The sequence below is a fragment of the Mizuhopecten yessoensis genome, unplaced genomic scaffold (genome assembly GCF_002113885.1).
Source record: "Mizuhopecten yessoensis strain PY_sf001 unplaced genomic scaffold, ASM211388v2 scaffold2795, whole genome shotgun sequence".
Taxonomy (NCBI): domain Eukaryota; kingdom Metazoa; phylum Mollusca; class Bivalvia; order Pectinida; family Pectinidae; genus Mizuhopecten; species Mizuhopecten yessoensis.
This window is the reverse complement of record NW_018404723.1, coordinates 1-72,089: the sequence shown is the minus strand read 5'-3', so window position 1 is coordinate 72,089 and position 72,089 is coordinate 1. Positions and strand designations below refer to the sequence as shown.

Sequence of the window (72,089 nt, the reverse complement as noted above, 5' to 3'; positions counted from 1 at the left end):
GCAAGAAATGGTCTTGAGCACGGAATTTGAGTTTGGGCACGAGAACGGTTTCAAGGGTATGGGCCCTGGACTTCAGTCCTATTCTTAAATCGTAGATGTTTATATATTGTATGTACGTCTACCGTATAAACAAACACATTCACGATCAAGGGAATATCCCATGTGTAAAATATCTTTAAAAATTGACAGAAAAATAACTCATCTTGTTTTAAGGATGCTTCTCAGGGCACGTCTCGGGTCTTCACTTAGACAACGACTTCGGACAGAGTATCTCAGATCAGTTACATGTACCTGTACATCGTAAAGAGCGAGATTAAGCTGCGGTGCTTTCACTAAATCTAAAATAATGTAATTACAAATGATGTTAAGCTATACATTGACTTCTGATACAATTTGACAGCTGAAACATCTATTGCTGATCCAGAATTCCTAGTTCAAGTGATGATGAAGTTCCCAAAAGCTATTCCCCTGATTACCGTCAAGTTCGTAAGGCTATTTTGTATACTGGTTCATATAACACAAACAGTAAAACGTTTATGTCTTACTATGACTAATGACTATGTAGCATGCACTCTGTCATTGGTAAAACAATTATATATGATGTTCTTAAATCTTAGAATGGTCGGTTGGCGGCAATGTAAAACGATTCCCCGATCGGACGTGAAAAGTAATGGGTCACCTGCCCGTCCACTTACTCCTGTTTACGTCCATATATTATATTAAGACCTCTCTGGCGTATCCTGACCTACGACAGTGATTAAACATCATGTGATAAATCGAGTTTTATAATTTTTGTAAAATCAATAGTTTGGAATCAATATATATATAAAGGTATTAAATCTATAGCTCCTATTAGACTTCTGCGGTTCAATATTTTGTTCGGATGTTTATTTTCATGGTGTGGCATCATGTTTGTAATAAAATGAACTGTTGTACATGAGTTCACTCGATCTGGTTTCGTTTAGTATTATACAATTAGAGCTTTAAAAAACAAATATACCATTCTCATTTCATAAAAGTGTCGAGAGGTATAAACCATAATAAATGTTACACGAGTTGCTTTCCGGGACAATATCAAATAACACAACTCTCATTTCCCTGGTCATGCTCCGTGATAAAAATTCGATGGCATATAGTCACTGCCCTGTCCTTTCGATATGTTTGTTCGGGTCGATGGAATTTAAGGGATATACTTATGTAGAATTCCACTGTGGCTTACGACTAATGGGTCCGTACGCCTGAGGTCAAGGTCACATTGTGGTCTAAGGTCAAATACATAACCTCTGACTCTGAAGATATGTCGGATAACATGGCGGTGTCACAGGGACCTGAGAATATGTTACCACTATTTTTGGATCTAAACTAAGGTGTTCAGAGAAATTTTACACGTTTTAGGTGTTTAGATCGACTTTTGGTACAACTTACACCCCAATGATCATATATACTCTATATATACTCGACTTTCGGTACAAATTACACCCCAATGGTCATATATTCTCTATATATACTCGACTTTCGGTACAAATTACACCCCAATGATCATATATACTCTCTATATACTGGACTTTCGGTACAAATTACACCCCAATGATCATATATACTCTATATACTCGACTTGCGGTACAAATTACACCCCAATGATCATATATACTCTATATATACTCGACTTTCGATACAAATTACACCCCAATGATCATATAATATACTCTATATATACTCTATATATACTCGACGTTCGGTACAAATGACACCCCGATCGTATACATGATCTACAAATTCTGAGGTCCCTATGGGCGGTGTGTCGCGTAATACTATTTGTTACGTATACGCCCAATTGCAGGGTAAAGGTCACATTGATGTAAAAGGTCAAATTCGTTGTCTGAGTCATAACTGCCGACTCTGAAGATATCTCATCGAAGTTTTAGGGATAAATGTATGATACGGAGGTGTGTCGCGTACCACTTTGTTATCGGTCATAACAACTGACTCGCTGAAGATAGCTTAATGAAAGTTAGGGATACAGGTCGGATTGGTCTGTATGTTCAAGGTCAAAGTGACACATTATTCCAGTATTGATGACATTTTCGGGGAGCATAGTCAATCAGCGTTTTTCATTAAATATAATTCAGCAGTTCAGAAATATTTGACCTTCCGACTACTTGCTATGAACGTGGTCGTGAGAGTAAACATGAGCGCGTTATCTACGGTCCCGATACAAATTGTGCAGTACATGTACATTTACATAACGATAGCGCATCATCAGGTCACGATAAACTACCCACATGTACATGTACAATAACCTTGAATTGTTAAGACTGGGGCAAATAGACAAAATAAAAAAAAAGCATTCCTGGAACAAAACCATACTACTTTATTCGGAAAACTATACACATTGTAAAGCTACGGAAATTGCAGCCATTTGTCCAATTTATTTTAATTTGTTCACGTTCAATCACATTGGCATTTCCGATGACACGATATACTGAGTATATAAATCGATGGACAATGAGCTACGGTCAATATACATTATAGTTTGGCTGGGTAATTGCAAGTATTATGTAGTTTATCACACACGAAATTTTCAAATTCACGGAATGAATTCGTATACCTCGAACAGCGTATCCTCCAGGTCCGGTGTTACCACAAACATATTTTTCGATTGGTGGAGTATACCAGCATATGGATCGATTACAGCGCTGAGAGCCTCGATCAGGACCATTGCCCGCTGCCCATCGTTTGATACCTGGTACACACCGCCTGTTTTGTCTTCATTTTTATAAACCGCATATGAATTACCCTCCTGATCCACGACCACCCCATCTACAGGCCTGCCGGTGTCGTGTCTGAACACCTCTCCTCCTCCAATTTTCCTGAACACTAAGAGGAGTGTCTGTCGGCGTAGTAATACGTCCGATTTACGTCGTGCTTCGTCCATCACTCAATCTATTTTAGCTCCATCCATGGACATCTGACCAACGTAGTTATCTCCCCCTGTTATCAAAGCTGTGTCCAATGCAGTAACATTTCAAACCGATCTAAATGTAGTAAGCTCGCTTTTCTTAATCAGGTTTCCCCCTTTGCCCAGAGAATAGTTGATACTTTTTTGTTCGTTTAAGCAAACAAAGATATCAGAATCATCGACCCGAAAGGCAACATCAGTCGGTTGTCCCGATACGGGGAGAGTGGCGGCAACCCCAAACACGTACTCAAATAGGATCAGCCTGTGATTCATTGCAGAAAAGTTAGCAATTAGCAACCTGCCGTCGTGAATGAATTAATGTTCCACCGGCGAGATCAACCTTTTCAAGGCCAAAATCTTTCCGACTGACAACTTTAATACAGATCTGTACTATTGATCTGTTATGACGTTCGCCTGAAGAGTAAGGAAGTTTGTCGAGGTGTCTTGCCACCCGAGTCATGGCATCAAATGTTTTCCCAGAGGGCGCCTCCTGTATGTCTACCTTTCCCAGTGAGTTTAGGGCGACAAGAGACGCCAATGACGTATCCACGCGGACCTCCAGACTCACGTCAACGTCGTTCGTACATTCTGCATTCAGGTGATGATAGTGGCTGGCTAGTTGGGATTTCATTTTCTCCAACGTGACAAACGCTTGTCGTCGAGTTCCTGTAGTGACTGACGTCATGACCTTACAGCAGTTTCTGCTTCTCTATCTCGTGCGTGTTTGACATCACATATTTTATAAGGTATCACGAAAAGAGTCTAGCGTCGCCTTAGCCTTATCTACCGCATCCGTGATAGCCATGGTGATAACCTTCACCTCCTCGCCGACCCTGTCAATGTTACTTTCTTTGACAGAAGCAATTGTAACTAACGATATTTTCTTTAAATTTATTCTTAACATCTTGTAAGTGTTCTCCGTCAAAAATGTCGTTTGAAGTTATACAGCATGTCGTATTTAGACTTCCAGCACTGAAGTACTTGGACATGATCACGCACAATGTTACCGTTCGCGTCCTTAGTTTCCACAGGAATACGAGTTGAGGAGTAAATAAAGAATGTCTGTCTGTCTGTCTGTCTGCCATTCCAAGCTTACCGATGTCTTTCCACAAATCATTTGTATTTTTCTCCAAAAACATTTCGATTTAAGCGGTCAAAGAATTTACGTTCCTTACAGTAGGACTCCTTTAGTGCTCGTCTCCTAGTGACACTACCTATGCATTTGTGCCACTTACGTTCCTTACAGTAGGACTCCTTTAGTGCTCGTCTCCTAGTGACACTACCTATACATGTACATTTGAGCCACTTACGTTTCTTACAGTAGGACTCCTTTAGTGCTCGTCTCCTAGTGACACTTCCTATACAGTTGAGCCACTTACGTTCCTTACAGTAGGACTCATGTAGTGCTCGTCTCCTAGTGACACTACCTATGCATTTGTGCCACTTACGTTCCTTACAGTAGGACTCCTTTAGTGCTGGTCTCCTAGTGACACTACCTATACATTTGAGCCACTTACGTTCCTTACAGTAGGACTCCTTTAGTGCTCGTCTCCTAGTGACACTACCTATACATTTGAGCCACTTACGTTCCTTACAGTAGGACTCCTTTAGTGCTCGTCTCCTAGTGACACTACCTATACATTTGAGCCACTTACGTTCCTTACAGTAGGACTCCTTTAGTGCTCGTCTCCTAGTGACACTACCTATACATTTGAGCCACTTACGTTCCTTACAGTAGGACTCCTTTAGTGCTCGTCTCCTAGTGACACTACCTATACATTTGAGCCACTTACGTTCCTTACAGTAGGACTCCTTTAGTGCTCGTCTCCTAGTGACACTACCTATACATTTGAGCCACTTACGTTCCTTACAGTAGGACTCCTTTAGTGCTCGTCTCCTAGTGACACTACCTATACATTTGAGCCACTTACGTTCCTTACAGTAGGACTCCTTTAGTGCTCGTCTCCTAGTGACACTACCTATACATTTGAGCCACTTACGTTCCTTACAGTAGGACTCCTTTAGTGCTCGTCTCCTAGTGACACTACCTATACATTTGAGCCACTTACGTTCCTTACAGTAGGACTCCTTTAGTGCTCGTCTCCTAGTGACACTACCTATACATTTGAGCCACTTACGTTCCTTACAGTAGGACTCCTTTAGTGCTCGTCTCCTAGTGACACTACCTATACATTTGAGCCACTTACGTTCCTTACAGTAGGACTCCTTTAGTGCTCGTCTCCTAGTGACACTACCTATACATTTGAGCCACTTACGTTCCTTACAGTAGGACTCCTTTAGTGCTCGTCTCCTAGTGACACTACCTATACATTTGAGCCACTTACGTTCCTTACAGTAGGACTCCTTTAGTGCTCGTCTCCTAGTGACACTACCTATACATTTGAGCCACTTACGTTCCTTACAGTAGGACTCCTTTAGTGCTCGTCTCCTAGTGACACTACCTATACATTTGAGCCACTTACGTTCCTTACAGTAGGACTCCTTTAGTGCTCGTCTCCTAGTGACACTACCTATACATTTGAGCCACTTACGTTCCTTACAGTAGGACTCCTTTAGTGCTCGTCTCCTAGTGACACTACCTATACATTTGAGCCACTTACGTTCCTTACAGTAGGACTCCTTTAGTGCTCGTCTCCTAGTGACACTACCTATACATTTGAGCCACTTACGTTCCTTACAGTAGGACTCCTTTAGTGCTCGTCTCCTAGTGACACTACCTATACATTTGAGCCACTTACGTTCCTTACAGTAGGACTCCTTTAGTGCTCGTCTCCTAGTGACACTACCTATACATTTGAGCCACTTACGTTCCTTACAGTAGGACTCCTTTAGTGCTCGTCTCCTAGTGACACTACCTATACATTTGAGCCACTTACGTTCCTTACAGTAGGACTCCTTTAGTGCTCGTCTTCTAGTGACACTACCTATGCATTTTAGCCACTTACGTTCCTTACAGTGGGACTCCTTAAGTGCTCGTCTCCTAGTGACACTACTTATGCATTTGAGCCACTTATTACGTTCCTTACAGTAGGACTCCTTAAGTGCTCGTCTCCTAGTGACACCACCTATGCATTTTAGCCACTTACGTTACTTACAGTAGGACTCCTTTAGGGCTCGTCTCCTAGTGCCACTCCCTTTACATTTGAGCCACTTACGTTCATTACAGTAGGACTCCTTTAGTACTCGTCTCCTAGTGACACTCCCTATGCATTTGAGCCACTTATTACGTTCCTTTCAGTAGGACTCCTTTAGTGCTTGTCTCCTAGTGACACTACCTATGCATTTGAGCCGCTTATTACGTTCCTTACAGTAGGACTCCATTAGTGCTTGTCTCCTAGTGACACTACCTATACGTTTGAGCCACTTACGTTCCTTGCAGTAGGACTCCTTTAGTGCTCGTCTTCTAGTGACACTACCTATACATGTGAGCCGCTTACGTTCCTTACAGTAGGACTCCATTAGTGCTTGTCTCCTAGTGACACTACCTATGCATTTTAGCCACTTACGTTACTTACAGTAGGACTCCTTTAGGGCTCGTCTCCTAGTGCCACTCCCTTTACATTTGAGCCACTTACGTTCATTACAGTAGGACTCCTTTAGTCCTCGTCTCCTAGTGACACTACATATACATTTGAGCCACTTACGTGCCTTACAGTAGGACTCCTTTAGAGCTGGTCTCCTAGTGACACTACCTATTTATTTGAGCCACTTACGTTCCTGACAGTAGGACTCCTTTAGTGCTGCTCTCCTAGTGACACTACCTATACATTTGAGCCACTTACGTTCCTTACAGTGGGACTCCTTTAGTACTCGTCTCCTAGTGACACTACCTATACATTTGAGCCACTTACGTTCCTTACAGTAGGACTCCTTTAGTGCTCGTCTCCTAGTGACACTACCTATACATTTGAGCCACTTACGTTCCTTACAGTAGGACTCCTTTAGTGCTCGTCTCCTAGTGACACTACCTATACATTTGAGCCACTTACGTTCCTTACAGTAGGACTCATTTAGTGCTTGTCTCCTAGTGACACTTCCTATACATTTGAGCCATTTACGTTCCTTACAGTAGGACTCATGTAGTGCTCGTCTCCTAGTGACACTACCTATGCATTTTAGCCACTTACGTTCCTTACAGTAGGACCCCTTTAGTGCTCGTCTCCTAGTGACACTTCCTATACATTTGAGCCCCTTACGTTCCTTACAGTAGGACTCCTTACGTGCTCGTCTCCTAGTGACACTTCCTATACATTTGAGCCATTTCCTTTCCTTACAGTAGGACTCATGTAGTTCTCGTCTCCTAGTGACACTACCTATACATTTGAGCAACTTACATTCCTTACAGTAGGACTCCTTTAGTGCGGGTCTCCTAGTGACACTACCTATACATTTAAGCCACTTACATTCCTTACAGTAGGACTCCTTTAGTGCACGTCTCCTAGTGACACTACCTATACATTTGAGTCACTTCCGTTCCTTACAGTAGGACTCCTTTAGTGCTCGTCTCCTAGTGACACTACCTATACATTTGAGTCACTTCCGTTCCTTACAGTAGGACTCCTTTAGTGCTGGTCTCCTAGTGACACTACCTATACATTTGAGCCACATAGGTTTGATCCTATATGTTATCCACAGGTTTGATCCCATATGGACTATCCATGAAGACATGCAGGTAACAGTTGTACAAGACTGCTTTCTGTTTTTCAGCAAATAGATGTCTTACCATATAGACAAGACATGAACATTGAAATTGTTTAGTATACCTAAAATTCCTGCTGCAGATCAATCTTCCTGGAACTATTTACAAATCAATGGGCTAGACATATAGTATTTATACTATTTACTTCTGGTAGGCGGTTGTGGATGGGGAAGAGGACAGTGAATTCATGCACCTGTCTATGATATAGACAGTTTTCTCAAATTGTGTGCTTATATAACAAATCCAACTCCGAGTAATGTTTCATTCTTCAACAGACAAATATTTTTACAGACATCTGTATGTAGTTTGTTTTTATTTTCACTTGTCATAACATGAATTGCATGTTAACAAATATGAATTGCAAAGAACATGATCCGTACATATAGTAAACCTGTTACCACACATATTGTACAGTATTATCACATAATATATTGCAAAAAATTTACAATGTAATAGAATTGCAGAATACCATTAAATGCAGGTGTATCAATAATTTACAACTTGTAAATAAAATGCATATTTGACATCTGTAACAACTTAGTACAATGTATTTTAAACAAAGTAGATAAAGTCTTAAATTTAAACCTTGTTTTTTTCTATGATGGAAAAGCATGAAAATTTGTTGAGATAAACTAAAGATAAAGAGATTCAGCAAAAATCCTTACGGCAGCTGAAAGGTACACTACTTTATCCGTTCTACCTACCATTTATAAACAAGTTTTTTTCTCAAAATAGCTCAGATTTTAGAACCCTTATATCAAGCCAGTTAAAACAAGCCTACTGAGTATTGCTAAAGCAATACATGTCCCCAGCTGATTTATAAAAATGGTGCCCTATGGTGTTAAAAAATTCCCTCAAGGAATGAAGCCGCTAGAGCGCTGACAAGGATTTTCTAAAAATAGTATCGGTGACCTTGACCCGACAACCCTGAAACTCAAACTTGTCCGAGATATCATTGCCCTTTGTAATTGTGTGAAGTTTGATCAAATCCCTCAATGAATGAAGCCACCAGAGCGCTGACAAGGATTTTCTAAAAATAGTAATGGTGACCTTGACTTTGACCCGACAACCCTGAAACTCGACTTGTCTGAGACATTATGGTCCTTTGTAATTGTATGAAGTTTGATCAAAATCCCTCAAGGAATGAAGCCACTAGAGCGCTGACAAGGATTTTCTAAAAATAGTAACGGTGACCTTGACTTTGACCCGACAACCCTGAAACTCAAACTTGTTCGAGATATTATGGCCCTTTGTAATTGTGTGCAGTTTGATCAAAATCCCTCAAGGAATGAAGCCGCCAGAACGCTGACAAGGATTTTTAAAAATAGTAACGGTGACCTTGACTTTGACCTGACAACCCTGAAACTTGAACTTGTCAAAATCCCTCAAGAAATGAAGCCGCTAGAGCGCTAACAAACATTGGTGTTGCCTACGTACACAGACGGACGGAGAGGAAAACTATAGTCCCCTCCACCCGGTTTCACCGGTAGGGGACTAATAACCCATAAAGAAGACATTTAATTACTTGTTTTGTACTGTGTACATTTTTTCGAAAATATGTTGCAGTAAGGTAGATTTGACATTCTTATGTCAAATATCTCAATTAGATCTAATACTCCAAGTATCTGAGGTTTGTAAATCACAATATAAAATACATGAACACAAAATGCAATTGTAGAACAATTTGTTAAAGTGATATAAGTATATCTATACATGAATCAGAATTAATATATCAAATTATAACCATTTAATAGCCAAGCACTTAAGTCTGAAATTGTTGTAATGCTTCATAAAATAACAAGAGGCCCAAGCGGCCTTCATAGCCCCTTTGTTATTGAATGGTGTTGTGAATCCCCTCTGTGACCTTCATAGTGAGTCAAGGTTTACTTCCATGCCCAACATTAACATATTATACCTTAATCATTGATCGTTCTTGGCCTTCAACCTGGGCAAAGGACATTTATTCCAACAGATTAGTAGCTCATTACACCATCAATCTACGGGTGAAGTACAAGAACTAACAGATATTTGAAAGAAATAATCTGAATTTCATAACATATCTGGCCAATGTGACCTTGAAAGTCGGTCAAGGTAATGTTTTTGTACAAAGTTGATAGCCATTCATCTCAACAAGGTAAATGCTATGTATAATACACATTAAACATTTTAAAAAGTTCTTTTCTTTTTATAAAAAAATCAACAACGGACTCAACATGCTATTGCATACATTATGTAAGCCCACAAGATATTCTATGGTAAGTGAGCTAAAAACGATCACTGACCAACATAAACAAATGCATACCAACCAGGTAATGTATAATTAAGCAACCTTATATATATATTATGAAAACAAATTATATACCTTAATAAATAATAAGTTATTTCCAAAAGCTGCAAAAGTACTAATTTTTGTGGACTCAAATTTTAGTGAATTATCAAATTTTAACAGAATACTGCATTGATGAATTGGCACATTCACAATATAAAATAGAAAACTCTATAAAGAAACTTCAATTAGCATAATTATAATGCAGTTCAAATTTTAAGCATGATAAACGCTAAAAAATTAGACTATAACAAAAATATGTATGTTTACAGTATCTTCTGTATTAATTTTGTTAAGAATCGTGTGGATTAGAATTCGAGACAACTAGCACAACTACAGAACCTTCTCAAATTATATAAAAAAAAAAACCAGCAACAGAGACTTTTTGAATTAAATCAGTAAATTATGGTAAAGGAATAAAAGGTGACCAGATGGGATGGGTATCAATAAGACAGAATATGGCACAGGCCTAGATCTACAGGTACATTTATTTGTGGTATAATCCAACCACAAATGAAGGAGCTAGAGCAATTACAAGAGTTTTATTATATAACAATAACCCTGACCTTGGTGCATAATGCCGAAATGCCAACTTGTTTAAAACCACCTTAGTCAAATTTACCTTCTGTAGAAGGTTCATGGAAAACTGACCATAAATAAGTCATGGCAAGGATTTACCTATTTGTAGTAATGGTGACATTGCTTCTGGTGCAAAATGCTTATTTGTTCAAACAACCTTGGTATGCAAACTCTTCTGCAATATTGTGTCACTCTTTGATCATATTTACCAAGGGTAGAAAGAAACTACAGGTACATGTAAGCCAATTGAACATCTGACCTTAATATCAATTCTTACTGAACAAGGTTTTTATAGTAATTAAGTATAAGTAATGCTAAATATATATCTAAAATATTATAGAACTTTGTATGTCTTCTGTAATGTAATAGAACAAAAAATGCACAGCAAGACCAGGATTTGAATCTAGGACCCTCCAAACTCTAGGTGGACACTCTACCAATTGAGCTACCTGGTTACTGGTGAATGACCTAGTCCGGTTCCACTACATTGAGAAGACTTGCTTGTAGTCAGCATTAAGTAAATAGTATGCTAAAATTTGACAATGTATTAAGGTGGTAACGTAATGCACCGGTATATATAAAGATATATATATAGTACAGAATTTGAGCCTTTAATATAACAACCTATTGTAAGTGTAGACAGCTGTCCACCCAACAAATATATACAGTAATATGTACAAAATTGTATATAGCCTGTTATAATAAGACACTGTCTATGTCTGCAAAATATTAAGTGTTCCACCGCACCTGGATTACATTACTGGTGTAGTTTTGTTAATCTGACCACTAGTTGCCCCACTATACACCCATTGATGGTGGCAGATTGGCCTGTATTAGAACTACCCCAGTAAACCAGCGGGCTCACAATGTCAAGTGATAAAATGCCACTCACCATCAATAGCCATTTTTAAGTATACATAATGTTTATAAATAGCTATATAACATCCAAAACACATCCATACAATAATAATAACAGTTAATATCTTCTCTCTAAAAATTCTTTATCAACAAATAAAAACAATAATGGACTTAAAAAGTAAAATCATGAATCAATGACAAAACATTTCAGTTATATAATTAGTAATTTTGCATGAAAGTCAGACATTTGATTTTTAGGTGTACAATTTTTGTGAAAAGAATATAAAAACAGATTGAAGAACTTGTTAAAAAGAAGTGCAAAAATAGGAAACTTTGGTTTTATATATGCATCCTGCATCAATTTACACATTTTCAAAGCAGATACAAAACAATATTAATACTTAACCACATCACAGCTTATTTGTAGCTGACTTTCAGGACTTGCAATACATTGTATATTTAACATAATTTAAAATACAAAAAAAAAGAATGTGTGGCATCCTCAATTGTGACAAACGATGTTTTTCTTTAGATTAAATACCGATATCAACATCAATTTTTTTTGAGACCTTGACCAAAAAGTTTGCCTATCTACCAAACACAATTTTTTGAGCGCAGGAAGCGGATAAAACACATTTTGACAAAAAAGGTTTGACTTTGGCTATAGGCTAGTATATATATGTTACTATTGGAGAGTGGTAAGTTCATTTAAGCAGCTGTGGCCGTATATGTCTACATACTGATATACAGTGTATTAATACAACATATATGTGTGTCCTATTTCTATACCAAAACACTGTTGCAACAAAACATGTGTTTTTTTAGATTAAAAGTGAATCTTTTCCCTCCCCTCTATAAGAAATAATGATGTCATACTGATCAAATTCAATTTTCAAATCATTACAAACCACTAGAGCTAGGTTTTAAAGTTATAACTAAGGGAGGTAGCTCAATCTTTTGCTCTTGTATAAGGTACAACTACAAGTTGAATGATTTAACTACCAGTAAGACAAATATAACTTGTACATCCACCCTGATAGACTGATTTTATAAGAATATGTTCAATCTTTTAATAATGACATCAATAAACCAACATTCTCTTTTTTATGGTGGGCAAATGAAGGAGTTACAATGTAACTGTGTCCATCACACAGAGTTGTGTGTAACAATGTCCATCACACAGAGTTGTGTGTAACAATGTCCATCACACAGAGTTGTGTGTGTAGTCTGTAAACAACCATGTACATTTTGTAGATTTATTAACTTTTGAGAGGTAGTTGGATACATGACTTGGTATCTAGGGATGTACAAATATTTCTGAATCTACTTGTTCAGGAAAATACTGTTATTTCATAGTATCAAGCAAGAAAAATATTTCATCACTTTGATACATGTGGTGTATTTTTTTTCCCCCTAAGCCTGAATCTCAAATCTGGTAGTTTGGTGTTGGACTAGTGAATTTTTACACGTTTGGTAATCTGTATAAAGGAATACCTAGAGAACAGCTCAGGAAACAACCTTCAATCTCAGAATGGAATGTTGTCAAAATATATGTAACAAAGATCTGTGCAGGGTCTCAATATTAATACAAAAAAAAAAATCAAAAAAAAAATCTGTTAACTTAAATTAAAATTCAAATAATGAAGTTTAACAGTATTGAAAAAAGTTGTTTTCATAAATGATTAACAAGTTCTGAAATATGAAAATGGCAGTAAGCTTCAATGCATGTATATCAATGCATGTCGATTTAATATAAACAGGCTTATAGTAATGGTCAACAGTGATAGTGCTTGCCCTTTCAAAAAAGGAACCCAAGCAATTCATTTGGTAACACAAAGGAAAGGGAGACAATTTAACTGTTAAATAGTTTGGATCACTTGCAGACATTTCTTTGATACAAAAACAGGGTTCACATAAAAACTGATCAATAACATAAATTGTATAAACCTACAAAAGTATTGTACAGTATATATTAGACTTTTGATAAAGTAACATCATAAGATTGTCACTAATAAATCTGTTGTCAAGTCCATCATTCTTTTGGAACAGGCATACGATTTATCGCAGATATGTATTTAATATAGTTTTAAACAACTTATAATCTATTTGCCACTTTATACCACCTAGGCTTCCAGTAGCAAGATCAATCTGTTATCATGGATTGTCCATGTGAAAATATTGAAAAAGCCCATGTTGGGAATGACTCGGAAACTAATTTTCTTTTTGGGATTTTTTTTCCAAATCAAGAGGTCTGTACATTGTATATATATGTATGTGTAACAGAGGTCATTATTTTTTCAATGCCTCCACCAGGAGTCGAAACCCATGATCGCTGGCTTTACTAGTCTTACGCCCCACCGCATGAGCTAAGGAGAAATTCTCCCTAGCCGAGTCGGTAGGAAGCGGTTAGTTTTTTGTACCAGATTGAATGACATATTCCCCCTCAAGGAAAGACCTGTCCCAAGTTTTCTAGGGGTCATAACGATTCCTTTTTATTTCACGGGCCCTACATTGGGTGCCAATGTAACAGAGGTCATTATTCTACGGGTCCACCTGTGGGCACCAACGTAATAGAGGTCATCATTTTTTCAATGCCTCCGCTAGGAGTCGAACATGAGACCTCTGGCTTACTAGTCTTACACTCTACTGAATGAGTTAGAGAAATTCTCCCTAGCCAAGTAGTATGAAGCGAATACTACGTTGTACCAGGGTGACATTTAGGACCTCAGTTGGCTAACAGAGATCCTTAATGTCCATTTGAAAATGCAGCACATAGCGAAATAGTCTGACTGTGTTTACAAAGCTGTTTTAAAATCTCAAACAACATTTGAAGTAAAACTCCACCATGGAGAGAATCATTTCCTTTTTTCTCCTTCAGTATTTTCACAGTTTAAATCTAGTTTACATATGATGGCGATGTGATCTCTAAACGCTTCATGAAGCAAAAATATGTTTCATTTATATTGAGACTGGCAACAAATTCAAAACAAAATATTTAAGTGCACTTTTAGCACCAGCAGATACCGTGTAACTTAACAAAACTTGAATGTATCAAGATTTCATATTTGAACTCAATTTACAGCATGTAAGGGCGTAAAAAATCTTGACAGAATACTTCATCAATTACTATAATACATTATCTAGGCATATGTACTACACTTCATTTAATGGAAAGCTGCTTGACGAAATTATGCCAAAAAGACCTCATGATAAATGCATAATTAACTAATTATTTTACTCCCCTATCGGTACATATTTCATGTTTTATGAAAATGTGCTGCTCCTTGGTTTACCACGTCCAAGATGAAATCCGAGAGTACCATCTGGACCTTTGGGTTGTCGCATCACTCCTTCCATGTCCAATAGGTGGTGTTTCCCATTCGGACTGCGTCCAGGGCTTGTTTGATTGGCCAGAGGACTGATTTCTTGAGCAGCCTTAAGTCTGCGTTGTACCCAAGGACTAGAAGGAGTACTATCTCCCCCTGAAGAGTAATCATAATTCTTTCTGCTCATCTCTGGACTGCTTCTAGGGCTGTTCCTTGGACTATTGCTAGGACTTCCATGTGTCAGAGGTGATTTAGTATGTTGATTTCTGCGACGGGATCTTGGGCTTGTCAGTGGACTAGATCTTGGACTAGAACGAGGTGAGGTTGATGGGCTTAATTTATTGGGGTCCAAATGATTTGGACTGAGCGACTTTTGATGGTGTGCAATAGTGTGCTTTACAGGAGTGGGAATATCACCTTCTGACCCACTACTAGCATAAGATGAATCATTTTCACGTGCAAGTTCGTCAACTCGGTTTTTCTTCCTCCTTTCTCTTCTTTTCTTTTTCTTTTCATGATTTTCCTCACCATCTTCGCCTTCGTTTTCTTCATTTCCTTCTTTATCCTTCTTTTTTTCTTTCCTTTTTTGAGGAGCAAGAAGCATGACTCGCATACCTTTCCTCCAATCCTCAGTATCTGTCATTGTATCACAGGCAAGTTTAGCAGACTCATGTTTTTCAAATTCTACAACACAACAGACAGTGGTACCTATTTCACCATGTTTTGCTGCATATTTTTTGACATCCTGTGGTATACTCTTGCCAGGGCGCAAGATACGAATCAATGAAACCTCACCACACTTTGAAAAAAGTTCAGCTACATTTTCAATTGATGGCACCTCCATGGGAAGATTAACCGCAACAACAGAGCGTGATGGTGTTGTTTCATCATATTCAGGCAGTGGGTCTGTCCGTCTCACCTTCTTGCCTTCATCATTCACTTCAAGATGATCAGATTGTCTCAAACTGTACGCCACAGCTCGATAATCTTTCGTTAAAGACTTCACTTTCTTGAAAGAAGTAATAAGTTTGATGCTTACATAGCCCTGTCTATTTCTCCGGACGTGTTTTAACAAAAATGCATCCTTCAATATGTTGGCATCAGAAAAGTAGAATTCAACCTGTTTAATTATTTTGTCACGTAATTCATCGGTGGGAGAATGAAACTCGGGCTCGGGGGACTTTTCCCTGTCCACGTCTCCCTCCTCCTCGCTCGTGTACACAGAGCTCGTGCCGTCTTCATCTCTGATTTGCTCAACGCGAAGAAACGGGGCCACGAGGGAGGGAGAGGCAGCCACGTTGTTTACTTCTTCTACCGTCTGTTGATGTGAATTGTCATCGTCAGCCGGTACTTCATGAATGACAGGGACGTTTTCGTTAACAAAAGACTCACTCATTGTCTCGAATTAGATGTATTTTACCTTTAAGCAGTCCAAAACAAACAGCTTCCAGTCTGTAAGGCAGTAAAATTGTAAGGAATTCCCCACAAAACTGCGTGCCTTCTTGACTTGCTGCCGTGTGTACGTCCTTGTGATGACGTCAAGTTCTGTTTCCATTTCCGTTTCCGAAGTTTTTGGGGATCATCTCAAAGATTTTTATTCTACATTTTATTTAATAATAATTGACCTTTGTAGAATGTAATACGGATGATTAACGACACATTCTTAAGATTTTTATTTTAAATATTTATTTTTAACACATTTGAAACTGGAATTATAATACTGGAAAATTTAATACACGTTTTTTATTTACATGTGGACATCGGAATGATATGGTAAAGTATACGTCTCGGTTTGGCGGATGAATATTTTTCATATTTTTGCATTTCATTCTCTTTCTAAAAGTAATTCCTTTGTTGTCTTGCATAGGTAATGCATTTTAAAGAGTTGTGTTAGGGTGTATCCATCAGCTTTCATTGAAAACTACCTAGCAAGCTAATTTTGACGCCAGTAGCAGACAAAATGAGAATTGAAGAATTAAGTTAATGCATAGAATAGACTGGTACACATGTTTAAAACTGAGTGACCTGTATAATACGAATAATAAAGGCAGTTGTGCAAATGTTCCTGTTGTGTAGGGGAATCTTAGTTCTTACTGGGCAAACGAAATAAAAATATTACTCATGCAGACAATCAACTTGACCTAGCGCAGCTTTTAAATAAATAAAAGGTATTGATCACATTCATTGACAATCAAGTCATTTTACTGAAGAAACATTTACGTGATGTCTTTTGAAAGCATGCAACATACGTGAAATCACAGACGTATATATGTTATATATGTTATGTTATATATGTTATATATGTTATATTTATGCATGCAATGGTACACAAATGTGCACTCATCCGAAACTTATTGCAGAATTACTGCTTTTTATTGCTATTGACTAGTACTAATATTATACCGGCCTCCTCTTTCTCGTCGCCATTTGAGAAAGCTACGCTATATCGCAGCTAGTGAATGACATGCTCTACAGCACAGGGGCCTGGTAATTTGTTACAGCTATATTAAGGATCTAAACTAAGGTGTTCAGAGTAATTTTGCCTGTTTTAGGGGTTAAGATCGACTTTGTCCAAATATATCTGTAACAAATTCCCAGGTCCCTGCGCTCTACAGGTATCTAACTCTCTATGACACGCCACAATCTAGATCTACTGTAGTTGTTGAAATGTAGGATTTTTATAACCATGTCAAACCGTTGACCCAGAAATTGGACCATTTGACACATATATATATATGTGTTTGTTAATTTCAAAGAATTCACGTATAGAACTTGAAAATTACTTTATTTCGGGATTAATTTTTGCAAAATCTCACGATGGTATTTCTATATATATATAATAGTTACTGACATTATATGTAGACAGTGCATTAAAATACCTATTTGAATTAGTAACTCAAATTTTTCAATGCAGTTTTTGTGTGGAATGCAAAGCTGTCTATCGGACGAGGAAACTATTTCTAAGAATGTCAGAGAGATGAACTTTGATTTTATTTACGAAGGTCGTTATACTGTTCAGTTGTGTCTACAGATGCCAATGTAAGTGTTCCCGATTATTCCTAACTGCAATTGGCACGTGACCGTACCCCCACCACCACTTAGCACTCGGCTTATTCTACAAATTCAAATGCATGTATTATTTTTGAAATATTAGATATTTGATATAATGTCACTGATACATGATTGATATTGCTTCTTGAAAAATGTGAGTTTTGTCAGAGACGTATAAATATAGGCGAGCTAAAATGAAAAATTCGTGACGAGTTTCATAAATTTCATATGAAATGAAAACGATTGTACGATGGTTTTTATCACATAACCAAGATTTGTGGCATGTATTCTTGTAAAACGGCAATTTTCATGCAACCTTGAAATGTACAAAGCCGCCATTTCGACTCCAGTGCGTAATCCTGTGACGTCATATGTACTTGTCCTAGGCGTGACGTCACAGTTGAAGCTGTCATATTACATGGGTTAATAATGACATCAATAAACAAACATTCTCTTTTTTATGGGTTAATATTCACTGGATAACAGTATACGTACATTATGTGATAAATATATATATATCACGTTATCAAGATACAAGAATTTTTATTTAGAGTTGCATTATTACAAACACGACTCTAAATAAAATTGCTTGTATACATGTACATGCTCAGAGATTTTCTTTAAGATAATTATACCAATATAGTCGAGTAAAAGATATGATATGATTTTTTTTTAATATAGGTTGTATAGGATTGACAATGTTTACTGAATTTAGTGTAAAGTTGGTTTCAGCAGAAACCTATATATATTATATATACGTCTCTGGCTATAGTACACTTCTCTGACCAAAATATTGAAAATGGTTTTGATATTATCCCTTTTAAACTTGTGAAATATGAGAGTTACCTCCCCATGTCAATATGATACGCTCGAGATTTATTACCTTGACAAATTCTGGTATATCCTTAATTTGTTCAATCAGTGTTATGATTAATATATAAACATTATGTAGACTAAATTACTTTAACACACATATTTTAGTGCTTCATTTTTGTTAAAGACAATAAATATTTGCTCTGTGGATCATCAACTAAGCAGACATGGCCGACGATCAACTGGACCAGCTTGAAAATCGCATAACTTTACTAGAATGTCTGGTATTTGGGACTTCAGATAAAGACGCACTCTATCCAAAGGTGTTTATAGATCAACATTTACCACTAGAAATATTCTTCACATGTTTCCTTTTCCTTTTTTGTACTGTATTATAAATTATGAGGATGACAGTGTGGTATTGATTGGTTTTGAAAAGGAGAACAGTTTCTAAATTCTAGACAATGTTGCAGCATACTCGTCAAAATCGACAAGGGCTTTTATCAATAATAATAAGAAATGATATGTTGCATGCTAGGCCTATATAATTCTAATTTCTCAAATTATGAGAATGTCTAACAGAAATCCTAACAGGTTGGGCACAACGGCACATATGGGTAATAATCTACTCCAACAATGTTAGAGGTTTTTTACACGGCGAAAAACTTTTGACAGGCGCCGCGTCGCAGTCGGCAAAATCATATCCGATAGAAAAAAGGCGACCAGTGGCCTCTCATGTTATAGGAGTAGGTAATAATCATGCATATTGGTAACAGTTATACCCATTTGAGTAACAATTTTATTACTGTGATGGGGAATAAAGTGAAATAAAAACACAAAGTTCTTTTAAACGCCTGAAGCAAAAAAAGGCAGCACAATCCAATAAAAAATACAATGAGGTACAATTGTGCACAAAAATATGCTAATTCAGTTGTCTAAATCTTTGGGAAAATGACAAAGTATATCACCTCCATTGCTTAAAGTGTGTTGTATAGCAGCTATAAATAGCACACTGAAAAAAATCATGCACACCTGTCACATTTGCACTGGAAGGATCCCATTGACTACACACTGAAGTCGATGGAGAGCAAAGTCAGTGATATGAGGTGTCATTTTTACAAAATGTTAGACATCAGAATTGATAACTTTTTGTGAATAAATGTACTTCACACACTTAACAGTGTGTTAAATATTGGATTTAGCTAAAAGAAAAACGCCCTTTTTATACTCCAACTGTTTAAAAGAACTGTATGTGTATTTATTTCACTTTATTCCCCATCTTAGTAATAAAATTGTTACTGCAAATGGGTAACTGTTACCCAAACGCAAGATTATTACATATGCACCGTTGTACTCAACCTGGTATAACAGCCCAAATAAAAAGTGGTCAGAACCTGTTGAATCATCGGTTCATATATATGATCAATAATTCAGTTTGAATGTTTTGATAACACATTTAGACCTGAAAGTAAGGTCCATATTCTGAAAATTAAAAAAGATAATCTTGTGACATTATATGCATATGCATTATAATACATGTTCTGTATGGCAATATTTTGTGATGCACTCTAGATCTAGGCTTGTCATCCAACCAATGTAAACAAGACCAAGTGCATGAATCTAAGCATTAGGCACACTCTGTTTTGATGATGGTTAAACAGACTACAATAGTTATAGTGTGTTTCCACCAGGGATGGAATCTGCAATCTCTAGGTATCTAGTCCGACGCTCTACTACTGAGCTAAGGCATATTCCTTGTACAATCAAAATCTGCCACGCATATTTTAGAAATTGCAAGTTGAAAAATAACTTAAAATGTCAGTATTGTTTTCAGATGGCTGTCATTTGCAAACTGAATACTTGAAACTGTTAGTGTTTATAAAAAAATTGAACATTAATTTTTAGAAATATAGTTGAAATGCATGGAGTTGGGATGCATTTATTTGATATGAATGGTGTTTCATACCTACCGGTAGATACAAATAGATGGATGAATTTCAAGACCTTGCAGCAGGAAAAGCAGACATTGGATGTTATACTTTTTCAATATTTCCTCTTAAGGTGGCTCCACACATCGTCATCAGCGTCCATTTTCGTGACGTACTTCCGGAAAAAGTACAGCTCGGACTCAATTATCTTGATCGAAATGTGCATGTACACCGTGTCGTCATTTCCGTATTGCGTATCGGGCATTCAATGTCGTTGTGCAAATTATAGTTACACCTTGGCCGTTTTCGTTTAAACGGTCAAACCGATCGGACCACTGTTGTTCGTTTATTAAATAAGGTCGGACCTAGTAATCTGATGCTGCTTTCAGGCGAGCCTTGAGAAAGCCTTGCAAGGCCTGCATACACATTTGCAGGTCCGCCAGGATTTATACCCGAAATTGTTACATTTATAAACGGTCAAACCGGTTGCTCCGCATAAACGAACAGGCCCCTGGTAAACAATAGTACACGTGCGTGCCGATGATATGTCAACACCCGATATCGAGATTTTACCGGGAAATGTATAATCACACGTATTTCAGGAATAAAGCTTTCAAATTCATAGACATAAACAGACTCACGGGAAGATAGTGACATGAGACCAAACGACCTCAAGAAGGTCATATAGGAAACGCATGGAATGCGGACGTACCGACCTCACATGTGCAACACGAGTTCATAAGCTCGAGGTCGTTACGATTTTCGCTGTTGAGGGAGTTTCGCTCTGTCGATTAAATCGTGTTTACAAATGTAGTCTACTTACTCTGTGAAAATAATGTTTTGTAAAATATCAAGATACCTATGAAATGCATGTGTGAGTGCACGTGAGAACGGCATACCATGCGATAGCCTCTGGTCACATATGTACCTGACATGTAATTATAAATATACCGTGAGTTAGCGGACTGTGGAATGATGTCCAAAGTGTACATGACTGAGGGTAATTTGGTTCCATTAAAGAACAATAAATTGATAATTTTGATATCATATTTTTGATTTATTTCCATCATTTTTGTTATATGTAAACAGGGACAACTGTCATTGTGTAAATGTCACCCCTCTGCAAAAAGTTCCGATTTTTTTCAAGGAAGATAACTCTTACCCGGATCGAAGTGATTGTAAAATGTAAAATAAATTAATTATAAAGCCATTGTGTATATTTTGTTCAATTTCCCATTCTATATGTATAGATCTTTGTGTCCTGTTGGCTTTTAGCTTGTAGATAATAACTTTTATCCGTTCAAATTCAATAAAAAACACTTTGTGTAACATGTGTTACATATTTTGCGATAAATAAAATATTTGTAGGGTTAATTAGAAATGCTTCTTTTCATTTTATTATTGTTGTTATTGTTCCGAACAATGTCACACCCAAAAAAAACCGGAAAATATTAAAATTGACGAAAATTCAATTTTTTGGTATTTTTTCCAAAAAAGTCCCCTAACTATCGGAGTGTTTAGATTTTCATAAAATCAACTCTACATAGTTGCATAACCATTATATGAAAGTTTCAACGAGTTTCGCTGGTTAATTACGAAAGTGTGGAGCCACCTTAAATGTTGAAATACTGTTCTGTAGAAGAAAGACTGGCATTAACATGCATGCAATTTACTGCCTTGAAGTTAATCAGTGTTGGCAGTATTTTCTGTAACTGCAAATGTATGCTAAATGCTGAGAAAACTTGCAGGCAATATAGATCTTGCAAACATGACATAAAATATTATTGCAAGGTATCAGTCTTCCTACATTTGGGAATCACTGCGTGATGACAAATGACCCCCACATTTTAGTTGCCATCTAAAAGCTGTGAAATGCTTAAATAATTGTACTTAATGCTTTTGGTATTGTATTGGTTTTGTAACCTGTCTTAATTCCTTTTGCCCTGCATCTAGCCTTACATGACACAGCATTAAATTTGTTACATGTGTGTTCCTACTGTGTACAATGAATGATGTATAAATTATATGTTCTATTTGTATTGATTGTGCAAGTTATTTATTTTGTTGTAAAAACTAATATTTGCTTTGTATTTTGACATTTCTAAATACAGGGTTGCAAGCAAAGAGAAGAGGTAACACAGCCGTTTTTGGCCACACACAAGTGTTCATATATGGTTGACATACATGCACTAACACTCTAGCTCAGCACATGTATTCAAATGTGATCAGTGTCCAATTTTACACATATTACAACTGTATAAAAACTAATTTTATGTAATCATGGTGAATTTAAAGACATGCAGTAAAATGCATCGATAACAAATCCCTGGAGGACCACAGAAATTAGTTCACTATATGTGAGCTGTGAATTATGTCCCAAATCCCTGTGTTACTTTTGGCTTTACATATTATGATTTTATGGTAATGGTTTGTATATATACTGCTGGTATAATTATCTTTTTGCATTTGAAGTGTGGTTCACTGCTTTCTAAGTATAGTTAAATTATAAACATAATCACTATTTGATTCCTATATTTTTAGAGGAGTTATTTCCCCTTTTACAATTTCAATCCTCCACCTGGTCCTGTTCTGTATCAACCTGTAGTACTGTTGATGTTTCTCCACCTGGTCCTGTTCTGTATCAACCTCTAGTACTGATGATGTTAATCCACCTGGTCCTGTTCTATATCAACTTCTAGTACTGATGATGTTACTCTTCCTGGTCCTGTTCTGTATCAACCTCTAGTACTGACGATGTTACTCCACCTGGTCCTGTTCTGTATCAACCTCTAGTACTGATGATGGTATTCCACCTGGTCCTGTTCTGTATCAACCTCTAGTACTGATGATGTTTCTCCACCTGGTCCTGATCTGTATCAACCTCTAGTACTGATGATGTTATTCCGCCTGGTCCTGTTCTGTATCAACCTCTAGTACTGACGATGTTACTCCACCTGGTCCTGTTGTGTATCAACCTCTAGTACTGATGATGTTACTCCTCCTGGTCCTGATCTGTATCAACCTCTAGTACTGATGATGTTATTCCTCCTGGTCCTGTTCTGTATCAACCTCTAGTACTGACGATGTTACTCCTCCTGGTCCTGTTCTGTATCAACCTCTAGTACTGACGATGTTACTCCTCCTGGTCCTGTTCTGTATCAACCTCTAGTACTGACGATGTTACTCCACCTGGTCCTGTTCTGTATCAACCTCTAGTACTGATGATGTTTGTTCGCTGTGACCATCTGATATTAAGAGCTTGGTTGATGTTTATTGTAATTGTGGTTGAACACTTCAAGGTTGTATGGACTGTTTTTATGTCTCAAATCCTTTAACGAATATTGTCGGATTGTTGGAGTTGGTAAGGGATAGCTTGTGTTTTGTGTGATATTCGGTGAGCATTGTTTTTGACTGATCTGTTCTCATCTCTAGCTGTTTCTGATATCGATACTCCAGCACTATACCAAGTAAATTTTTTACTCCAAGTCTCTTTTAAAATAATTTCTCGTTATTTTTCTATATGATTTTTTTTTTTATTAATCAATGGAAAGTTAAATATGACCAAGAAATGTGTCGTGGACACTGATTCTGAATACATACAATCTGTGCTCAGGGCTCAGACACAGTGACAACCTTTTTTAAAGTACAGTAATGAATTCATAATCCAGATAATACCATTCTCAGCTAATAATAAATGTGACTTAAAAGAAATAATTGAACAACTGAAAAAACTTTATTTTCTGGATCATGAATTTGAAATAGTGTTAGGTGTTTGGTTACTCATTCTTACTAACTCATTAATCAGACTAACCTGTATGTGTTGACAACAATATGCTGGTACATCAGTCTCTATTAGATCTTACCTGGAAATTATGATACTCTACATATGGTTGGCCTTAATTTGCACAGTGATTCATACTGAACAAGGATCTGATTTCAACAGTATTCACACATTGTAAAATCAGTAATTGGTGATATTAAATACTAGGTATGCAGAATTAAAAACTAGTACAACATTGTAATAAAAGTATCCATTCAAATGAATATTTTAATTAAAATCATGCAAATCCATATAAAATAACATATTATCATATATGGGAAACCGGGGGAAAATAAACCTTTTTTATAACAGTTAGAATTAGTACACTGAAACATTGTACAAGCAGCTAGCAGGTATCTAAATGTCACACTCCTCCTTCAACATCGATTTTGTAATCATGTCAACATATATTTGTATCTATTTTGTATTTTTTTTTTCATGGGAGAGATTTCGCACATTTTTACAATATTAGAGATTGGAGTGGTTAAATTTGATGGTGGTTGGTTTGTTTAAGTACCACACTCATTAATACTAACACTAGTTATCCTACATCACTGGCTGATCTTCATCTCTATTAGCTTATTCTCAAGAATTCATTTGTTACAAAATTCTGCATTATTGGTGTTACTGAAACATAATTAAGTTCCTCCGGATTCCCTGTTAAAGAGTTTCACCACCAAAATGAAAGAGTAATACTACTACATGGTAGATTATTAGACTGGATGTAAGATAGGGCTGCAGCTTTCCTGTTTTGTATTTGTACATGTTCTATCTTATATGTAAGATAGGGCTGTAAGTTTAATCTTCTATATAAGATAGGGCTGTAAGTTTAATCTTGTATGTAAGATAGGGCTGTATGTTCCATCTTATATGTAAGATAGTGCTGTAGGTTTAATCTTGTATGTTAGATAGGGCTGTAGGTTTAATCTTGTATGTAAGATAGGGCTGTATGTTCCATCTTATATGTAAGATATGGCTGTAATTTTAATCTTGTATATAAGATAGGGCTGTATGTTCTATCATATATGCAAGATAGGGCTGTATGTTCCATCTTATATGTAAGATAGGGCTGTAGGTTTAATCTTGTATGTAAGATCGGGCTATAGGTTTAATCTTGTATATAAGATAGGGCTGTAGGTTCCATCTGATATGTAACATAGGGCTGTATGTTCCATCGTATATGTAAGATAGGGCTGTAGGTTTAATCTTATATGTATGATTGGGCTTTAGGTTCCATCTTATATGTAAGATAGCACTAGGTTTAATATTGTATATAAGATAGGGCTGTATGTTCCATCTTATATGTAAGATAGGGCTGTAGGTTCGATCTTATATATTAGATAGGGCTGTAGGTTTAATATTGTATGCAAGATAGTTTCTACTTCTAAATGGTACTGAAGTTGAAGATAAAATGTCAGACGAGGAGTGAAACATGGAAAGAGATTGTTTTTAAAAGATACGAGATGGTCTAATTTGCGTTTGAAAGGTGACGGTAGAGGGCTGATTTGAGTAATTCTGTTGTGGGGCTCGAAATAATGTCAGGTGGGAGTTTATTCCACTCGGGTATAGTTCTAGGGAAGAATGATGCCTTTCTGGTCTGGGTTTTTGAGTTGGGAATTTGATATGAAAACTGGAGGTTTGTTCGGGATTTTCTAACTTTAGGAATTAATCTGTCTGATTTTACGATAGCGACTTTCTGGTTTACAATTTTATGAAGCATGGTCAGACGAGCATCTCTACGTCTATCTGCTAGAGGGCGCAGCTTTAGATGGTCCAACATTTCTGACACACTGGATGTACGATGGTTGTACCTGTGCTTATTGACCACATAGACAGGGCTGTAGGTTAAATCTTGTATATAAGATAGGGCTGTATGTTCCATCGTATATGTAAGATAGGGCTGTAGGTTTAATCTTATATGTAAGATAGGGCTTTAGGTTCCATCTTATATGTAAGATAGCACTGTAGGTTTAATCTTGTATATAAGATAGCTGGGCTGTATGTTCCATCTTATAATTAAGATAGGGCTGTAGGTTCCATCTTATATGTAAGATAGGGCTGTATGTTCCATCTGATATGTAAGATAGGGCTGTATATTCCATCTTACATGAAAGATAGGGCTGTAGGCTTAATCTTGTATGTAAGATAGGGCTGTATGTTCTATCTTATATGTAAGATAGGGCTGTATGTTCCATCTTATATGTAAGATAGGGCTGTAGGTTTAATCTTGTATGTAAGATAGGGCTGTAGGTTGCATCTTATATGTTAGATAGGGCTGTAGGTTCCATCTTATATATAAGATAGGGCTGTATGTTTAATCTTGTATGTAAGATAGGGCTGTATGTTCTAACTTATATGTAAGAAAGGGCTGTATGTTTAATCTTATTTGTAAGATAGGGCTGTAGATTTAATCTTGTATGTAAGATTGGGCTGTAGGTTCCAGCTTATATGTAAGATAGGGCTGTAGGTTTAATCTTGTATGTAAGATAGGGCTGTAGGTTCCATCTTATATGTAAGATAGAGCGGTATGTTTAATCTTGTATGTAAGATAGGGCTGTAGGTTCTATCTTATATGTAAGATAGGGCTGTAGGTTCCATCTTATATGTAAGATGGGGCTGTAGGTTTAATCTAGTATGTAAGATAGGGCGGTATGTTCTATCTTAAATGTAAGATAGGGCTAGATAGGGCTGTATGTTCCATCTTATAATTAAGATAGGGCTGTAGATTTAATCTTGTATGTATGATAGGGCTGTAGGTGTAAGATAGGGCTGTATGTTTAATCTTGTATGTAAGATAGGGCTGTATGTTCTTTCTTATATGTAAGATAGGGCTAGCGGTGTATGTTTAATCTTATATGTAAGATAGGGCTGTAGGTTTAATCTTATATGTAAGATAGGGCTGTAGATTTAATCTTGTATGTAAGATTGGGCTGTAGGTTCCATCTTATATGTAAGATAGGGCTGTAGGTTTAATCTTGTATGTAAGATAGGGCTGTAGGTTCCAATTTATATGTAAGATAGGGCTGTATGTTTAATCTTGTATGTAAGATAGGGCTGTAGGTTTAATCTTGTATGTAAGATAGGGCTGTAGGTTCCATCTTATATGTAAGATAGGGCTGTAGGTTCCATCTTATATGTAAGATAGAGCTGTATGTTTAATCTTGTATGTAAGATAGGGCGGTATGTTCTATCTTAAATGTAAGATAGGGCTGTAGGTTTAATCTTGTTTGTAAGATAGGGCTGTAGGTTTAATCTTATATGTTAGATAGGGCGGTATGTTCTATCTTATATGTAAGATAGGGCTAGCGCTGTATGTTTAATCTTATATGTAAGATAGGGCTGTAGGGTTAATCTTATATGTAAGATAGGGCTGTATGTTCTATCTTATATGTAAGATAGGGCTGTATGTTTAATCTTGTATGTTAGATAGGGCAGTATGTTCTATCTTATATGTAAGATAGGGCTAGCACTGTATGTTTAATCTTATATGTAAGATAGGGCAGTAGGTTTAATCTTGTATGTAAGATAGGGCTGTAGGTTTAATCTTGTATGTAAGATAGGGCTGTAGGTTCCATCTTATATGTAAGATAGGGCTGTATGTTTAATCTTGTATGTTAGATAGGGCGGTATGTTCTATCTTATATGTAAGATAGGGCTAGCGCTGAATGTTTAATCTTATATGTAAGATAGGGCTGTAGGGTTAATCTTATATGTAAGATAGGGCTGTATGTTCTATCTTATATGTAAGATAGGGCTAGCGCTGTATGTTTAATCTTGTATGTAAGATAGGGCTGTAGGTTCCATCTTATATGTAAGATAGGGCTGTATGTTTAATCTTGTATGTAAGATATATAGGGCTGTATGTTCTAACTTATATGTAAGATAGGGCTGTTTGTTTAATCTTATATGTAAGATAGGGCTGTACGTTCCATCTTATATGTAAGATAGGGCTGTAGGTATAATCTTGTATGTAAGATAGGGCTGTAGGTTCCATCTTATATGATAGATAGGGCTGTAGGTTTAATCTTATATGTAAGATAGGGCTGTAGGTTTAATCTTGTATGTAAGATAGAGCTGTAGGTTCCATCTGATATGTAAGATAGGGATGTAGGTTTAATCTTATATGTAAGATAGGGCTGTATGTTTAATCTTGTATGTAAGATAGTGCTGTATGTTCTATCTTATATGTAAGATAGGGATGTAGGTTTAATCTTGTATGTAAGATAGGGCTGTAGGTTCCATCTTATATGTAAGATAGGGCTGTGTGTTCTATCTTATATGTAAGATAGGGCTGTATGTTCCATCTTATATGTAAGATAGGGTTGTATGTTCTATCTTATATGTAAGATAGGGCTAGTGCTGTAGGTTTAATCTTGTAAGATAGGGCTAGTGCTGTATGTTTAATCTTGTATGTAAGATAGGGCTAGTGCTGTATGTTCTATCTTGTATGTAAGATAGGGCTGTAGCTTCCATCTTTTATGTAAGATAGGGCTGTATGTTCCATCTGATATGTAAGATAGGGCTGTAGGTTTAATCTTGTATGTAAGATAGGGCTGTATGTTCTATCTTATATGTAAGATAGTGCTGTAGGTTTAATCTTATATGTAAGATAGGGCTAGCACTGTATGTTTAATCTTGTATGTAAGATAGGGCTAGTGCTGTATGTTTAATCTTGTATGTATGATAGGGCTGTATGTTCTATCTGATATGTAAGACCTTTCAGGCTTTATCTTGTCTGTATGTTGGAAATTAATGAAGGGGTAGGTAAATTTGCCAGTGTGTGCATCAAAATATAGTGTTGGAAATTAGGACTGGATGGTCGGTTGGCTCATAAAGCACTCGCCTTACATCAAGGCAGTAAGGGTTAGATTCCCCTATTAGATGTGAAAAGGTATAGAGTCACCTGCCAGACCAAGTCTGTTTTCTCGAGGTATATTATGAAAATTTACCTTCTCCTTATTACATATAAAGTTTATATATAAGGGCTAATTAAATTTTGCTGATGTGTATTAAATTAACGTGTGAGAAATCAGAAGGTCACCATAGATCTAAAGTCCAAGAGTGGATTTTCTTTATCACCCAGGCACTAAAAGTAAACATATACATCTGCACAACTAGTTTTTAGTTCCTTTAACCAACTGCAAAAAAACAGTCTGTGTGTACAGTTTACCTACAGTACATGTATATATAGACATGAAAGCTTACATTAGTGCTACTTCACACCAGCTGCTTTCTCTGCACCATGACGCTCCGTACATGGAGATATAATTAAGCTGCTTTGAATTGTAGGCTATGGCCTGGTAATTAACCTTTCTTTGCTGTTTGATATAGTGTAGGAAGATTTGTATTAAATTAAAAATAATATCTGTATTTGGAAAAATTAAAATATGAACTGTAAATGGAAAAATAATGGTTGAATTTAATTTTTAGACATATATTGTTAATGTGAAACAAATGAAAACATTGTGTCAACAGGAAGACTTCTGGTGGTCTGAATTAGGTGATGATGTAGATGTATATCATAATTGTACTATGCTTATACTATTTGCACAATTTGTGTCTGTTTATTTGGATCATCAATAGCAAATCATGTTTAGATGTTGAGTGTGAAAAGATGCCCAAATAACCACTGCAAGCGCCCTTTAGGAAGAAACATCGGTGCTTTGTTGAGAATTGCTGGGAAAGCAGTGTATTTGTAGTATTGAATAACACACATCAAAGTTTGTGCTGGTACAATAGTGTTTGGATGCTGTAGAATTGTAGTGATATATACAGTTCACTGTTACTTTATACATGCCTCAGTAAAAGTCTGCCTGCCTGCCATTTGGTATTGTTACAATCATCCTACAAGTAAGAACAGATTTATACTGATTTTATTTTTGGGAAATTTTCCAATTGATACTTTATATGGTTGTGTGATATGTGTAACAACATCATTCCAAGGTGACCTAATTTTCCATTTTGTTTTGATTTTCAGTGCATTGATAGCATACACAATGTCCAGACAAAGACCAATGCTGCAGTTCAGGGTAAAAAGCGTATATCACAGACCTATAGTAAATGTAAGTACAGGAATAATACTGGACCCTCCATATATGTAAGTTAAAGCCATTCTTTGTTCCAAGAAAAAAAGGCTACGTTTTGAGATAGCTGGATAATGCCAAGACAAGTTTGAATCAGAAATCCAATATGGCCACCACGGCCGCCATTTTGAAAAACTATTTCAAACTTAAAGTCAAGTTCTACTGGGGCGATTGAACTGAAAGTTGGTAGGAATGATCGACTCATGGTCCTGACAAAGTGTTGTTATTTTTCAGGTCAATCAGAAATCCAATATGGCCGCCGTGGCCGCCATTTTGAAAAAATATTTCAAACTTAAAGTCAAGTTCTGCTAGGCCGATTGAACTGAAACTTTGTAGGAATGATCGACTCATGGTCCTGACAAACTGTTGTTATTTTTCGGGTTGATCAGAAATTCAATATGGCCGCCACAGCCGCCATTTTGAAAAACTATTTCAAACTTAAAGTAAAGTTCTACTTGGCCGATTGAACTGAAACTTTGTAGGAATGATCGAATCATGGTCCTGACAAAGTGTTGTTATTTTTCGGGTCAATCAGAAATACAATTTGGCTGCCATGGCCGTTATTTTGTAAATACCTATTTCAAACTTAAAAACAAGTTCTGATAGGCCGATCTCACTGAAAATCGGTCTAGGAATGATCAGCTCATGGTCCTGAAAAAGTTAAGTTAACATTATACTTAACTATTTTTTACTCAAATTGGTACATATTTCAACAACAAAAATAAATACTGTAGGACTCGGGTGACCGTTAAGGCCCATGGGCCTCTTGTTTGGAATAATGAGGATTTGTGCATGTGATGCGACATATTTCAAGCCCTAGAGTAGTACTGAAGTTATGTATCTGAAAATTTGGAAAAACTATTAAATTGTGGGTTTTATTTAATTGAAACAGTATACAAGATGAAATAGCAGCTAGTGTCTGAATTTCTTTACTATTTAAACATCGAAGAAACACTTTTAGATAGCAGTATGACAAAAAAAAGAATGAAAGACAATATATTTCTGATGTGTACATGTTGATGTATGTGGAAACTGTTCATGTATTGACTTTATTCCACTGTTTTGCTGTGTTACAGTAGCAGACATCCAGCAGTACCTTGACCCATCTTATACAGATGAGATGACTGTGTCAGACTCTGCAAAAGCCGACACCATTATGGCAGGTCTGTATCACATCATCACTCTTTGAATATGTTGGTGGTTTTTTATGTTTTTATGATGCCAAATACAAACTTAAATTTTCATAATCTCTGACAGTAATTTGATATTTGGGTGTTTCAATTGACAAAAAAAACACACTTGTAGACACTCTTCTTGTCAAGACATATTATGATACAGTGTTGTCTGCAAGATTACTGGTTATAGATGTTAACCCTTCTCTACTTTAGACCAAAGTGGACTCATCCGGATATTTCTGTGGTAAAGTCTACTAAAGTTACTTACATAGGGGTGAAAGGGTTAAAGATACTGGTTGTACACGGTTAATTCCATTTTTACAGTTTAGAGAATTTTTAAAAGACACTCTGAAGTAACAGCTTTTGAAAGTTTTAAAAACAAACAAATGTGAGCATTAAGATAAACATGGTCACCAACCAGAACTTCTGTGGAACTTCTAAATCACTGGGTTTTTTTCCAGATGAAGATTTTATTCGCCAGCAGACTGCTCGCCTGGAAACGATGGAATCTATTCAGGATTGTATAAACAGTGAATATATGAAAGGTACGTACAAATGATCATAAGTTAAACTGGAAGTTGTGCCTTTGTTTGAAAAAGAGTCAAGCAAACTTCTGCCATGGCCTGGCATATATTATATTCAATTGCTAGACACGAGGTAACAAAAGCAGTGGTATTACCATGATTACCCCTGAGGTACTTTTTGCCTCTGGGAACTTAATCCATGGGTCATAACTTGGAAATTGTCGAGATCCCCACCCTATACATGAACTTAAAGCTACTTGCTGGGCATAAAAAAGTTGAACACAATTATGCTACCTAGGAGTTTGGCCACAGTCTGGGCGACTTACTAGTCCCAAGGTCATAACATGAAACTTGCAGGAAATCATTGATATATACACACGATAACAATAGCAATGGGAATCGGTTCCAGTTTTATAATTGATTACCGCTCGCACATTTTCTGTATTTACCACATCCCAGAAGTAATTAAGATTGATGGTAATAGACTACAAATGTAGTTACTATTTAATGGTTTCGTAGATTTAAATACAATAATGCATCAGAGTGATTTTAAGTATGTCAGTTTGGCATGGGACGGCATGTATGGCTCTGTCCCGCAGTATTCTTGTTCTAAATTACAAACTTAATCAGACTAAGTTTCTTGTGCATTGATCCAATGCCTATTATCATAATAAAGCAAGCTGGAAAATTGTTCATAATATTTCATATTTTTGATAAATACCTGCTATTTCTGTATTTGAAGCACTACCAAAGAATACAACTAAATTCCAGGAACTTAGCCAGGCTCAACTGAGTCAACAGGTAATGACAATGGCAGGCAGAATATTTCTGCAGTAAAATAATTTTATACTGCCAACATTTGTTCACTGAAGGTGGCGTTATAAAGGGGCTTGGTGATATATCAAGGAAGATATTAGACAAAATGAAAAAAGGGGAATTATTTTCTTGGTAACAATCAGAAGGATTGGAGGATTGAATAGGGACCTTAAAATTATTGGTACTCAATGAAATGGGAAGCTTTAAATTGACTTTTACTGTAGTGAAAAACAATCGATATTATATAAAAAAAAATCATGGACATTCAAACTTGAAAAAAACTGGCTAAAACATGTTGAAATGTACAAGCTTATTAGTATATCAACTCAAGTTTAAAGATTTTCTTGTTTACTTTGATGGGTTTTTTTTCAACACAGGACAAGACTGCAGAAGTAACAGATGAAGTGAGGAATATTCTCTCTGCCTACAACAATATTGTATCCTTTATAGAGCTTGTACTGTTAACTTTATACCTGACATTGGATATAGAATTCTGTGGTATGGATTTTCAAATTCTTAGGAAATGCAGTTATATTTACTTCAAGGGTTGGCACTTGTTTTATTGTTGGCTTAACTGCCCAAAAGGCATGTAGCTTTTTAAAACAATGAAATCAGATAGAAAATTTTATTGCAGAAAATACTGATATTTACACTTAATATAAATATTTATATTCTGCCATTCTCGTGAATTCTATATGGTTCAACAGGAAACCATGAGATATCCTTTATATTCTATTAAAAGAACTTTTAAGATAAAATATGATAACAAAAGCTTCCTGTAAATATTCAGACTGAATTATTATATATCCCTTTGAAGTTTTTTGGATGATTAATACAGGTCCTTTGGACCTATTGTTCATATTTGTCCTTAACCAACCATCTTTCAGGTTTCTATGGTGTCCAAGCAGTTTGTACAATGGGATGAAATCATAACTAAATTAGAAATGGCAAAACTTGCCAAGAAGTGACCAGCATGATGGAGCCATATTTACTCTACTGGATTTAAGTTGATCTGACTTATTTATTATTCAGCAGAACAAGTGCAATATGAAGTGGCAGAGCCAACAGTGTTTTACTACATGATATATAGAAGTGCATTTGAAAGAGTCTATAGATGTGGTACTACTTTACTCTTTATTTTTAATTTTGCAAGGTAGATGGGATTAAATTTCCCCCCAAAATATAAAGATAAAAGTTGTGCCTCTTTAGTCAAGCACCTACTTATCCTGTTTCCCGGTATCCAGCATGGCTGGTATGTAACTGGATACTGGTACATCGTTCAGACCAAATACTTTGTCAAGACACCATCCTATGATTTCCTGTGTTCAGTCACAGAACAATAAACTTTAGTACCAACTTTGTCCTTATACTACTCTGGTATATTTAACTCACCTAGTCCAAAGGACCATGGTGAGCTTATACCATACCGCAGTGTCAATCGTCTGTCGTCCGTCCGTCATGCCGTTTGTCCGTACGTCCGTCAACTAACTGTTCCTTGAAAACACTACTTGTCCTTAATTGCCAAGTAGATTTTGACTTCATTTGATGTGGAGCATCCTTAGGCCAAGGGAGCTCAATTTTGTATAATCGGAGGGTGTGCATACCTGCTAACCCCTGAATCTCCAAATGGGGGTCATGACAGATACAGGTAGTTTGAGTAATTGTAGAACATACTGGGAGCATGGACTCCTCTAGAAGCTCCCCTATCTATTTCTTTCCCTCATCTGTATGTACTACATTGGGAATCTGACTGCCTGCAGGTTGGAAACTGGAGAAAATAAATAAAAAATGAAATATGCATTTAAAGTTAAATACAGGTATTTATAATATTGATATAATATCTTGGTACACTCAAATTTGTGAGACTGCAAAAAATCTTAAAGCAATCTTGCGATCGTTATCGGGAAGCTTTATCATGCAGATTTTGGTCAATTAAAATAATCATGATTTGCCATTGATACGAGCGCGGAGGCGGGTGATTCCGGGCTATGTGGAGGAAATGCGGAAGATTTGTATGATCCGCAGGTCAAGTTGGTTGCGGGTGATAGGTTAATTTTTGCGGTTGTCACCCACAACATGCGGGTCATTTAGCAGGTATGGGTGTTGCCCCCCCTCGGGGTAGAGGGACGAGGCCGACTAGGGGAAGTAGAGGTAAAACCTTTAAAATCCTTCTACTACCGTAGGGATTAAGGGATTTTATCCTTATTTGGTCTGGAGTATCCTTAAGCCAAGGGCACTCAATTTTGTATTAATGGTAGGTGTGACCCCCAGGGCCAAATAGGGAAAATAGAGGTAAAACCATACCATACCATAGAGATTAACGGATTTTATCCCTATTTGGTCTCTATCAAGCTGTCTAGTAGTGCCTGTTACTATTAGGGCATGTATACTTTAAAACAAGATGGCCAACAGGCCGCCATCTTGGATTTTGATATTTTTTTGAAATACTGGATGGATCTTCATGAAATTTTCTAATTCAATGGTGCTTTAATATGACAGCAACTTAATATGACATCACTATCCTAGTGTATGTAATACAGATGGTATTGGTACTAATGAAAGACAATAATATTTTTTACTTCAAAATTGTTGCCGATGTACAGAAATACATGTGTTACTTCTATTTATATGATCGAAATCCCCAGTGAATCTGATAAAATTGAAAAGCCTTGGAACAGTTTAGCATAACAGTTTTTAAATCCACTCATGATAACATGGTGTTCATCCTAAGCATGGGTATTGTGGGGACAGTGCCCTCTTTTTCTATATATTGTCCAATAGTCCAGCCACTGAAATACCTTGCCACTTTAAATGGGGAACAATGATTGCTGGAGAAACGAGGTTCTCTTTACATGATCAATGTTGTTAAATGAATATGAATTAAAATGTGTCGTTCTTAATTTATTTTTTAAGGATTCTATAATGCATAGCCACAAGTATTACACTGTAGCAACTATTAAGATGTAGTTCACTTGTGTACAGTCTATGTCGATATTTTAACTTTGTGGCTCTCCTTGTTTACCCGCTATTGTTTAAATGTTTTTAAGAAAAACGAAAAAACACTTTCTTAGTGTTATATGAAATATGTTTACAAATAAAAGCTTGTATGCAGGTACCAATTTGTTTCGTTTTTATTTTGTCCTCCCTTATAATTGTATGTGTGGACTGATAAAATAGAGAGAGAAAATGATAAGAAGTAAATGAGGACGAGTCGATGCAATAGTGGATCTTTGATAAAGGAAACGTGTTTCTCTGTGTTATGATGTTTCAGTGTTTCTCATGATAGTCTATTAGAAGTCGTGTTCACTATGAGATCGTGGCTGATCTGGATTTGACAGTAGACACCAGGATAGGTAGATCATATGAATAGGAAAAGCATTCCGAAGCGTCTGGTTTCTTTACACATCTTGAACGCCATATATTGATTGTAGTGGTAATATGTTTCTGAAATCAAGAAATGGCTATTTATAATATTAGAAAAGATTTGTTTAACAGACCTTTGAATTGAAGTCAGTATGGAGTTACAATAAATAAATGGTAAGTGTAGAGAGGAAACAGTTACGCGTGCGTATTGATCACATAGCGTTTGATCCGACGCCTCCAACGAATTTCTACGTCACAGGAGAAGAAATTGATTATTTGTTCGACAGTGATGTATTTACTAATCTGGAGGAGCACGTGTTCCCCTAACTTTCCAGTAAGACACCTGTACTGAGTCCGGATCTCTTTGATAACCTCTTTACATTCAATCCAACAGTCTGAAAATAAAGTTTTAGTCGATAAAGTATCAACTATACTATTTTCTGTCTAATTTCTTATATTTTGTAAGAAAGTATAGTGTACATATCATCCGCAAAAACGATTTTAAGTGAAGCCATTACGACATAGATTGGACAATCTTACAATTTCCCTACTGTGTTTGATGTTTTAAGAAGGACAGAGGTAAATTACAGATTTCCTAGAGACAGATGATAAAGTACCTACCTTTGTAAATATTGCTGCTATTGTCGCTTGATCCTCAAGAAATGATCTTACTTGGCATTCGTCTACCAGTTCAGTCCGGTCATATAGCGGACAGGACCAGCCACATACACAAACCGAAAGGAATAGATTCAAAGCACATTTCGTCGGAGGTTGACGCTCCGCTGAAGGTCGTCACGTTTTACTGGTTGACGTGAAAGTACATTATGATTGTAAGACGTCACCCGGCTTCATTTCCAAAGGAGCCTGGAATCTAAACAAAAACAGTAGATGATCGTAGGCTGTGGTATTTAACTTCTCTTGGAGGAGAGATGAGTTCACGTCCTCGTATCATCTTAGACCATATGAAAACGGTTAACGTTGCTACAACAAGACATGACTAGGAGAGATAGTATTGAAAAGTAATGGTAACACGTGTAAGTATCAAACACTACTGTTTAATCACAACTGAATAACACCGGGTTTTATAATCTACTGATCGAATGTTACTTGATTTAATTTTTCGATATCAATAAATATGGACTTTTTGCATACTTTACAAAGCTTACTAACACGTTGAAGTATTCGCATTTACTCTCTAAATTCCAGTTTCTTTTGTGAATGATGCATATGTATAACTGTTAATAGTAAAATAACTTGTGAATTAAATGTATGTTTATTTATGTTTGCTTTGCATTATCAATATCTATATTCCATGTATGTCATATCATGTTACTATACCGTACCGGTTCTAAATTGAACTGTCCATTCTTTCAGTTATACATGTGTATATAAATATGTATATTGTACTTCATTTGCCATATCTGCAACATTATTTCCTCATGTAACACATATTATGTGTTAATAAATGGGCGCTACAACGTTGATGACGACAACTTCACGTGTGTGTCGTGGACTATATGATTGTGCCACACGACTAACTGCAATATTTTGTTGACTTTAAGGTAATGAAAATGTCCTCCGTAGTAGAAAACGTCAACGGTAATATTCCTAACTCTCATCCTGACCATTCATTATTGGAGTGTACAGTGAACCTGCCTGATGATATAAGAATCGGCATTACTTACCGAAGTCTCCAAACTGATGTTAACGATATAACTGACACGCAGAGACGTTATAACGCGAAAAAAGTTCCGGATGATTTTCTTGTCGGACCCCACTATTTACCAAGCATCAACGAAACAATCGAACGTTTGGAAAACCATCTAAGGAATAGCTCTGACGTTAACTCTACATATGAAGATTTCGTAGATTTTCTACATGTAAATATGGATAACGCTGGCAGGCGAATCCGTAATAAGACCACTATACGTCCTAATAAAAAGTCATTGTACAAACCGTATTGGAACAACGAACTACAATGTAAATGGAACTCTGTGATTGAAAAAGAACGTAATTGGCTCAGATGTGCTGATAATCAGAAATCACAAAAACGTCAACTCAAATCTTTATTCTGTACAGAGCGTAAGGAGTTCGATCAATTGCATAGAAATGTTAAACGACAGTTTCAAGAGCAACAAATGAATGAATTGCATAATAAACTTTTTTGGAAAGATTTCGGGAAAATTGGGATTGTAAATGACAAGTGTACGGCTATACCTCTACCGGTTAAGGATATTGATGGTAATATTATTACTGACACGCGAGATGTCCTCGAGCGTTGGCGAGCGGACTACGAGAGCCTGTACGCGACGGATCGGGAAACTCCAATGTATAACGAGGAACATTATGTAATGGTTAAGGAGTGTGTTGCAAATAACACGGTTCCATTAAAGCATAATCTGGATATTTCCGTCCTTAACGCACCGATTCAACGTCAGGAAGTTATGGAAGCACTACGGCGTACAAACATTGGAAAAGCTGCAAGTATCGACCATATTCCCGCGGAAGTGCTCAAAAACGACGCTTGTGTGGATATTATGTTTTCATTAATTAACCATTGCTTTAACTATGGAGTTGTTCCGGATAAATGGAAACAAGGTTTGATCAATCCGATCGTAAAACCTAACAGCACTGACCCTATAGATCCATTAACCTATCGGGGTATAACCTTGTCCGTTCCCTGTAAGGTCTATTGTGATATCCTCAACCGTCGTCTTAGCGCCTGGCTGGAAAAACATGGTATTCTACACGATGCTCAAAACGGTTTTCGCAAGGACAGAAGTTGTGAGGATCACGTGTACTCGCTTTATAGTATCGTGAAAAACCGAATAAATGCTAAGCAGTCGACGTTTTCGTGTTTTATAGACCTACGTAAAGCCTTTGATACGGTCGTCAGAGACTGTTTGTGGTATAAGCTTTTACAGTCTGGTATAAAAGGAGAAATTTATAACGCTGTTTTTGCACTATACAACGGTGTTACATGTTGTGTACGCGTCAACAATCTGCATACTGATTGGCTGTCTGTGTCACGTGGTGTAAAACAACGTTGTTTAGCCTCCCCGACACTCTTTGCAATCTATATTAATGACTTAATTGAAGAGCTAAATTCTTCAGAACTCGGTATTGACATTGACGGTGTCAGTTTAGGTTGTCTTTTTTATGCTGACGACATTGTGTTGTTGACGTCATCAGAGATTAACTTCCAAGCCCTTCTTAACATCGTGTCATCTTGGTGCTCCCGCTGGCGACTATCGGTAAACGCTGGAAAGACCAAGAGTGTGCATTTCAGACATAGGAGTATATCGGCTACCCAACATACATTCCATTGCAACGGACTTTCCCTAGAACGTACCGACCGTTATAAATACTTAGGTCTCTGGTTCGATGACTATGCTGATATGAACTTGGCTGTGAAAGAACTTTCAAAATCTGCTAGTCGAGCCCTAGGTCTGCTTATTTCCAAGTTTTACTGTGCTGGTGGAATGACCTACGCTTGGGTATTACCAAATAAAAGTAATTCTAAATCAAAATCAACATACAAGACATTTCAATTTTGGAACAGGATGCGTCTTTCGTCGTTAAAAAGTAGGCACTCATAAAAAAGTGAAAGGCATTTTCACAGTGATGGGCACAATTACAAAATGGACTATCAACAAGATTTACCCTATAAAGATCATATTTAATTGGACTACACTGATATCTAAGTTTTGTATGCAAAATGTTTAATTTACGTTCACCGAAACCTAAGTAGATTGGCGGAGGAGATAGTATGTTTGAAGTTAACGAGTTTTTAAAAGAATGTAAAGAAGTCAATGATCGTACTGAAAGGTCCAATGAATTCCAAATGCGAAGAGTTGAGGTATAAAAGATGAATTTGTTAGAGAAAGCCTGAAAGGAAGAACTCTATAATCATTATTGTTTCTAAGGTGTAACGGTTATTTTCTGCAACGTTAGACGGCAATAGATCATTTAAATAGTCCGGAGTTAATTTATTATGCATCTTATACAAAAGTTGAAGTTTTCTGCGTTTTCTTCGATTCGAAAGAGTTTCTAGACCAGATTCAAAAAGTAAATTTTCGATTCTGGCATAAGAAGGAAGTCCAGTAATTATACGAATAGCTTCTCTTTGGGCTTTCTCTAACATTTCTGTTTCATAAGCTGTACAACCATCCCACAATTCACAAGCATATTCTAAAACTGGAAAAATAAAAGATGTATAAATCTTTAAAAGATTATCTCGATTCAATAAGTATTTGAGTCTACGTAAGACGTTGACTTTTTTCATAACTGAAGTATATTTTGCACAAATATGATCCTCCCATTTTGCCCTTGAATTAAAAATAACACTTAAATGTTTATGATGATCAGTAAAATTTAAAAGTTCGCCATTAAATTCTAATTCCAAATCTTCATTAATTTCAATCTAGTTTGAAACAAAAATTACTTCAGTTTTTTCTGGATTGAATGTTACTAACCAAGTTTGGGACCGTGCATTACGAGACAGGAGCCTGAAGTTAGTTCCTAGTTCCTAGTTCCTAGTTCCGTTTAACATAAACGGAACTGGGAACCAGACCGGGGTCCGTATAGTAAACGTACATTTTTTTGGTAATTCTTTCCCTGTCTATAGCGCAAAACGGAAGGTCAAAGGCTCGTAGTTATATTTGAATCAAGGACAGGAATCAGTGTCATACTCGAGTTACTTTTTTCCTTAAACGGGACTGGGAACCAGACCCCAGTTCCGTATAGTAAACGTCTATGTTTTTTTGTAATTCTTTCCCTGTCTACTTCGCTAAACGGAAGGTCAAGGTCCCGTAGTTATATCGGAATCAAGGACAGAAATCGAACCCACAACCTTTCACACGAAAATTAAGACTACCATAGCCCCTATAAAGTAATTGGTCTTATACGGAACTGAGATTCAATCTCCAGTTCCGTTTTTACTTAAACGGAACTGGGAACCAGACCCCAGTTCCGTTTAAGGGAGACTGACACTGATTCCTGTCCTTGATTCAGATATAACTACGGGACTTTGACCTTCCGTTTAGCGAAGTAGACAGGGAAAGAATTACAAAAAAAACCCCATAGACGTTTACTATACGGACCCCGGTCTGGTTCCCAGTTCCGTTTATGTTAAACGGAACTAGGGGCTGGTTCCTAGTTCCGTTTACCTTAAACGGAACTAGGAATTTCTAGACACGAAGAGGATGATTTTAACAAAGAAGCATCTTCTGCAAAAAGATGAGAGGTTGATTCAAACACAGCAGCAATATCATTAATATAGATAAGAAACAAAAGAAGTCCAAGAATCGAACCCTGAGGAACAACTGCTTCAATGAAACCTAAGTGAGAGTAAGAATTATTCAAAAAGACTTTCTGGTGCCCCTGAAATAGGTAATTTTCCAACCATTGATAAAATTCTCCTGATATTCCATAAGATTTTTAACTTAATCATCAAACCCTTATGCCAAACCCCATCAAAAGCCTTAGAATATCGCAGAATACCATACATACATGTTTTTTTCCTTTCTATAGCAATACAGATGTTACAGTAGAATGGCCAGGCAAAAAACCAGACTGACACTTATAAAAAATGAGTTTTCAATAAAATAATTATGCATGTATTTGAAAATTACTCTCTCAAACACTTTGCAAACTGTAGAAAATAAAGAAATTCGTCTGTAATTAGAGGGAGAATGCCTGTCACCCTTTTTAAACAGAGGCATAACTTTGACTGTTTTCCACGTGTTTGGGTAAACACCAGACGATAAAGACATTAAAAAAATATTTCAAGGGGGACACAAATGGTTTCTGATGTGTTTCGTAGCATATAGTGACTGATTCCGTCCTCACCCGAGGCCTTACCAAGCTTCAATAACTGCAAAATATCTCTTATTTCATTATTATTGAGCTTTGTTCATTTCTATATTTGATTTTTTGTCCGGCAATCTCCTCCTACATTTTTTGACGGATTTATTTGAAAATTCTTAGGCTAAATACTCATGATTTGTTGTTGTGTTTCCTTGAAAAGAATTTTGATTCGACCATTTTTGCAAAAGTTATTGACCTTGTTCATTTCAGCATTTGATTTTTTGTCCGGATATTTTCTACATTTTTAGCTCACCTGGTCCTAAGGACCATGGTGAGCTTATGCCATACCGCAGCGTCCGTCGTCCGTCAACTTTACACTACTAGTCACGAACCACTGAGCTGATTTTAACAAAATTTGGTCAGAAGCATCCTTAGGTGAAGGGGAACCAATTTTGTATAAACGATGGGTCTGGCCCCCCTGGGGGCTGAGGGGCGGGGCCCAATAGGGGAAATATAGCAAATTCTTTAAAATCCTTCTTCTTCTGTAGGAATGAAAGGATTTGTTCCATATTTGGTCTGAAGCATCCTTGGGTGAAGGGGATCTTAGTTTGTATAAACCGTGGGTCTGGCCCCGTAGGGGCCTGAGGGGCGGTGCCCAATAGGGAAACATAGAAAATTAATCTTTAAAATCCTTCTTTTTCTGCAGGAATGAAAGGATTTGGTCCATATTTGGTCTGACGCATCCTTGGGTGAAGGGAATCTAATCGTGTATAAACCGTGGATCTAGGCCCCCAGGGGCCCGAGGGGCGGGGCCCAATAGGGGAAACATAGCAAATTATTCTTTAAAATCCTTCATCTTCTGTAGGAATAAAAGGATTTGGTCCATATTGTGTGGAACATCCTTGGATAATAAACGGAACCAATTTTGTATAAACGGTGGGTGTGCCCCCCCCCCCGGGACCTGAGGGACGGGGCCCAATAGGGGAAATAGATGTAAAACCTTTATAATCCTTCTTCTATCATAGGGATTAAGGGATTTTTTTTATCCTAATTCAGTCTGGAGCATCCTTGGGCAAAAGGAACTCCATTTCTTATAAACAGCGAGTGTGGTCCCCCTGGGGGCTGAGGGGCGGGGCCCAATAGGGGAAATAGAGGTAAATCTTCAAAATCCTTCTTTAGGAATGACACTTCACTTTGAAAGAGAAATGTCATACACACAAGTATGAAACTTTGATCAAAAGTTACTAGAAGGTGCATTTACTGTTCACATGACTCAATCCAACAGATAAAATTAAGTATTAAAGACGAGATAAGATTAGTTAGACGAACCTATGAATAGGGTAAGCCTGGCGGGCGCCAAGATCATCATGGGGTCTCTTGTTAGGTAAACGAGAGTTTAACCCTTTCACCCCTATGTAACTTTAGTAGACTCCACCAAGCATTGATCTGGATGAGTCCATTTTGGTTTACAGTGGTGAAAGGGTTAAAAAAACCACCATGAGGAATGTGTCATGAGCGAAACAGTCGTATTTATTACAAGGCTGACAGGATTTCTGATTGTCGGTCTCTGTACGTGTATACCTGGATATCAGTATTACTGTATATATCAGAATAGGAAATTGCCTTTTAAATAAAATAATTATAATAGAAAATGTTGTTTTTCCCCCCTTTGACCTTTAATCCTCTCAATAAAATATAGTTGCCAAGATAATATTTTGCTTAAAGCAAGCTATAATAAGCCCAGGGGTCATCCTGGAGGGAGCCATGGGTCCATTGACCCCTCAAAAAATCCCTAATAAAAACTACAAAGAGAATATATGAAACACGTTATACACCACCTTTATCAAGTAACTGTTTTTTTCTGGTCAGCGCCCTTTTCAAATCCTAGCTGGAACACTGGTAAAGCTTTTACGCGACATTACGTTTCCGGATATAAGTCACCGTGATCGTTTTCCTTGTTGATTTATTGTACTTACGTTATATACTTCCGGAAATGTCAGCCCCCTCAACACACTTCCCAAATGTACAGAAAATTCGTGATGTTGTTCGAAATGAACTCGCCACGCTTTTGTTGTCGGTAAGTAAAGTATTTTAATTATAGTTTTGACATCATTATACTCAAATCACATACGTATACTCAGTTGTTTCCATGATATTTATATTCTGCTCCAGGGTGGACAAGTGGCTGAGTGGGAATTATATATATATATATATATATGTGTGTACATATATATGCCCAAACTCATCATAGTCTGATCCACGAAATCTTGTGACTGTCATGTGGTCTGGTTTATCTGGCTAATCTACAGGCAGTGTTCCTGTTGATTTCTTCCTTAATTCCTAGTAAATGTATGAACATCCTTTCCAAAACATTATGTTGTCATTCAAAGATATAGCAAATATAAGAGTCAATTTTTTTCCCAGATGAACTTCTGTAATTTTTGAGTAAGCAATGGGTTCTGTCCCCATTGTTGGACATACTGAAGTCCTAAAAATGGTAGTAATTATTCCCTGCATTTGGGGTTATCACAACAACTGGCTTACCCTTTGTCAGTATAATGTGACTTGGTGAAATACTGAGCACTATCAGTATACTGATCTGCACTATTGCAAGGAGGCAAATATATCAACATACCCTGCTCTAGCAAACACAAGCACACATACATTACATGTCCTTTAATGACATTAGCTGTTGATAGCCTAGGACATGTATACATTAAAACCAATCTGCAATTATTTAGCTAATGGCGTAATGGTATCAATTATACATTGTATATAAGCGTGTACTATATAACTTCATGTAAAGGGACACATACTGGGCAAGTAATTGGGTGATTAAAAAATGACATCATGATTAACTGCTTACCTGTTCATATGAATATTCTGATTAACATGTTTTCCAGTTTAAAGGAAAGAAGGATTTGGTGCTGGAATCTGACCTAATGAAACCACTGGATCGCATAGCAGGAGCTTCTCTTTTAAAGGTATATTATGCAATATAAATAATTTGATGTCATAAAGTGTTTTAGTGATCTAATGCAATTAAAACAATTTCGAAGAATAGATGATTAAACATAAATGTAGAAAAAATAATTTGTCTTATCAAGTGTCTTATAATTATCATCCTTCCTTTTCTGTCTTACATCTGTTTGTAAGACCCCAAGTCCTTTCTAACCCACCCCTATTCCCCATCAGGTGCCAGCGTGATTGTAAGATCCTAAGTCCTTTCTAACCCACCCCTTCTCCCTATCAGGTGCCAGCGTGATTGTAAGACCCTAAGTCCTGTCTAACCCAGCTCTACCATCAGGTGCCAGTGTGATTATAAGACCACAAGTCCTTTCTAACCAACCCCTACTCCCCATCAGGTGCCAGCTGTGTGATTGTAAGACCACAAGTCTTTTCTAACCCACCCCTTTTCCCCATCAGGTGCCAGCTTGATTGTAAGACCCCAAGTCCTTTCTTACCCACCCCTACTCCCCATCAGGTGCCAGCGTGATTGTAATACCCTGAGTCCTTTCTAACCCACCCCTACTCCCCATCAGGTGCCAGCTGTGTGATTGTAAGACCACAAGTCTTTTCTAACCCACCCCTTTTCCCCCATCAGGTGCCAGCTGTGTGATTGTAAGACCACAAGTCTTTTCTAACCCACCCCTTTTCCCCATCAGGTGCCAGCTTGATTGTAAGACCCCAAGTCCTTTCTTACCCACCCCTACTCCCCATCAGGTGCCAGCGTGATTGTAATACCCTGAGTCCTTTCTAACCCACCCCTACTCCCCATCAGGTGCCAGCTGTGTGATTGTAAGACCACAAGTCTTTTCTAACCCACCCCTTTTCCCCCATCAGGTGCCAGCTGTGTGATTGTAAGACCACAAGTCTTTTCTAACCCACCCCTTTTCCCCATCAGGTGCCAGCTTGATTGTAAGACCCCAAGTCCTTTCTTACCCACCCCTACTCCCCATCAGGTGCCAGCGTGATTGTAATACCCTGAGTCCTTTCTAACCCACCCCTACTCCCCATCAGGTGCCAGCTGTGTGATTGTAAGACCACAAGTCTTTTCTAACCCACCCCTTTTCCCCCATCAGGTGCCAGCTGTGTGATTGTAAGACCACAAGTCTTTTCTAACCCACCCCTTTTCCCCATCAGGTGCCAGCTTGATTGTAAGACCCCAAGTCCTTTCTTACCCACCCCTACTCCCCATCAGGTGCCAGCGTGATTGTAATACCCTGAGTCCTTTCTAACCCACCCCTACTCCCCATCAGGTGCCAGCTGTGTGATTGTAAGACCACAAGTCTTTTCTAACCCACCCCTTTTCCCCCATCAGGTGCCAGCTGTGTGATTGTAAGACCACAAGTCTTTTCTAACCCACCCCTTTTCCCCATCAGGTGCCAGCTTGATTGTAAGACCCCAAGTCCTTTCTTACCCACCCCTACTCCCCATCAGGTGCCAGCGTGATTGTAATACCCTGAGTCCTTTCTAACCCACCCCTACTCCCCATCAGGTGCCAGCTGTGTGATTGTAAGACCACAAGTCTTTTCTAACCCACCCCTTTTCCCCCATCAGGTGCCAGCTGTGTGATTGTAAGACCACAAGTCTTTTCTAACCCACCCCTTTTCCCCATCAGGTGCCAGCTTGATTGTAAGACCCCAAGTCCTTTCTTACCCACCCCTACTCCCCATCAGGTGCCAGCGTGATTGTAATACCCTGAGTCCTTTCTAACCCACCCCTACTCCCCATCAGGTGCCAGCTGTGTGATTGTAAGACCACAAGTCTTTTCTAACCCACCCCTTTTCCCCCATCAGGTGCCAGCTGTGTGATTGTAAGACCACAAGTCTTTTCTAACCCACCCCTTTTCCCCATCAGGTGCCAGCTTGATTGTAAGACCCCAAGTCCTTTCTTACCCACCCCTACTCCCCATCAGGTGCCAGCGTGATTGTAATACCCTGAGTCCTTTCTAACCCACCCCTACTCCCCATCAGGTGCCAGCTGTGTGATTGTAAGACCACAAGTCTTTTCTAACCCACCCCTTTTCCCCCATCAGGTGCCAGCTGTGTGATTGTAAGACCACAAGTCTTTTCTAACCCACCCCTTTTCCCCATCAGGTGCCAGCTTGATTGTAAGACCCCAAGTCCTTTCTTACCCACCCCTACTCCCCATCAGGTGCCAGCGTGATTGTAATACCCTGAGTCCTTTCTAACCCACCCCTACTCCCCATCAGGTGCCAGCTGTGTGATTGTAAGACCACAAGTCTTTTCTAACCCACCCCTTTTCCCCCATCAGGTGCCAGCTGTGTGATTGTAAGACCACAAGTCTTTTCTAACCCACCCCTTTTCCCCATCAGGTGCCAGCTTGATTGTAAGACCCCAAGTCCTTTCTTACCCACCCCTACTCCCCATCAGGTGCCAGCGTGATTGTAATACCCTGAGTCCTTTCTAACCCACCCCTACTCCCCATCAGGTGCCAGCTGTGTGATTGTAAGACCACAAGTCTTTTCTAACCCACCCCTTTTCCCCCATCAGGTGCCAGCTGTGTGATTGTAAGACCACAAGTCTTTTCTAACCCACCCCTTTTCCCCATCAGGTGCCAGCTTGATTGTAAGACCCCAAGTCCTTTCTTACCCACCCCTACTCCCCATCAGGTGCCAGCGTGATTGTAATACCCTGAGTCCTTTCTANGTGATTGTTAGACCCAAAGTCCTGTCTAACCTACCCCTACTCCCCATCAGGTGCCAGCGTGATTGTAATACCCAAGGTCCTTTCTAACCCACCCCTACTCCCCTTCAGGTGCCAGCTGTGTGATTGTAAGACCCCCAAGTCCTATCTAACCTATCCCTACTCCCCATCAGGTGCCAGCGTGATTGTAATACCCAAGGTCCTTTCTAACCCACCCCTACTCCCCTTCAGGTGCCAGCTGTGTGATTGTAAGACCCCCAAGTCCTTTCTAACGCACCCCTACTCCCCTTCAGGTGCCAGCTGTGTGATTGTAAGACCCCAAGTCCTTTCTAACCCACCCCTACTCCCCTTCAGGTGCCAGCTTGATTGTAAGACCCCAAGTCCTTTCTAACCCACCCCTACTCCCCATCAGGTGCCAGCTTGATTGTAAGACCCCAAGTCCTTTCTTACCCACCCCTACTCCCCATCAGGTGCCAGCGTGATTGTTAGACCAAAAGTCCTGTCTAACCTACCCCTACTCCCCATCAGGTGCCAGCGTGATTGTTAGACCAAAAGTCCTGTCTAACCTACCCCTACCCCCCATCAGGTGCCAGCGTGATTGTTAGACCAAAAGTCCTGTCTAACCTACCCCTCCTCCCCATCAGGTGCCAGCTGTGTGATTGAAAGACCCCAAGTCCTTTCTAACCCACCCCTACTCCCCATCAGGTGCCAGATTGATTGTAAGACCCCAAGTCCTTTTTAACCCACCCCTACTCCCCATCAGGTGCCAGCTTGATTGTAATACCCAAAGTCCTTTCTAACCCACCCCTACTCCCCATCAGGTGCCAGCGTGATTGTTAGACCAAAAGTCCTGTCTAACCTACCCCTACTCCCCTTCAGGTGCCAGCGTGATTGTAATACCCCAAGTCCTTTCTAACCCACCCCTCCTCCCCTTCAGGTGCCAGCTGTGTGATTGTAAGACCACAAGTCTTTTCTAACCCACCCCTTTTCCCCATCAGGTGCCAGCTTGATTGTAAGACCCCAAGTCCTTTCTAACCCACCCCTACTCCCCATTTTCTAAAACAAAGAACTTACACGTTATATGATTTTTTTCATCATTTCTTTACTTTAAGCAACATGGAGTTGACAAGATTTTTAAACTGGATCCCTCACAGAAATCTATACAGGGATGTGACCAGTGAGTATAGTCTCCTGTCTCTAACCCTCATTAACCCCCTTCTTACATTTCCTAAGACAACATTTCAAAACAATTAAATTAAAACGCAGAGAATTAAAAGAACAAATCGCACATCAAAACATTTTGGAATCTTATGTTTACAACAAAAATTGCATAACCCAAAATGAAAAGAAAAAGTACCATCATATTATAAACATATTATTTCCATTATCACATTAAAGAATTATTTGTTCAGGTCATTTTCAACAGATGCATCCTATACAATACATAACACTGTATTTTTCAGAAATTAAGTTACTCAAAGTTTGAGTATTTATAAATATGTTGTTATAATGAGCAGCATCAAAATTAGGGATGATACCTCGACAAGGGAAGTAACTCTTAAGTCAGAAATCTCATTTTGTTACTTCATCTGCTATATAGAAGAGAGAATAGTTTAAAGCTTTCAAGTAAACTCCTTTTCTTGATTACATCTAATCCAGTACAATACTCTCTATGTTTTGACTTCCAGACGTATTTACCTGGTGAGACCAAGAATGCGGACCATGAAGCTGATAGCAGATCACATAAGTGGAGAAAAAAACCATGGGACAGAGAGGAAGTACAAAATTATCATGGTTCCCAGAAAGGTAACTGTAATACAGAGGAATCACTGACAACTAAAGTTATCATACAATATCATAATGTAGAAGTGATCATATGATGTAGGACTCCCTCACACACATCCAATAATTTTTGTGACAAAAAAAAAAGTTTGTCCCTACAGCTACATGTGTGTGAGATGATTCTGTGTGTTCCTACAGCTACATGTGTGTGAGATGATTCTGTTTGTTCCTACTGAAACATGTGTGTGAGATGTTTCTGTTTGTTCTTACAGCTACATTTGTGTGAGATGATTCTGTTTGTTCCTACGGCTACATGTGTGTGAGATGATTCTGTTTGTTACTACAGCTACATGTGTGTGAGATGATTCTGTTTTTTCCTACAGCTACATGTGTGTGAGATGATTCTGTTTGTTCCTACGGCTACATGTGTGTGAGATGATTCTGTTTGTTACTACAGCTACATGTGTGTGAGATGATTCTGTGTGTTCCTACAGCTACACGTGTGTGAGATGATTCTGTTTGTTCCTACGGCTACATGTGTGTGAGATGATTCTGTTTGTTACTACAGCTACATGTGTGTGAGATGATTCTGTATGTTCTTACAGCTACATTTGTGTGAGATGTTTCTGTTTGTTCCTACAGCTACATGTGTGTGAGATGATTCTGTTTGTTCCTACAGCGACATGTGTGTGAGTTGACTCTGTTTGTTCCTACAGCTACATGTGTGTGAGATGACTCTGTTTGTTCCTACAGCTACATGTGTGTGAGATGATTCTGTTTGTTCTTACAGCTACATTTGTGTGAGATGATTCTGTTTGTTCCTACAGCTACATGTGTGTGAGATGATTCTGGAACATGAGGGTGTGTTTGGAGACGTGACCCTAGATGAACTTCCACTTGACCTCATTCCTCTGGACCGTGACATCCTGTCGCTGGAGCTCTCAGAATTCTTCAAAACGTTCTACTTGGTAATACATCATTATAGTAGAAGTGCTATTCACAAAAGTTTTATGCTAAAAAAACCAGGTAAAACATTTAAGTGTTAGAGAAGTATTGTAAGCTTACCATATCATTACCATGTGTCTTACAAAATATTATTAGATACATAAAAAAAAATTGGCTTAAAAGGAAATTATTCTTCACACATATTTTCAGTGTAAAGAATTGGCTTGAAACTAAGTTATTTTTCTTACCGATTTTCAATCTAAATGCTATATTGATTTAAATACTATAATGGTGTGTTTTTTTTTTTTAAATTACTCCTCGGTGGGCAAAAAGAAAAACCGAAATTGTGTTTGCTTTATGTCTTCCATATGTCCAAAAGGTTTTTAAGCCAACTGTAATGTTTATTTTTACATTTTTTTCTGTAAGCACCATTGAAGTCTGCATCCTAGCTGTGTTTTATCTTGTGTACAAAACTTCCATACATAATTTATGCAGTGGGCTTCCTTTTGTAAGTCATTGACCATAGCTAGGTGTGCCCTAGATGCTGGGGATGGCGATACAGCAGCGACTTGTTCTGTTGAGACCTCTCTGGGAATGTTAGTCTCTGTTGTTCTGTTGGTGGGATGCTTGTCGTAGGGCACACCTTTCATCAAGGTCTCCTCTGCCAAACACTGGAGTTTTACTTTTCCCAATCTGAGCTGGCAGCAGACGACACCACACTGTGTTAAGTAGATGTTTGCTGTATCCTCCCAGCATTCAGTGTCATTGACCATCTCTTTCATCCAACAATCCTCTTTCTGGAGGCAAGTGCACTGTAGAGGATATCTTTGCGTTTGTGTCCTTCCTCCATCCAATGGATGAGGCCAAGCCAGCACATCCTGTGTTTTCTGAGCAGCAAGTTGGGAGGACAGTCTGAGTCAGCGCATCAGTGTTAGACACTTTATCTCTTCTCTCCTCTGATAATATAAGCAAGCGCAGCCTTTTTAACTGTAGTTTGGGGTAGGTTGACCAGGATTTAGTGCTGTAAAGCAGAGTGCCAATGACACAAACACTCTACACTGCCATCTTGGTTTTGACAGTAAGGTTGGTGTTCTCCCAAGACATGTGTCATAAGTCAAGTCTGCCAGACATGTGTCATAAGTCAAGTCTGCAAGACATATGTCATAAATCAAGTCTCCCAGACATATGTCATATGTCAAGTCTCCCAGACACGTCATAAGTCAAGTCTGCCAGACATGTGTCATAAGGCAAGTCTCCCAGACATGTGTCATAAGTCAAGTCTCCTAGACATGCGTCATAAGTCAAGTCTCCCATACATGTGTCCTAAGATAAGTCTCCCAGACATGTGTCATAAGATAAGTCTCCCAGACATGTGTCATAAGTCAAGTCTCCCAGACATGTGTCATAAGTCAAGTCTCTCAGACATGTGTCATAAGTCAAGTCTCCCAGACATGTGTCATAAGACAAGCCTCCCAGACATGTGTCATAAGTCAAGTCTCCCAGACATGTGTCATAAGTCAAGTCTCCCAGACATGTGTCATAAGTCAAGTCTCTCAGACATGTGTCATAAGTCAAGTCTCCCAGACATGTGTCATAAGACAAGTCTCCCAGACATGTGTCATAAGTCAAGTCTCTCAGACATGTGTCATAAGTCAAGTCTCCCAGACATGTGTCATAAGACAAGTCTCCCAGACATGTGTCATAAGTCAAGTCTCCCAGACATGTGTCATAAGTCAAGTCTCCCAGACATGTGTCATAAGTCAAGTCTCCCAGACATGTGTCATAAGTCAAGTCTCCCAGACATGTGTCATAAGTCAAGTCTCCCAGACATGTGTCATAAGTCAAGTCTCCCAGACATGTGTCATAAGTCAAGTCTCCCAGACATGTGTCATAAGTCAAGTCTCCCAGACATGTGTCATAAGTCAAGTCTCCCAGACATGTGTCATAAGTCAAGTCTCCCAGACATGTGTCATAAGTCAAGTCTCCCAGACATGTGTCATAAGTCAAGTCTCCCAGACATGTGTCATAAGTCAAGTCTCCCAGACATGTGTCATAAGTCAAGTCTCCCAGACATGTGTCATAAGTCAAGTCTCCCAGACATGTGTCATAAGTCAAGTCTCTCAGACATGTGTCATAAGTCAAGTCTCTCAGACATGTGTCATAAGACAAGTCTCCCAGACATGTGTCATAAGACAAGTCTCCCAGACATGTGTCATAAGTCAAGTCTCCCAGACATGTGTCATAAGTCAAGTCTCCCAGACATGTGTCATAAGTCAAGTCTCCCAGACATGTGTCATAAGTCAAGTCTCCCAGACATGTGTCATAAGTCAAGTCTCCCAGACATGTGTCATAAGTCAAGTCTCCCAGACATGTGTCATAAGTCAAGTCTCCCAGACATGTGTCATAAGTCAAGTCTCCCAGACATGTGTCATAAGTCAAGTCTCCCAGACATGTGTCATAAGTCAAGTCTCCCAGACATGTGTCATAAGTCAAGTCTCCCAGACATGTGTCATAAGTCAAGTCTCCCAGACATGTGTCATAAGTCAAGTCTCCCAGACATGTGTCATAAGTCAAGTCTCCCAGACATGTGTCATAAGTCAAGTCTCCCAGACATGTGTCATAAGTCAAGTCTCCCAGACATGTGTCATAAGTCAAGTCTCCCAGACATGTGTCATAAGTCAAGTCTCCCAGACATGTGTCATAAGTCAAGTCTCCCAGACATGTGTCATAAGTCAAGTCTCCCAGACATGTGTCATAAGTCAAGTCTCTCAGACATGTGTCATAAGTCAAGTCTCCCAGACATGTGTCATAAGACAAGTCTCCCAGACATGTGTCATAAGTCAAGTCTCCCAGACATGTGTCATAAGTCAAGTCTCCCAGACATGTGTCATAAGTCAAGTCTCCCAGACATGTGTCATAAGTCAAGTCTCCCAGACATGTGTCATAAGTCAAGTCTCCCAGACATGTGTCATAAGTCAAGTCTCCCAGACATGTGTCATAAGTCAAGTCTCCCAGACATGTGTCATAAGTCAAGTCTCCCAGACATGTGTCATAAGTCAAGTCTCCCAGACATGTGTCATAAGTCAAGTCTCCCAGACATGTGTCATAAGTCAAGTCTCCCAGACATGTGTCATAAGTCAAGTCTCCCAGACATGTGTCATAAGTCAAGTCTCCCAGACATGTGTCATAAGTCAAGTCTCCCAGACATGTGTCATAAGTCAAGTCTCCCAGACATGTGTCATAAGTCAAGTCTCCCAGACATGTGTCATAAGTCAAGTCTCCCAGACATGTGTCATAAGTCAAGTCTCCCAGACATGTGTCATAAGTCAAGTCTCTCAGACATGTGTCATAAGTCAAGTCTCCCAGACATGTGTCATAAGACAAGTCTCCCAGACATGTGTCATAAGTCAAGTCTCCCAGACATGTGTCATAAGTCAAGTCTCCCAGACATGTGTCATAAGTCAAGTCTCCCAGACATGTGTCATAAGTCAAGTCTCCCAGACATGTGTCATAAGTCAAGTCTCCCAGACATGTGTCATAAGTCAAGTCTCCCAGACATGTGTCATAAGTCAAGTCTCCCAGACATGTGTCATAAGTCAAGTCTCCCAGACATGTGTCATAAGTCAAGTCTCCCAGACATGTGTCATAAGTCAAGTCTCTCAGACATGTGTCATAAGTCAAGTCTCCCAGACATGTGTCATAAGACAAGTCTCCCAGACATGTGTCATAAGTCAAGTCTCCCAGACATGTGTCATAAGTCAAGTCTCCCAGACATGTGTCATAAGTCAAGTCTCCCAGACATGTGTCATAAGTCAAGTCTCCCAGACATGTGTCATAAGTCAAGTCTCCCAGACATGTGTCATAAGTCAAGTCTCCCAGACATGTGTCATAAGTCAAGTCTCCCAGACATGTGTCATAAGTCAAGTCTCCCAGACATGTGTCATAAGTCAAGTCTCCCAGACATGTGTCATAAGTCAAGTCTCCCAGACATGTGTCATAAGTCAAGTCTCCCAGACATGTGTCATAAGTCAAGTCTCCCAGACATGTGTCATAAGTCAAGTCTCCCAGACATGTGTCATAAGTCAAGTCTCCCAGACATGTGTCATAAGTCAAGTCTCCCAGACATGTGTCATAAGTCAAGTCTCCCAGACATGTGTCATAAGTCAAGTCTCCCAGACATGTGTCATAAGTCAAGTCTCCCAGACATGTGTCATAAGTCAAGTCTCTCAGACATGTGTCATAAGTCAAGTCTCCCAGACATGTGTCATAAGACAAGTCTCCCAGACATGTGTCATAAGTCAAGTCTCCCAGACATGTGTCATAAGTCAAGTCTCCCAGACATGTGTCATAAGTCAAGTCTCCCAGACATGTGTCATAAGTCAAGTCTCCCAGACATGTGTCATAAGTCAAGTCTCCCAGACATGTGTCATAAGTCAAGTCTCCCAGACATGTGTCATAAGTCAAGTCTCCCAGACATGTGTCATAAGTCAAGTCTCCCAGACATGTGTCATAAGTCAAGTCTCCCAGACATGTGTCATAAGTCAAGTCTCCCAGACATGTGTCATAAGTCAAGTCTCCCAGACATGTGTCATAAGTCAAGTCTCCCAGACATGTGTCATAAGTCAAGTCTCCCAGACATGTGTCATAAGTCAAGTCTCCCAGACATGTGTCATAAGTCAAGTCTCCCAGACATGTGTCATAAGTCAAGTCTCCCAGACATGTGTCATAAGTCAAGTCTCCCAGACATGTGTCATAAAACAAGTCTCCCAGACATGTGTCATAAGTCAAGTCTCTCAGACATGTGTCATAAGTCAAGTCTCCCAGACATGTGTCATAAGACAAGTCTCCCAGACATGTGTCATAAGTAAAGTCTCCCAGACATGTGTCATAAATCAAGTCTCTCAGACATGTGTCATAAGTCAAGTCTCCCAGACATGTGTCATAAGACAAGTCTCCTAGACATGTGTCATAAGTCAAGCAAAGTTGGATGCTGCATTTTCAATGCATTTGTCAACTTTCACTTATATCAAGGGAGAGATCATTGCTGATGGAGGAACCAAGATACACATGTACGTTAAGTAGTCAACAGCTTCCAGGATGTATGCAAATCAATTGTGAGATTTCCATGTTTAAAAGGGGAAAAACAGGAGATTGTTGTTTTGATGCTTGAAACCAGGAGACATTATATGTATGTTTGGTGAGGTTGATAGTGTGACTTGTGCTCCTGCTGCACTTCTGCTGGAGCTGAGAGGGAGTGGAGATAATGTCAACTGTAGGCTTTTTCGTGGTGAAAGCCACACTGAGATTCGGGGTCCTCCTGTTCGGCAGGCCTATGGAGCAGGAACAGTATATGACACACACAAAGAGCTTCTCTTGATCCTGAGGAGGGATACATTCCTGTAGTTATTGCAATCACTTATGTCTCCCTGGTTCTGTGACAGGGTGACAAATCTGGAGTCTTGTATGTCTTATGGCACCTCCCCTTCCTTTCAGCACTGATAGAGGAAATCAAACAAGGGATAAAGGAATGTACTGAATTTTAGTACAAACTTCTACAATATATGTTTCTAACAACCATTTTGTTCTGAATATGTGAAATGTAAATTGGCCTGAGAATTTTCTCTGTAGGTTTAATAATATCATTGCTAATTCAAGTTGATTTAATTTCAGATAACAAGATTCAATGAAATCAGTCTGGGTGATTGCGATATCTTTAATTTTTCCAGGAGAATGACCATGTGTGGCTTCACACTGTATCCAAGTCTTTGATAGGACTTCAGGCTCTCATTGGGATGATACCAAATATCTATTGCATAGGTCGGGGGTCAAAGGTAGGTGTGCTATCAAATCTCAAGGCCAAAGGTACTTGGTAGGTCATAGTTACGGGGTCAAAGGTTGGTGTGCTATCAAATCTCAAGGCCAAAGGTACTTGGTAGGTACCTTGGTAGGTCATAGTAAGGGGGTCAAGGTTGGTGTACTATCAAAAATCAAGGTCAAAAGTACTGTGTAGGTGAGACATGATTTTTTGCCTTTACTTAGCTGAGATTGAGAGCCATCAAATGTTATCTTATAAATGATCTTTACCTTTATTCAAAGCTACAGGGGTCAAATATGTTGAATCTTCTGAACAACTATACGGCCTGTATTCATTATATATGATCTGAAGCTTGCTGGGATGGAGAACTACGTATACACTGTTACTACATAATTATGTACTTCAATTTTCTCTATTGTCTTTTATTATAATGCACAGATGACCATTAATGTCCTGTGCCTCGTGATAAAAATTCAGTATTGTTTTGCAAGAAAGAGTGTTCTTATAACTGCCACTTACTTCAGAGCCTTTTGAGTTACATTATTGGTCAGATGTCACTATAAATTAGACTCAAAATGTATAAGATATGAAAGGGTATCCTTGATAGCTTATTGATATTGGCTACATAGCCAAGGTCTGTGATAAATGTTGTCAAGTTTGTATAGAACAGACGTTTTATTTAAATAGTGAGGTAATTAACATGTTGTAAATAGTGTACATTTTATCATCCTTGACCCTATGTGAGGTAATTAACATGTTGTAAATAGTGTACATTTTATCATCCTTGACCCTATGTGAGGTAATTAACATGTTGTAAATAGTGTACATTTTATCATCCTTGACCCAATGCATATGTTAGACGAGCCTTTGACTCAATATGTCATCAAGTGGAAATAAAGACTATTATTATTATTATTATTATTAATATATATGTTTATAGAAATTGATTTTAATAGTGAAATTTACATAGGAAATGGACATATTGTGCATACCTTTGATAAAGTATGTTCCATTTTCTAACACTGTACATATGGACAGAAACTTACATTAGACAATTGGTCATGAAAACAAATGTTTTTTATAGATGGTTTATGATCTCATGAATTCCATCCTTGGAGAAAAACTTGCCGGAACAGATTACAGTCGGAATGAAATAGGCAACCTGATTCTCATAGACAGAGGTAAGCAACTACAGTTCTCTTACTTTTGTACAGGTGTAATGCATGTTTAAGATTCATCTCCCTAGGATTGAAACTCTGCTGTCTCACTCACAAGATGAGAGATTATATTAATGTTGCTGTATAACAATAAAGCTCAGTCTCTATCATTAACTACTGTAAAGGATGTACATTTACCTCAATAATGAATTATATACACTAAGTCAGAACAAAGTGTGAAGATCGACAGAATAGAGAAATTATTTTGGGATTTTCTAATTACGTGTAGTGAGGTAATTCTAAGAATATGCATGTTTAAAATGTTTTATTGTCAAATCCTGTTACCTATAGATTACATTGCTGTATGATTTTTGCATGTCAGTTGGCAAACTTATCACGTTAAACAAATCCCTGCATGGCATGACATGTGATTTGTTGAATAATAATAATAATAATTTGAAGTTCTTAAATACCGCTTTTTCACAACCTAGTTCGTAGGTCGTCTCAATTGTTCACAAACTATTATCCGTGGTTATAGGGCCTTTGCAACCAGCCATTATCATTCTAAACTCACTTGGGAGCATACTGCCGGAGCTGCCATTTCGATGATCACAGTTAGCATTCAACAATTCTGAGAACTGAATCGTGTACTCATTTACATCAAAGTAGACTGGAACAAGCGGAGTAAAGTATCTTGCTGAAAGATACAGCACATTGTCGTGCCGTGACTCAAACCCGCAACCCTTCAGTCACAATCCCGGCGTCCTACCAATAGACTTCCATGCCTCCCTTCAGTCATGACACCGGCGTCCTACCACTGGACTACTGTGCCTCCCTTCAGTCACGACCCCGGCGTCCTACCACTAGACTTCCGTGCCTCCCTTCAGTCACAACCCCGGCGTCCTACCAATAAACTTCCATGCCTCTCATTCAGTCACGACCCCGGCGTCCTACCACTAGACTTCCGTGCCTCCCTTCAGTCACGACCCCGGCGTCCTACCAATAGACTTCCGTGCCTCCCTTCAGTCACAACCCTGGCGTCCTACCAATAGACTACCATGCCTCCCTTCAGTCACGACCCCCGCGTCCTACCAATAGACTACCGTGCCTCCCTTCAGTCACAACCCCGGCATCCTACCAATAGACTTCCGTGCCTCCCTTTAGTCACAACCCCAGCGTCCTACCAATAGACTTCCGTGCCTCTCTTCAGTCACAACCCCGGTGTCCTACCAATAGACTTCCGTGCCTCCCTTCAGTCACAACCCCGGCGTCCTACAATTAGACTACCATGCCTCCCTTCAGTCACAACCCCGGCGTCCTACCAATAGACTACCGTGCCTCCCTTCAGTCACAGCCCCGGCGTCCTACCATTAGACTTCTGTGCCTCCCATCAGTCATGACCCCGGCGTCCTACCACTAGACTACCGTGCCTCCGTTCAGTAATGAGCCTGGCTTCCTACTACTAGACTACTGTGCCTCCCATCAGTCATGAGCCTTGGCTCCTCCCACTAGACTTCCGTGCCTCCCTTCGGTCATGCGCCCGGCGTCCTACTACTAGACTACCGTGCCTCCCTTCAGTCATGAGCCTGGCGTCCTACCACTAGACTTCCGTGCCTCCCTTCGGTCATGAGCCCGGCGTCCTACTACTAGACTACCGTGCCTCCATTCAGTAATGATCCTGGCGTCCTACCACTAGACTACCGTGCCTCCCTTCAGTCATGAGCCTGGCGTCCTACCACTAGACTTCCGTGCCTCCCTTCAGTCATGAGCCTGGCTTCCTACCACAGACTACCGTGCCTCCCATCAGTCATGAGCCTGGCTTCCTACCACTAGACTACCGTGCCTCCCATCAGTCATGAGCCTGGCGTCCTACCACTAGACTACCGTGCCTCCCATCAGTCATGAGCCCGGCGTCCTACCACTAGACTACCGTGCCTCCCATCAGTCATGAGCCTGGCGTCCTACCACTAGACTACCGTGCCTCTTACGTATACTTACCCTATAATATTGAGATAAAGCAGGTCTAACAAGCCATGTTTCTAAGTATATATGGCCTATAGGTATATCACAGAATGTTGATCATGTTCTATTTATAGATGTGGATTATGTGACCCCCCTCTGCTCACAGCTGACCTATGAGGGCTTACTGGATGAAGCGTTTGGTATCAACAGTGGTAAGAATGTCTTTCATATAGATCCATTAATTATTAGACCTGGTTATTTTTAAGAATGTTACAACAACACATAATTTAATGATATTATATATGAGACCTATTTTGATATCAGAAAATGAAAGCACTTAATTCATTGTGATGCTTTCCTTTGTTTTTTTCTTCAAAATTCAATATTTTACAAAACGAAGTAAATCGTATGATAAATAGAATCTCAAAATTGTTCCCATTCCCTCTGAGTTGTTCCGATACCTTCTAAATTTGGTTAAACTTGGTTTTTTATGACATGAGTATTTGTATGAGCTTCCCAGTGTACATAAACTTTAAATTACAAGACTTAGTTTAATAAGTACTGTATAGAATACAATCTCTGAGATCGATGATGGTACCCTGAACAAATTCAACCCAAAAAAATAATTTGAAACATCTGATGAAATTATTCTTAATCAGCTACCATTTACAATGTATGATGTATAATTGTAAAATATTTATATTCCATGCTAGCAGTGAACACTAATATGCCCATATCACATTTTTATATACCAGGTAGACTTTTATATATGGTATTTAAATGATCACTTCACTATTGGAACAATAGACATGACTTCCGATGAACAATTTGGTCTGGGTAAATATTATTAGTGTAAGATAATTTTCAATGATAACATGAGAAGGCTACTGAATTTATTTCTGCTTCATTTGAGACTGTTGTAACTTGTCCTAATATTTTCATATTAGTTCAGCAAAGATTCCATCAAATGAAAACTTTATTGCAGACTTTTTTCATAAATCTCTCTAGAAATTGGAAGTCAGCAGGTAAGGGATAATAAGTAACCAGATTGTATCAGATTTAACACTCAGTCTTTTTCATTAGCAAGTTTTGTTTTAATTCAGTTGTATGGTTATAACAGGTTATGTCGAGTTTGGCTTGGACGTGACCGGTAAAGAACAGTCGGTCAAACTAATGCTGAGCAGTGAGGATGAGGTAAACCATCCCAACAGTACCACAAACATTGTGTGATATTTAGAGTAATATCAATTATATCATGTACCCGGCTGTGATGTGATGTTTGTTGTTGTTAATCATATCATTTTTAGCTCACCTGGTCCGAAGGATCAAGTGTGCTGATACCGTGGTGCGGCAATCCAGCGTCCGTCAGGCGTCCATCGTCCGGCGTCAATATTTTACTTTAAACAACTTCTTATTAATAACTAAAAGGCTGTGGATGTTGATATTTGGCCAGTTGTATGCTAGGATAAAGGGCTACCAAGTTTGTTCAAATTAATGACCTTGAATTATATTCAAGGTCACAGGGGTCAAATATGTTTAAAATCTTTTTAAACAACTTCTTCTGATGAATAACCATGAGGCCCAGAATGTTGATATTTGGCCATTAGCATGCTTAGATCAAGGGCTACCAAGTTTGCTAAAATGAATAACCTTGACTTATATTCAAGGTCACAGGAGTAAACTATATAAAAATCTTTAAGCAACCTTTTCTGAATAACCAAAAGGTGCAGGACGATGATATCTGGCCAGTAGCATGCTAGGATAAAAGGCTACCAAGTTTATTTAAATGATTGACCTTCACTCATATTCAAGGTCACAGGGGTCAAATATGTTTAAAACTTCAAAGGGGCTGGTCGGGGGGAAAAAAGTCAAAATAAATGGGTCTAAATGCGTTCTCTGGTCTTCCAAAAGTTATACCACGGCAATATGATGGTCGAGTTCTGCTTGCAATGTCCAGTTTTGACCACTGAACTCTCGGGGAATCTATTTATATATGTCACGTGGTTGTTTCGAAAGTGAGGCAGTGAAGATAACAACAATAGCACGCCGTCATGTGCCATGTTGGACTCAACTAGCGGACAAGACAGCAATACTATACGTAAATAATTGTTTTCAAAGGTCCTGTATAGTATTCCTACCTATATGTTGTTGTTATATAAAACGGTATTGATACCTCATGCCTCTCATGACTTTTGCATGCATCTTTTTCTTTCCCCGCGATGTTTACATTTGGCCTTGTTGATGACGCGTGTGCGGTAAAATTACATCACTGATCTGGATCAGTTGGGAGTTTTAGACTGTCAGGTGACGATTTAGGATTTCTTTAATATAATTATAATTTTTACTCTTAGGGAGTGAATTTCAGCAAAATTTGAATCGGTATATTTCATAAGAAGGTATTTTAAACATGTGTATGCNTGTTGATATTTGGTAAGTAGCGTGCTTGAATAAAGGACTATCAAGCTTTTTCCATTTAAATGACCTTGACCCACTTTCAAAGTGACATTAAGTCAAATATGTTTAAACAATTAGATTACCTAATCTCAATAAACAAAAGGTCTAGGGTGGTGATATTTTGTTAGTTACATGCTGAGATAAAGGGCTATAAAGTTTGTTCAACCTAATGACCTTGTTCATCTTTCAAGGTCACAGAGGTCAAATGTTTTAAAACTTTTAACAGATTCTTTTGAATGACTTATAGTTGTAAATACTGATATTCTGCCTGTAGCTTTATTTTAGATCGCTTTTAAGGTTACAAGTGTGAGATTAATACCAGGTGAGAGATGCAGGCCTATTGGGCCTCTTATTGTGAATACATGTACATGTGTCTACTGTTTCACATGTATACTTCAAACAGTTATGCATGTCATTTACAATACTCAGTTTTCAAACTTAAATTGTTCATTTACAAGTTATTGATCTCACATCAAGTTGATTAAGATCTTGCAATAGTTAATAAAATTGCTAAAAAAGACAGATTACTGACTGGAACATTTCATACTTATGTGTGCTTTAATTTGCTCTTTCATGTTCTGTTTTGATTTCCAGATATTTGAAGAAGTAAGAAACCGCCATTTTTCCCATGTTTTTTCCTACCTGAGCAACAAGGCAAAATCGCTGCAGTCTGATTTTGATGTGAGTACTTCTTAAAGAAAGGACTATGCATGGTTTGGGCCTGTTTTGGCCCACAAATGCATCAAAATTCAAAACCTTTAAATGAACTTTGAAATTACGGTTTCTTTAATTTCGAATACTTCCTAAATACTATTATGAAAATATTTATTTATATTTCTAATTATTGTTGCCATGGTAACAAGTTTAGATTTGCATAAATTAGAAAAAAATGATTGCATAGTTTTTCTCCTAGAAACTATAGAGCGCATGCTTGAACAAATTTAATATCAAAGGATAATGTGTAGGCACCTGTAATACATCTTTAGGAGAAATATAAAGTTTGTTCAAGAGTGCGCTCTATATATGGTAGCTAAGAGAAAAACTAGGTTAAAACCTGTCAAAATTGACTGAATAATCAAATTTCAATAATTCATGCAAATATGACCTGGTTACCATGGCAGCCAAAATATTTACATAATAGTAGTGGGGAAGTATTCAAAATTTAAGAAACATTCGTTTGAAAGTTCTATTGCAGATTTTTTATTTTGATGGATTTGGGGGCCAAAAAAGGCCAAAAACCATACATAGTCCTTTCCCACTGTAATTGAAAACAAGTTCATTTGTTAAAACCTTATTTAAAGCCCCATTTCTGCATATTTCAAATTTCGCATATTAAAGGGAAATGCAAAATGTTTTTAAGGCGAAGTTGAAGAAGACAGATATTTAGTTAAACTGCACTTACATGTATAACTATTAATTTGACTATTGACAGATATTTAGTTAAACTGCACTTATATGTATTAATATTAATTTGACTATTGACAGATATTTAGTTAAACTGGACTTACATGTATAAATATTAATTTGACTATTAACAGATATTTAGTTAAACTGCACTTACATGTAGAAATATTAATTTGACTATTGACAGATATTTAGTTAAACTGCAATTACATGTATTAATATTAATTTGACTATTGACAGATATTTAGTTAAACTGCACTTACATGTAGAAATATTAATTTGACTATTGACAGATATTTAGTTAAACTGCAATTACATGTATTAATATTAATTTGACTATTGACAGATATTTAGTTAAACTGCACTTATATGTATTAATATTAATTTGACTATTGACAGATATTTAGTTAAACTGCAATTGCATGTATTAATATTAATTTGACTATTGACAGATATTTAGTTAAACTGGACTTACATGTATAAATATTAATTTGACTATTAACAGATATTTAGTTAAACTGCACTTACATGTATAACTATTAATGTGACTATTGACAGATATTTAGTTAAACTGCACTTATATGTATTAATATTAATTTGACTATTGACAGATATTTAGTTAAACTGGACTTACATGTATAAATATTAATTTGACTATTAACAGATATTTAGTTAAACTGCACTTACATGTATAAATATTAATTTGACTATTGACAGATATTTAGTTAAACTGCAATTACATGTATTAATATTAATTTGACTATTGACGGATATTTAGTTAAACTGCACTTACATGTATAAATATTAATTTGACTATTAACAGATATTTAGTTAAACTGCACTTACATGTAGAAATATTAATTTGACTATTGACAGATATTTAGTTAAACTGCACTTACATGTAGAAATATTAATTTGACTATTGACAGATATTTAGTTAAACTGCACTTATATGTATTAATATTAATTTGACTATTGACAGATATTTAGTTAAACTGGACTTACATGTATAAATATTAATTTGACTATTAACAGATATTTAGTTAAACTGCACTTACATGTATAAATATTAATTTGACTATTGACAGATATTTAGTTAAACTGGACTTACATGTATAAATATTAATTTGACTATTAACAGATATTTAGTTAAACTGCACTTACATGTAGAAATATTAATTTGACTATTGACAGATATTTAGTTAAACTGCACTTACATGTATAAATATTAATTTGACTATTGAACATATGAAGGGTGATGCTAACCAGAAAACAGACCAAGCTTGAACTGATGTTGACAGAAACTAACCTAGCGCATAACAATGTGTCCTGAAATAATATGAGATCTTTTCAAGATGTCAATGGGTAATACAGGAGAATTCCATTTAAGGGGTTTTAGATGGGGTAAATACAAGGCTTTTATGGAGGATTTTGACCATGAACTCCTTGGCATGGAATTTTCCTATTCTACATCCCAGGGCATGGTAAAGTATTTTGTCTTATCTCATTTGCCAGAACTAACTCAGATCTCAGAAACTATGAAAATCGTTTTGATTAGCTACCATTAGGAAATTGTCAACTTCTTCCTTGAGTGTTTGGACAAATAATATGTGGGTAGTGATATTAAGCATATTATTATCCTAATTTGCTGATGCCAAATTCTAGTTTAATTTATGAGCAAAAGTCAATCCGATGGAATTAACCAGTTAATAAAATGTTTTAGTTTTCAATTTCAGCACATTGGCAATTTCAGCCTTCTTCCAGTAGAATTTTCCCACCAATGTTCCTCCGTTGTGACGTTACCCACAGGTGTAATATTGTAGTGAATTTCCTATCCCTATTTCTAGCTTGACAGCTCTATCATGTGACGTTACCCACAGGTGTAATATTGTAGTGAATTTCCTATCCCTATTTCTAGCTTGACAGTTCTATCATGCACACAAATAACAATGAGTGAAAAAGCAGTCTGAAACAAAAAATGTTGGTTATCATATTTTATTGGGATTTTCTTGTCATCAAATCATTATCAAGAGAATATTGCACATACTGTAGACAATTAAATATTATATATCAAAACAACAACAAAGAACAGGAAAACATGAACTTCCTACAAGCACTGAATGATATTTTGTATGTAATTTGAAACAAATTGCTTAATTCTTCACTTAACATTAATAATAATAATAAATAATAGATAATATACAACATTTTTATAGCGCCTTATATAATTTGTAAAATTACTCTAAAGCGCTTTACAACATATGGATAATAGTAATGGTTATAATTGTGAAAACAAAAAACAAAGGCTTACAATCACTTATACATTTAAGCAAGCAATGTGCACATAATTGAACAAATAAAAGAGTGGTATTTACATAACGTCTTTGCAAAGATTCTAAAATGCAGATGTGAAGAGGTGAGTTTTGATGTCCCTCTTGAACTTGGCCAGGGTATTTGACTTTCTAATTTTAGATGATAAGCTATTCCACAATGTAGCTGAAACCCTCATTAAGTAGCCTTTTACCCATTAAATTAATCATTCAATTTAAACCATGTGATCTGTTATCTGTTTCAGAAACGACACACACTGAAATCTGTCGGTGACATGAAGAATTATGTGGCTAACGAGTTAAAAAATCTGAAAAATCAGAAGGCAGTTTTAGCACATCGTAAGTTAAAGGAGGACTGAGAGAATTTTACTTTGTATGACTACAAAGCTGTTGCTCCATTTAATGTTGTTAAATTGTACTCTGAAACACATGAGGATCAATAGCATTCATGTGTGACAAACATGTTCTCAAAACATCAACTGAGAAGAAAAAATGAGCCTTGATTGCCCTGAACATTTGACAACAAAAAAGAAAATATGAAAATGAATTTAAAATGTGGGAAACATAAATGTAATCAATTTCATTCCTTTTCCTGTACATTGTTATTTGGGTTACAGATATTGGGGCATGTGAAGTGATACTTGGTAAGAAGACAAAAGGAGACTTCCAGGAGATTCTACAAGCAGAACACTGTAAGAGACAACTTGTCTGTAGTGATCTGTTTCACCCACATGTTGTTTGTTACTCTTTTATCTCATCTTATTCTCTGTCAGTTGGTAGAACCAAAATAACACTTTTAGATATCAGAGTGGTAAATGTAGTCACTGTGATGACTGCAGCTGGGAGGTAAGTCACAGTAAAAAGTAGAGGAAGGGAGATAATCATATGGCCAAAACTTTTAGGGTTTGAAGAATAACTAAATGCTCTTAATATAACATTTATTGATAAACATGCACATCTACTTGGTGTTATTAATCACAAGTAATCTATAGTAGGATAGATAGTGAAATTATTTGATAATAAAACAGCTATATTATTTATAAAAAGTCATGTGACTCAATACTTTTATTATATGGTAGCAGAATTTGGGAGAATGATAAAGAAACATTATATGGTTCAAAACACATTTAGTGTCACTTACTATAATAATAATATGTGTATTGTGTACTACTGTATTCCGGGAAATTTTTGTCAAATCAAATTTTTCGCCTTTCGACGGTAAAATCCGTTTCTCCCAATATCAAACTCCCCACACACATTTACTTACCATGTGTATTAAGCTGTTTATATTACAAAAACATTTGCTCCAATGATAAATTCACCCTGATTTCAGAGGGCGAAAAAGGTGAAAATTAAAAAGCAACAAAAACTCCCTGGTATTGATAAATGGATGTATTTTGATGTTACCTTCGTACACTCTTTTTACAGCCATGCTGGAGGGTTCTGGGTTGAAGGACAACATCAATTACATAGAGGAACTCATTAACAAACAGGTAAGTCTCATACGGAAGGGTTCTGACAACCTGCTGGTATTGCTTTGGGTGGAGGGTGATATCTGAGTGACAAACAAATTTGAGTGGCAGAGACAGTGGAGTGATATGTAGACATTTGGGAAATGATGTTCAGCACAGCTGGATATAAACTATTCTTTTGTCTTTACTGTCCGTCTTTATATCTTTGGATTAACAGTAATTTCTGTCACAGTTTTGAATGAAAAGACCAACAAACTAAGTACCCAGCAAACTTTAGATGCTAAAGACAAAAAGGTCAACACCACAAAAGCATTACATATCAAAATCAGGTTTTAAAAACATTTAATCACATTTGTCCTTAAAATGTGGTTAATTCATATAAATTACTAAAGAAAATCACAAAAATTGTCACTTTGCTTAATGACTTAATCACTTAGAGTTCATCCCAAGGTGCTGCACGGATTTCAATTTTACATGGTACGCATAAAAGTTACATTTAGGGGATATGAATAAAGTATATTTTCCCCACTTAATGGAGTTATTCTCCTTAGATTAAAACATTGTTCACACTACTTCTCCCAAAACACTGCACCAATTTATAACTGATAGTCTGTGTATTGAGCCTCTAAATTAAGTCTGTGTATTGAGCCACTGAATTAAGGCTGTGTATTGAGCCACTGAATTAAGTCTGTGTATTAATTGAGCCACTGAATTAAGTCTGTGTATTGAGCCTCTAACTTAAGTCTGTGTATTGAGCCACTGAATTAAGTCTATGTATTAACTGATCCACTGAATTAAGTCTGTTAATTGAGCCACTGAATCAAGTCTGTGTATTGAGCCACTGAATTAAGTCTGTGTCTTGAGCCACTGAATTAAGTCTGTGTATTGAGCCTCTAAATTAAGTCTGTGTATTGAGCCACTGAATTAAGTCTATGTATTAACTGAGCCACTGAATTAAGTCTGTTAATTGAGCCACTGAATTAAGTCTGTGTATTGAGCCACTGAATTAAGTCTGTGTATTGAGCCACTGAATTAAGTCTGCGTATTGAGCCTCTAAATTAAGTCTGCGTATTGAGCCACTGAATTAAGTCTGTGGATTGAGCCACTGAATTAAGTCTGGGGATTGAGCCACTGAATTAAGTCTGTGCATTGAGCCACTGAATTAAGTCTGGGTATTGAGCCACTGAATTAAGTCTGGGTATTGAGCCACTGAATTAAGTCTGGGTATTGAGCCACTGAATTAAGTCTGGGGATTGAGCCACTGAATTAAGTCTGTGTATTGAGCCACTGAATTAAGTCTGTGTATTGAGCCTCTGAATTAAACAGAGATGTCAGGGTTTACTTTGTTTTACAGCATAACATTACTCAGACCTTGAGACTTCTGTGTCTGTTGTCAATGACACAAGACGGAATCCCCAGTAAGGAGTTTAAGTCACTCAAGACACAGTTTTTACATGTAAGTATTAGTTAAGTTTAACCCACTGCCTTATTTGTTACCTACAAGTACTACCAGAGGGGACTACAGGTTTTCACTCGTTCTGTCAATCCATAAAATTGTCTGGGCCATATATTATCATATATATACTCGATCACCAACAAGTGTTTAAATCTATACGTGAGATTATATATTTCAGACATATTTCTAATGGAAAAAAAATCCTTCATTAATTGGTAAAATGTTTGAGTAATTTAATTAAGTTAATGGAATTTATAGCAGCTATTGTTTTTCGTATCTAAATTAATAAACAGTCCAACTTCTATAAATCGAACTTGGAAGATTTGAATTTCTGGATATGTTAAACTTATAGCAAAGTCTGGAAAGGTTTTCCTTATATAACTCTCCTGAAATTTTTTATGATTAAAATGTTAATGAGTCAAATTTCGCTCTGTTTCGAACTACAATTAAGGTTTGATAGGTTGTAAATTATTACAGCTAATAAATTGAAGTAAAACAATAACCTGTATAAGAACATTACAATATCCCAGGGTCATTTTAACTCTAAAACATGCAGTGTATGAATACATGAAACATATTTTCTAATTGTATTAAATAAATTTTCATAGATTTCAAATTATTTTTACTCCTCTCTGGAGGAACCCCAGTGGGGACTATTAATTTTGGTTTCAGTCCCAGATTTTGACCTCTGTTGGGCATGGGCTGTTAAGTGTGTGCTTCTGTCGGAATATACCAGGTGCTAATTACAAGCTCTTGGATAACTCAGATATCAATTTCCTTTTTAAACAGGAATAGCATAAAACCTAAAGACATTCCAAATTTCACAAGGGAATTACATATAACCTAAAGATGTTCCGAGTATGAATGAGGCACCTTTGAGGTTCCTGAAGGGGTAAACTGTCGTATTATAAATTGCTATTGATTGATTTAGATATTTAATGTCTGACCAACCACTACCGTTAATATTTGCATATAGTGCATACTTTTTTAAGGAAAAATGAAGTNGCATGGGCTGTTAAGTGTGTGCTTCTGTCGGAATATACCAGGTGCTAATTACAAGCTCTTGGATAACTCAGATATCAATTTCCTTTTTAAACAGGAATAGCATAAAACCTAAAGACATTCCAAATTTCACAAGGGAATTACATATAACCTAAAGATGTTCCGAGTATGAATGAGGCACCTTTGAGGTTCCTGAAGGGGTAAACTGTCGTATTATAAATTGCTATTGATTGATTTAGATATTTAATGTCTGACCAACCACTACCGTTAATATTTGCATATAGTGCATACTTTTTTAAGGAAAAATGAAGTGTCAAGAAAGGGGTGTACACGATACTCAAGAACAGCCCAAAACCAGTTCTTGGTCGCGACCATTTATCGTAAATTTTTCGAGGATTTTCGGAAATGTTTTGAAATATGCTCGCAGCAATAAACTGCTAAATTTCGTTGAATAATCGCTGATTGCATTGCCAATTTAACAATTACAAAAAGTTGCAAGTTGAAGTCATATTATACGATAGAATCAGATAGATAAACTCGAGTAAAGCAGGCCCAACTTTTCGGGACGTTATGTTGTGAATTTGTCACTCTGGGGTTAAAATGTTGTTCTTGGGTAAAATCATGCTGAACTCTTCAATCTTGACAGTAGGAATGTGTCAAAACGACTTTGGTAAAGTAGCGAAGTTAGCAAGTGGGTAAAATGGCGAAGTTAGCAAGTTTGTGTACCGCAAAGAGTCAAGGTCGCGAGATACTATTAACCAGCAGGAATTTACAAGATGACATCCATGCAAATTGAAACGATAATGATAAAAGTTTGAGTTTGAAAAATAAATATTAACAGGTTCAAAACAGCCAAATACATTCCGATCTTTTCTTTTCAAAGGAGAATTGCTGAAATCACAATTGTTTGGTGTTCTTCATGCCTCGCGAATTCGGCTGTTGGCGGTCCTCGTCTGACCTGTTTGAGTGACTGCCTTTTAGCGTATTACACTCTGCCGATATTGATGATCGATTCAGTCGGATTTGCAGACGATCAGAAAACTACTTGGAAAAGTTTATTTCATAACAAAAAATAGTAGAAGATTTATCCGTATATAAGATTGAATCTTTTCTTAAAGTTATTGTTGTGAAAACAACATTGTTATATTCCAATTACCTGTTCTGCCAATGCCAGGTGACCGTGTCAGCGCGCAGATCTCCCCATATTCGAGGTGTCGGTCAACGCTTACGTTATATTTGCAACATGCTTTCTTATTAATTCCATGTGTTGGCATGACTACCTGAACAGCATGTATGTATTTACATCTGGTCATTGTTTACCATTTTGATTGACAGGTGGAAATATATCTGTTGTAGCTTGGTCAATGATTTATCGGAAAATGATCATACAGAATGATGGGGTGACTGTCATTCTGACATATTTCTAGTTTTAACAGTTACATTTGGTCTTATGCAGTATTAACACAATCCCAAACATGCTTGATGTTCAACATTCGTGAGTCAAAGTTTCGATGTTTCCTGATAGTCCCGCAAAATTCGAAACATTGAAGTTTAACTATAACATCATTTAATAAGTTTTCCTTCCTATTCTTACTTCTTGTTTCAATACTACTCTGTTTAGGTGTTAATTGTACACTTCCTGTTGTGTTTTACTTCCTGTACTGGTATGAACACACAATGGTGTTTTATTACAGAGTTATGGGTATGAGCATATGTTAACCTGCTATAACCTGAAGCGTCTGGGGATACTGACGGATCAAGAGCCTCAGGCCCTGCCTCTCAACAAAGTCACGGCCGGAGTACAGGCAGCTATCGGCAAGAGGGGTTCCTACAAAAGTCTCTGTAAACGACTGGCATTGGTAAATACACATGAGGCAACAAATAAATATACCATAGGTATATGCAATATTGAAAAGGGAATTTAAATAAGAGAGGCTTTTAAATATGGTTTGTTATGATTACAACAAATTCAAAGGGCCCGAAAAATATTATTGTACTGGCATAATTTACATATTATATAATGGAAGATCTTGAATACATGCTCACTGTAATCATATGTTACGTCTACATGATGTTATCTGACATGCTGGCCATTTCACATACAACATCAGTATACATTGTATATAGATTATCACATTGTGTTTTCAGTGTTTGTTTTGAGAACAATTTTCCTATCACATGAAATGAATGAAGTGGCCTACATGATAAACTGTTTATCATCTTTATATTACTACCTTTTTTATTTCTCCATTCATAAAAAGTCAACTAACACTGTATTTTTCAAATGACTTCTAGCTATATAGGTTCAGTGATCGATCCATGGTCTGTGACAAACGTAGATCCATGGTCTGTGCCATNACAAACATAGATCCATAGTCTGTGCCAAACGTAGATCCATGGTCTATGACAAACGTAGATCTATGGTCTGTGCCAAACGTAGATCCATCGTCTGTGCCAAACGTAGATCCATGGTCTGTGACAAACGTAGATCC

The 72,089-nt window shown here is 37.6% G+C and overlaps 3 protein-coding genes across 4 annotated transcripts; 2 read left to right on the top strand and 1 right to left on the bottom strand.

The window, feature by feature from the left end:
• Positions 1 to 13,081: 13,081 nt before the first annotated feature.
• On the bottom strand, positions 13,082 to 16,307 carry LOC110446560 (la-related protein 6-like). Its single transcript, XM_021491764.1, has one exon. The coding sequence runs from the start codon at positions 16,162 to 16,164 to the stop codon at positions 14,707 to 14,709; it is 1,458 nt and encodes a 485-aa protein (XP_021347439.1). The 5' UTR covers positions 16,165 to 16,307; the 3' UTR covers positions 13,082 to 14,706.
• Positions 16,308 to 18,845: 2,538 nt separating this feature from the next.
• LOC110446559 (dynactin subunit 3-like) lies at positions 18,846 to 36,081 on the top strand. Of its 2 annotated transcripts, XM_021491762.1 has the most exons (8): positions 18,846 to 18,955; positions 22,672 to 22,692; positions 30,358 to 30,442; positions 31,540 to 31,626; positions 32,100 to 32,183; positions 32,905 to 32,963; positions 33,356 to 33,415; positions 33,866 to 36,081. In XM_021491762.1, the coding sequence occupies exons 1-8, from the start codon at positions 18,860 to 18,862 to the stop codon at positions 33,944 to 33,946; spliced, it is 573 nt and encodes a 190-aa protein (XP_021347437.1). In that variant the 5' UTR covers positions 18,846 to 18,859; the 3' UTR covers positions 33,947 to 36,081. The 2 variants fall into 2 exon arrangements, with proteins under 2 accessions (XP_021347437.1, XP_021347438.1); XM_021491763.1 differs by lacking the exon at positions 22,672 to 22,692.
• An 8,052-nt stretch (positions 36,082 to 44,133) lies between these two features.
• LOC110446558 (vacuolar protein sorting-associated protein 33B-like) lies at positions 44,134 to 71,522 on the top strand. Its single transcript, XM_021491761.1, has 15 exons — positions 44,134 to 44,226; positions 45,053 to 45,133; positions 48,931 to 48,995; positions 49,507 to 49,624; positions 50,428 to 50,568; positions 56,272 to 56,376; positions 57,445 to 57,541; positions 59,614 to 59,691; positions 60,600 to 60,673; positions 62,528 to 62,614; positions 65,913 to 66,006; positions 66,285 to 66,359; positions 67,096 to 67,160; positions 68,494 to 68,595; positions 71,292 to 71,522. The coding sequence occupies exons 1-15, from the start codon at positions 44,143 to 44,145 to the stop codon at positions 71,520 to 71,522; spliced, it is 1,497 nt and encodes a 498-aa protein (XP_021347436.1). The 5' UTR covers positions 44,134 to 44,142.
• Positions 71,523 to 72,089: the final 567 nt, after the last annotated feature.

What these genes read in the sequence shown, in the direction of transcription:
- LOC110446559 (XM_021491762.1), top strand. Translation starts at nt 18,860, where the DNA reads ATGGCCGACGATCAACTGGACCAGCTTGAAAATCGCATAACTTTACTA. An exon ending in GTTGCAAGCAAAGAGAAGAG is followed by an intron (nt 22,693 to 30,357) that starts GTAACACAGCCG and finishes TTTGATTTTCAG; the next exon opens with TGCATTGATAGCATACACAA. An exon ending in AGCCGACACCATTATGGCAG is followed by an intron (nt 31,627 to 32,099) that starts GTCTGTATCACA and finishes GTTTTTTTCCAG; the next exon opens with ATGAAGATTTTATTCGCCAG.
- LOC110446560 (XM_021491764.1), bottom strand. Translation starts at nt 16,164, where the DNA reads ATGAGTGAGTCTTTTGTTAACGAAAACGTCCCTGTCATTCATGAAGTA.
- LOC110446558 (XM_021491761.1), top strand. Translation starts at nt 44,143, where the DNA reads ATGTCAGCCCCCTCAACACACTTCCCAAATGTACAGAAAATTCGTGAT. An exon ending in TCTATACAGGGATGTGACCA is followed by an intron (nt 48,996 to 49,506) that starts GTGAGTATAGTC and finishes TTTGACTTCCAG; the next exon opens with ACGTATTTACCTGGTGAGAC. An exon ending in GATTCTACAAGCAGAACACT is followed by an intron (nt 66,360 to 67,095) that starts GTAAGAGACAAC and finishes CTCTTTTTACAG; the next exon opens with CCATGCTGGAGGGTTCTGGG.